Source organism: Hibiscus syriacus, unplaced genomic scaffold, assembly GCF_006381635.1.
Source record: "Hibiscus syriacus cultivar Baekdansim isolate YM2019G1 unplaced genomic scaffold, ASM638163v2 tig00113721_pilon, whole genome shotgun sequence".
Taxonomy (NCBI): Eukaryota; Viridiplantae; Streptophyta; class Magnoliopsida; order Malvales; family Malvaceae; genus Hibiscus; species Hibiscus syriacus.
In genome coordinates this window covers 404901-466564 of record NW_024063468.1, presented here as the reverse complement: position 1 = coordinate 466564, position 61664 = coordinate 404901, and the positions used below count along the sequence as shown (strand labels likewise).

At 32.2% G+C, this 61664-nt stretch overlaps 3 protein-coding genes and 1 pseudogene across 4 annotated transcripts; 2 read left to right on the top strand and 2 right to left on the bottom strand.

Moving 5' to 3' along the window:
- Positions 1–3151: 3151 nt before the first annotated feature.
- On the bottom strand, positions 3152–4221 carry LOC120186825 (cytochrome P450 78A9-like). Its single transcript, XM_039190661.1, has one exon. The coding sequence runs from the start codon at positions 4169–4171 to the stop codon at positions 3167–3169; it is 1005 nt and encodes a 334-aa protein (XP_039046592.1). The 5' UTR covers positions 4172–4221; the 3' UTR covers positions 3152–3166.
- An 8289-nt stretch (positions 4222–12510) lies between these two features.
- On the top strand, positions 12511–14594 carry LOC120186827 (mediator of RNA polymerase II transcription subunit 10b-like). Of its 2 annotated transcripts, none has more exons than XM_039190663.1 (6): positions 12511–12597; positions 12695–12969; positions 13084–13164; positions 13267–13369; positions 13464–13553; positions 14388–14594. In XM_039190663.1, the coding sequence occupies exons 2-6, from the start codon at positions 12740–12742 to the stop codon at positions 14457–14459; spliced, it is 576 nt and encodes a 191-aa protein (XP_039046594.1). In that variant the 5' UTR covers positions 12511–12597; positions 12695–12739; the 3' UTR covers positions 14460–14594. The 2 variants fall into 2 exon arrangements, with proteins under 2 accessions (XP_039046594.1, XP_039046593.1); XM_039190662.1 differs by having other exon boundaries at positions 13464–13600.
- Positions 14595–51588: 36994 nt separating this feature from the next.
- On the top strand, positions 51589–53257 carry LOC120186846 (transcription factor MYC1-like). The gene has a single exon (XM_039190678.1). It carries the CDS (start codon positions 51707–51709, stop codon positions 53075–53077), a length of 1371 nt encoding a protein of 456 aa, XP_039046609.1. The 5' UTR covers positions 51589–51706; the 3' UTR covers positions 53078–53257.
- A 3227-nt stretch (positions 53258–56484) lies between these two features.
- Positions 56485–58878, bottom strand: LOC120186936 (annotated as a pseudogene).
- Positions 58879–61664: the final 2786 nt, after the last annotated feature.

Here is a 61664-nt window from a genome sequence, read left to right as displayed (position 1 = left end):
TGGGTCTTTATTGTTAGAGATTGTGAAATTTCATTAGGTGTTAAGTCATAGACTTGAAAAGAGCGTACAAACTTCTATTATTCGATCAGCATAAATACTTATGCATATTTATAGTTTTTGTAATTTTTTTTATTAAGTCAAGGTGATAATATAATAATCTATGTTCTAAATAATTTCAATTATTTGATAATGAACGTTTAATAATCTATTTTGGGTGCTCGAATCCGAAACCTCTAAAAATAACAATCATTTCTTAGTCCATTGAGGTAATTTGGTTCGTGCGGGTCTTTATAGTTGTAATCACTCGTTTTCGTCCGGAGCTTATTTAGTATATATAATAATATAGTATAATTTTTGAAAATATTTTTAAAAAACATGTAATATATATATTTTTTAAAAATCGGTTCTTGAAAATATGTATATAATATGGTTTTGAAAACACGCTTTTGAAAACGTATAATACATAGTTTTGAAAACATATTTTTTTTAAAACGTGTATAATATATAGTTTTTTAAAAATCGGTTTTGGAAAACATATGATCGAACTTTTAAATTTTAATTTGACTTTTAATTTTCGCAATTAAGACAACCGTGAAATTAAATTGGTACCGAAAGGACAGTACAAGGGTGCTAATCCTTCATTGACTGTAATCGAATCCGATATACTTATGGTAAAACGTAGATCAGGTAAAATGGTCAATTGAGGTACCCGATCAACCTAATTTTAAATGATCGGTGGCTACTCCATCACATCGAAATTAAGTCGAAGCCCGATTCTAGACCTACCCAAAGGACGATTACGACAATAGTTATATAAATGATATTGCAAAATGCAAATTTTAAAATGAATACTAAAAAGATTAGTGTAACTTGTTGAGAAAGGAAGATGAGAATGGATGTGTGGGACACCGAGGTGGGGAAGATACAAAGATGTTTGAACGTGAAGTAGTCGTGGTAAAGTACCAGTTGTGTCTTTCAACCCATCTGCACTTCACGTTCGATCCACAGAGCCATGACCTAGTTCAAAGGGAAATGGCCCCCCAACCCCCAATTTCAGATAATGAAAACACCTCTCACACAATAAATGCAAATGTTTCTCATTTAAACATGATAACAATTGTTCGATACTTGTATCAAAATCCTTCTTTCTTTCTCGAACCGACAAGGGTATTGTTTCTCTCCCTTTCTATCTTGTTCTCAACTTTATCATTTGGTATCTTATAAAGTAAATCAGATGATAATATACTATTAAAAATTAAGCATTATGACAAAGTTACTTTCATATGTTTGTGTATACATGATCCATTTGGTTCTTAGATTTGTCCTAAAAGATGTGAACGTCATGTGCTACTTTTTTAAAATGAATCCCCTAAAATATTTTTTAATAAGACGAAATTGTAAAATATCAAAACTTATCACATTACGGTTGTTTCTTATAAAATAAAAATGATAAAGTACACAAATGGTCCCCCGATTATATGATATTACTTTATTGAGTTACCCGGTTATTAAAAGTTACAAAATGGTCCCCCAATAATAGAGAGTAGCTTTATTGAGTCCATCGACCATTAAAAGTTACAAAAATGATCATCTAACTGTTCATTGTGTTCCAAACTTGTCCTTTTCTGTTAAAAAATTAACGGTAGTTTGAGCTGAACGTTAATATGTTGACTAAGATATGATATTAATCTGAAATTATGAGATTAACTCTTTATCATATCTCAGTTAGTAGGTTAACGTTCAGCTGAGACCGTCATTAATTTTTTAACGGAAAAGGACGAGTTTGGAACATAATGAATAATCAAGTGATCATTTTGTAACTTTTAATAGTCAAGGGGCTCAACAAAGCTACTATCTCCGGTTAGAGGACCATTTTGTAGCTTTTAATAGTTGAGGGGCTCAACAAAGCTACTCTTTATAGTTAGAGGATCATTTTGTAACTTTTAATAATTGATGGCCTCAATAAAGCTACTCTATATAGTTAGAGGACCATTTTATAACTTTTAATAGTCGAGTGACTTAAATAAAATAGTATCCTATAGTCGGGGACCAAATGTATTCTTCACCCATAAAAATTTCAAACATATGAAATTAAGTTTTCTTAATTAAATTTTCTTCCGGTGTGCTTATAGTAGGAAAATTAATTTTTTAGGTTAGTATATTTTTTCAAAATTTGAGACCCTCAAATTTTGAGGCCATGTGGCATGTCACAAGTTAGATTTGCTAATGGACGGGCTACTGGTTTCTTTTTTGTAATATTTTAGTTCAAACATTTCAATTTTCAATCAAAATAATTCTTTAGTTGATTAACAGTTAACACATATTGTTGACGTGATATTTTTACATGCGTTTAATCGGTAATGTGACATGTGTCATAAAGTGATGACATGATTTATGTCATATCACCGAAAACGATAACATTACATACGTTACATCATCAATTATGCACATATACAAATACCACATCAGCAATTTGAATGATCTTCATCTAACATGAATTATTTTGATTAAAAATTAATATATTAGAAGTTAAAACACTTCAAAAAGAATGGAAAAGGGTCAAAACGACATTGTGTTTTGTGTGATCAATAGGTTAAGGCTTAGGGTAGTGTAGTTTGATATGGTATGGTTTAGGTCATGGGGTTTAGTGTCAAATTGATGAGTTATAAATTATTATTTAAACTTTTATTTAATATTAAATGTATAAAGTTCAGATTAAATCAATTTTTTTTAATGGAATAGAATTTTATTCACCTTAATATGTTATGTGTTGGATAAATTTCAACGTATATCTTCTATTACAACATAGTACAATAGAGGACAGAGAAAGTAGTGTCCTATTGTCCTTTATTTGACACCGATATTTCGTGGCCATTATGTTATACTTTGCTTCTTGAAATGCACAATAATGTCCACTTCCGCTTCTTCTTGGAGTTCCGTAAACAGAATAAAATAAGGTGCTATGGACATTTTGTGTAGGGGAAAAAAAGAAGATTTATCTGATCTATCATACAGCAACAAGAAACACCTTATAAAGAAAACGTGTATTATTATAGGAATCTAATCAACAAATTGTTCCCTCAAATCATTATCAAGATTCCACCTAGAAAACTCATGCAAGAGAAAGAAAAAAAAAGCATGCTTAAAAAATAGTAAATTGCTTTCTTCATGAATTATCATGGCAATTGCCGATAAGCTTGTTTCTTACCCAAAGAACGGCAATCATATCGTTTTCCGAGAGCCTATCAGATCCGTTGAGAGAAAGTAAAACGTCGACAAAATCATGGTTTTTTGCTCCAATTCGGAGTTTATGCTCCTGGATGATTTTGTTCACAAAATTGTTCACTCTGGGAACAAGTTCCGAGCATCGAAGCCGGATTTTTTGAATGTCTAAGCCACCAAGCCATGGAAGATGATCAAACCAATTGAGCTTCCCTAGTAGGTCGTAACCTTCTTCAACAAGCTGGCTGAGTTCTTCTGTTTCAGGATTCGATGATCCCAGATGATATTTACTTCCAAACACTGAGCTCATCATGTTGTTCAGTGAAGCTTTCTTGAGTAAATGGCGTACGGAGAACTCTCCACGACAACATGCAATGATGGACACCATTTGAGACGCGATGTCCAGCCTTTGTGCCTCGGTGGAACTAATTTGTTTAGGGCAAAACAGATGTGTTGCAGCGATTCTTCTCAGTGTCCGCCAGTAAACACCATAAGGAGCGAAACCGATCGCTCTGTTGAACATCAAACTATAAGCCGACTCTTTCACCGGACGATCACCGAAAACAGAACTATTAAGAATCTCCTTGGCAACATCGGGATTGCATGTGATGATAACCCGTGTTTCACCCAAGCTAAAAGCCATGAGCCGCTTTGCACCAAAGGATTTAGCTGCAGCGCAAAGCTTGTGGTGAGCTAGGTTAACCATGAGGTTCATGCTTCCAACAATCGGAAAGCCTCGCGGTCCTGGAATGGCGTTACTGGAAGCTTTCTTGGTCAACCAATTATACTTGCCCCAAGCAGGACCTCCAGGGAAGAACCAGAAGCACAAGGCCATGGCCAACCAGGCCATGCAAACAAAAACAACAAGCACGATGGAGTTTTGGTAAGAAAAATACTTGCATTTGGATGCGAGAAATAAAACCCAGAAGCAATCCGAGTTCGTCTCCATGAAGATGAAGAAGAAAAGATTGGACGTTTGTTTCTCTGAGTAAATGGTTTCCTTTTTTTGGGTTAAACTAAGAATTGGGTTGCTTGGTTTATATAGCGATTTGTGTACTAAGAATTGTTACACGTACGTGTATAATTATTTATTTAATACAATAAAAAAACCATTTTATTTCATAAATTATTTTTGAAAATAATCACGTACCGTATATATGTACGTAGCATTCCATAAAAGTAACAGTTAAGCAAGGCGTTTTATTTTGCCAGCATTATAACGGAAATAAATAAAATCAAAAGGTGCGCCGCCACTACCATTACGGAAGATGAGATTCGAGGAGTTCATGCCCCATAGAGCCAGCCATAGCCATCAGCCAATTTGCAATAATAATAAAAAGTTGGTTTTTTCTTTATAGAAAAACATTTCTATTTTCATTTATTTTATATATTAAAAAAAGCTTTCAAATTTGACTTCAAATAGCAATTTTTCCTCTGTGATTTTGTGAAGAAACCGTTTGATAAAGCATTAAAACAATTATTAGTAGTGTTTTAATTAGCATTTAAAAGAGGGAAAATCATTTTAGGCCGTTTATTTCAGCATAGTAACCCTTTAAGTGGCATTAAACTGTGAAAAGGCATAGCATTCCTTCTCAGGTGTGTACGGATCGTTAACCTGTTTTCGTAATAAATATTGCTGACGGAATAATTTGGATCGTCTTTTTCTTCAAATCCTAATTTAGAATAATTTGGATCATTGACCTTTTATTTTTTAAACTTGATATTAATACTTTAATGATTAAATATTAATGTTTATTTAATTATCATTTATATTCAATAAAAGTTAATTTGATAGTACTGGTTAACAAATATCTAACTGCAATGTTATAAGAGGATGGATCTAGAAAAGAACGAGTAAAGACAATTGTTCCTTTTAATTTTTTTATTTTTTTTAAAATTTTAATTTTTATACTTCTTATTAATAATTTATTTTATCTCTTAATTTTTATAAATTCAAATGCTTTAATTTTTTTTTAAAATTCAATCTCTCTCGTGATACTATAGTGTCTATCCACGAATATGGTACGGATTTAGGCACTAGAGCAGTTCAGCGAGTTGACAAAGCCCACGTGGAAATTTCTTGTCCGAATGTCGTGTGTTCAGTGCAATTTCGTTTTTCCTTTTATTGCCTTCTTCACGCGTATAAGGACTAAGGTCACGTCACATGCATGGTTTTCAGAACTGACCGGTTAGCGAATCGGTCATGTTATCGATTCAATAGTTTAATCGCTCGAATTGATTCGATCGGTCGAAAGAATCGAAAGTCATCATAATTATTTAAAAAATTAAATAAAAATATCAAAAATATTCAATAAAAAATAATTTTTTATATCACAAGTCATATTCAAAGCAAGTCATAACATATATAAGTTAAAAACCATAAAATCAAGTTAAACAAAATGATTCAAATTAACTACAACATAATATTTAAGGTAAAACATATTAAATAATAAATATAATTATATAACTATAATTAAAAAATAAATTTAGGGCTAAAAAATCATAACAAAATGATATTGTTTTGTATAATTTTTTTAAAAAAAACAATCCCACATAGCTAAGAAACATAGAAGAACATCCCAAAAGTCTAGAGAGTAAAAATATGAGAACAAAACAATCGTACATGACTAAGAAACATAGAAGAGCATCACAACTAACTTCTATAAATAATAGTGGTAATTTGACATTCAAAATCATGGAGCCTTTTGGTGAGCATTGAGTGAACTATTATTTCACTTCAATCAAGCTCGAATTTTAGGCTTCAATCGAGCTTCTAATTTTTTTTGAGTTCAAGCCTTTTCGAGTTCAAGTTTTAATATTATATTTCGAGTTCGAGTTGAACTTGATAATTTTTAGCTCGTGAGTTTAAGTCGAGTTGAGCTTACTTTTAAAGTTTTCAAGTTCGAGTCGAGCTCAGCAATACTCGAGTTCGACTTGGCTCGTTTAACAAACAACGTTGTTTGGTTTAATTAAAAAAAATTGACGTTTTTTCCCGTTTTTTCTGGTATTCAGCCGGTTCGGTTCGAACGGTTCAGCAGTTCTGACCGATTCACTAGTAGTGATTTTACCGGTGTAGATTGAACCGGATTAAGTAACGATTTTCAGTTGAACCGGCCGATCCGGTTCGATTTTTAAAAAACTGGTCCCATGGAAGGGGTTAAAAGGGTTTGGGAAAAAAGGACTTGTCCCTTTTTAGAATCGTTTGGCCTTAATCATGTGCCCTTAACAGCAAGGGACAATGTTGTTTTATTCGAACGCTACTCCCCCTAGCAGCAAGGGACATTGTTGTCATATTCCAACACCGGAGAAGGACAAAAACAAAACCAGACATGTAAACGATTGAGAATTCATATTCATTCATTTAATTTTAATCGAATAAATAAATTAATACAAACGACTAAACAAACTAAATTTTATATTCATGTTCGTTCATTAAGAAATGTATATTGTTCATGTTCGTTCATTACAATAATAAACGAACCCAAAGAACGAACGTAAATGAATACAAACGAACAAAATATAAATGAACGAATATAAAATTAATTAGATTTATATTTGAGAAGAGTTTTTTTAAAAATAATTTTAGGGTTTATGTTTCTTTAATTGATTTAGGTATTTTTTATTTGAGTAAAATTAATTAGATTTTAAAACATTAATGAGTTTAATGTTAAAATTTATTTGGTCTTAATATTTTAAACGAGTTTGGAGATTGGGATGAATATAAATGAACATAAATAAACGAATATAAATGAATGAAATATCAAACGATCACAAACATAAATGAATGAATGAGTCGTTTATTCGTATTCATTCGTTTAATTAAACAAATATAAAATCCTATTTATGTTCGAACATAAATAAACTTATCACCAAATAATCTACAAACGGTTCATTGAACTTAACAATACCCACATGGACTCATTCTAGTAATTTATCCTTCCCCTCAACTGTACGAACCAATTAATTTTAGTGACTAAAAAAAATTATTATTGTTATTAGAGGTTATAGATTAGAGTACTAATAATTATAACAGAATAATTAATCATTCATTATCAAATAATTCAAAAAATTTAAAATATATAATATTTTGTAATTAGCTCGTATTAATAAAAGAAACCCTTCTCTCAGCTGGTCCTCCTTTGAAGCTGCCGACAATAGGTCCCACTTGGTCAAAATTCAAACTGATCATTGGGAGTTTGAACTTTGAATGGGCTCATTTGACCATAATGGTACGAAGGCCATTCGACCACCCGACTAAGTCCCAAGAAAAACGAGTCACATCTAATAATACATTATTATTATTATTATTATCTAATTTATATAAAATATTAATTTAACATAATATTTTTATAATTAAAATTTATGCATTAAATCTTTTTAGTTTTCATATCTAGATAAAACACAAATCATGAAATAATAATATTTGTACAGTCTTTGAAGTTTGAACATACTCTAATAAAAAGATAAAACTCTTTGTTTTGTTTCAAAATTCCGAGCCTTATAAAATTTAAGAGGTGAACTTGAACTTATAAAATTTTAGGAGATAAAAATATATTTTAAATAAAAAATACATTGAAAAAATTTAAAGTATATATTAAATTTAAAATTGTAGGGAGACGACCGCCCCATCCACCTCGTCTAATCCCATCCATGCTTATACTCATTATTTGTGTGTAAAGACTAGATTCATTCAATGGTTTGAGTGATTAGGGGTTAGTTAATCAAATTACCCAATCTTGGTCAAGGCTTAACTTATATGATATACGACAACTAGTTGGATTAACTTATTAATGATATGCCCTAAAGGATTTGTCACGATAATCATCATTTACACGTTATAAATATTAGTCAAGCGATCGAGTCCATGCTCTCTAAATTAATGGACCATATGAGTCTTTCCCACTTGAGGAGCAAAAAGGGTTTGGGGAGGTGATAATGGATTCCATTCCAAAAACAGAAGAAAGGCAATTGGATGTTTAAAATGACCCAATAATGGATCTTTTGAATGCTTAGCAGGAATTAATGTTTCATCATATACTGTGATCACTGTCTTTTAAGATGCTCTAAGAGGCGGCTCCAATTTGCTCAAATTTCTGGTGCATCATCTACAGCATTTTCATATTATTCGTTTGACCCAATGATGAGTTACAGTGATTGAGTTGAGAACTGTGTGCTAGTTTCTATATTGACACATGAAACAAGCACTACCGGTAGTGGATAGGATATCCAATTAATGGAATAGCCAAGAAATGAGGCTTTCTTCATTTGTTGTGTTAATTAAATATTAGTTTAGTGGTTTACTTGTGTTCAACTTGGAAGCTTAGAAGGGTTGCTATTCAACGGAACTAGGACGGACGTAAGATTTTATATTAATAGAGAAGATAAGTTTATAAAATAAATTAAAACGAAAACATATTATCAATACAAAATATAAAATTTGAAATATATAATAATTTGAAATTTTTAGAGGATAATCAGGAATGATCCATCCATGAACAGAACCAAACCTTCTCTAGTGACGAACAAGTTGCCGGAGCAGATCAGCAAATAAGATAGCAAATCACAGAGATGAAGGAGCATTAAGTTGGCCGTAATTATTATCCAAGTTGACATAGGTGTGTGATCAAATCAGATTTGTTTATTTTTCTTGATTTGGATTTGAAATTCCAAGGACTTTACCTTGGTAAACGGTCTTTACATAAACGTGGATCTATTTTTTTTAAAGTGCAAAAGTTTTCATTGGTGAATCTAGCTTGAGCCATCGGCAATTATGGGAGGACCGAGGCTAGGCCACGCTTGAGTGCCATAGGCGGCCTAGCGTTCAAATTGTTCTCTTTTCTTCTTCTATTATAATTCCACTAATGTGACTAGGTAATCGAGCGAGTCGATCCCGAGTTGTAAAGTACTCACTCGTGCTTGTTAAAAAATTTTGTTATTTGACTTGATTCGTTGTTCGTTAAACTCATTAAATTTTTGCTCAACTTGTGCTCGTTAAAAAAAATTGTTGCTAAACTCGACTCGTTGCGTTAAACTCGTTGCTCGTTAAGCTCATTGCTCGACTTGTGCTCGTTAAAAAAAGTTGTTGCTCAACTCGACTTGTTGCTCGTTAAGCTCGTTGCTCGTCTCGTCACTCGTTAAGCTCACCAAAATTTTTACCTCATTTTCTTAACTATAGGTAAAATCTACTTATACTATATTGAGCTTAATATAAATATAAAGTAATCAATTTAAGCAAAAAAATTATCAAAAGAGTGTAGGAAACAATTTCAAATTTCAAATTCTAAATTCAAAAGTAACACTTCACAAATACATTAAAATAATAAATAAGATTTGATTTTTAAATGTAGTAAAATATTAATTAATAAATTAATAATTTTTATTATTTGTAAAAAAATTAATAGATTGACAAATTATCATCTTTTTTATTATCTATTAGTAAATTAATATTTTTTTAAGATAACTACTAAAAAATTATATAAAATAAATTAACGAGTTGCTCACGAACTTATCGAATCGAGTTGGACTTTGCTTGGCTCAACTCATTCAGGTCTCGAATCGAGCTCAAATTTAAGTTGAATAAACTCGAATTGAGCTTTTACCGGATTTTAACCGAATCGAGTTCGAACTACTCACGAGTTACTCAACTCATTAAACATCCCTTTACATAGATCCTGTGATCAACAACTGTTTTTGAAAAATCACTCCATAACTTAATTTAAATATAATTATTTATAATTATGTATATGTTTAAATATTAATTATAATTAATTTTATTGAATTAGATGAGATAGAAGCACCAATTAGGAAGGTATTATGCGAGTAATTAGTCATGGTTATAGTTGATAATATTAAACATATATAATAATTACACTTCTATGTATTAGAATTATTTGTATTTATAAGAGATTTAACATTTTTTTATTCAAAATACAAAAGTAAGAATCATTTTGTGTTATATATATGCTATTAAAAATCATATATATGTTTTTGTGCAATAATTATATATTCGTTCTCAGTCTTCATAGTTTCCCAACAATAAAATTATTTACAATATAAAGTACACATAACTTTTTTAATTTAATTCATAATTAATTTTTATAATATAAATAATAGTGTGTTATAACTCAAATAGTTAAACTAACTTTGAAATATTATATAAAAATTATATTTTATTTTTATTTACTTAAAAATTTAACTTTTCCGAAATATTTATGATTTTTTGAATTTTACAAAATAATGTAAAAAATCATAAAATAAAATTTTAGAAAACACTAACTAGCTAGGAGTGATGGAATTGATTCCATCTGCCAACTAGCTAGGCCCCAAGGTTCTCCAAGAATGCTACTACCTACATCTAAAGCCACGTGGTGGCTAAAAACTAAATACAAATCTCTTTTTATTAATTATTAAACGAGATATGATGATCTTTTTACCTTCATGGAATCTAAAACGTAGCTCATTGTGAACCAGTTTTATTAATCAATTCGTGATTATGTAGATACGTACGACGTTTTCCATTTGTATGATTAGCTTAGTTAGCTGAATCCACAGCGTAAATCTTCTGGGTTAGGTACTGATATTGACATCTTAAACTGTCATTTGATGAAGAGAAAAAAGAAGAAGACTGAGCTGTACACACCCAGGGAGGAACCCTTAAAAGTATTATCTGATGGATCGATTCCCTCTCGGGCTCAGCTTTGTGTGTGCGTGCTTTGCATATTATATCTTTTGCAGAATCCATTTCCAGCCAATCCCACATCTTCTAAAGCAAACCCAGATTTGTTCTTCTTTTGCACAAGAATTATAATCTCGCATCAAAAGCTTCCACTAAGTTCCTCTTTATATATACACATATACTGGGAGTTGATTAAGACCTTTTCAAGTGGGATAAAGGCTTGACAATGAGAACATATACTGCAGTGGGCGCGATGAGGGCATATGTTCTTGAACGAAGCGGAATATGAGAACCCATTTCTCGGCTTTTGCTGTGGCCCAGGTCATCACTTGGAACTAAAGGTGTTTTTGGTTCAGCCCTATCTTTAACGGGCAGAATTTTGATGGGAAAATTGACGTGTGAACAAATAGATGAGTAGGTTCGCTCTGGGTTTCACATCATTGCCTCGTTCTTTATATTCGTTCCTAGGGTTGTTTGAAAGTGATGGAGCTTTTAAGATACACTCTTGATGTTAACAGGGCTCTGCGTTTAACCCGAATGTTGAAAAGTTAGGGTTGAGAAAAGAACAAGAAGATATGTGTTGGGGGAAATGACAATGGCCTAAATTGGCACTAGACTATGGCCTAAATTGGCACTAGACTATGTATGTATATATATATATATATATTCTATATTGTAGGTGTTCTCAGGGAAAAATAGTTAATTTGTATTCATTTTTATAGTGGATGATTGAATCTTGGTATTATGAAAAACAGATGAGATGAACAATTACCACACCATATCTCATGGTTAATTAATATATTTTTTCTTATAATAAATAAATGGTAAATTACATGTTTAGTACCTAAACTATCAATTTGGTCCATTTTAGTACCTAAACTTTCAATTTTTTCAAAATCATACCTAAACTTTAGCTTTTGTTTCATTTTAGTACCCCCATTAAAATTTTAATGATGAATTTTGATTTTTTTTAAAGTTTAGGTACTAAAACGGATCAAAACTAGTAGTTTAGGTACTAAACGCGTTAAGTTTTTAATATCGGGATACTAACATAAAATGAAAACTAAAAGATAGGTATGATTTTAAAAAAAATTAAAAGCTTAGATACTAAAACGGACCAAAACCAATAGTTTAAGTACTAAATACATAATTTAACCATAAATAAAAGGACATGATAAACTTATACTAGATATGCTTTTTAGCTTTTCGCTGATCTATGATCATTAGAGGAATATAAATAAATAATTAAGACTAAAATTTTGTACATCCATATTATCTATTTTTTTACATGTAAAAAACTACTTATTTTAATTGTCGATCTCAATCATCTATTTATATTCGTCTAATAATCTTGAATTATTATTTTTTGAACAGTGATAATCTTCAATTAATCTAAAATTAAATAATTTTACATAATATAACCTAATATTATCCCATAAATAAATAATGCTTTACTAATCTTAACAATTATCCTTAGATCATCCATATTTGTATTGTCTGTGCTCATGGTCCTTGGGCAAGCCGAGTCCTTAACCAATTACTGCAGTTGGGGTTTTTAAAAGCTTCTATATATATGGGCCTTTAAAGTGGGCTTTATTATCAAGCGGAGGCCCGAAAGACACACTGGAAAACCTGAGTCAATCCAATTCGGAGGTTCCCAAATTCATTGGACTCTCTCTCTCTGCGCGCAGATTTTTAGGGTTTGTAGCGGATTTCAGTTTCCTCTGCTTTGTTTCTTTAGGGTTTAAGCTTCAGATCAATTTGTTTAATCATCACTTGTTTTAAATGTAATTACAGTGAACCAATCAGAGGAGAGAAGGAACAAATTACGAGTCCGTAGAAATGGATGCATCGCAAGTTTCGTCGTTAGGGACTACGGGTGGGAGCGGCGGAAACGGCTTGGTAAACAATCAAACCAATGACAAGGCAAGCGCAACGCCGAATGATGATCCAAAGCAGAATCTGAATCAAGTCATAAACTCCATCCAGAAAACATTAGGTCTTCTCCATCAACTATACCTCACCGTCTCTTCTTTCAATGCCGCTTCACAGCTCCCTCTCCTTCAACGCCTGTAATCTTTTTTTCCCTTCAAATCCATATCTATTTTATTCTGCGAGATTTTTGTTAGCTTTTTGCAGCATTGCTGATCTCATTAGGGTTTTCAATTTTTTTTAATGTTTTGTAGTAATTCATTAGTTTCGGAGCTCGATAACATGGCTAAATTATCTGAGAAGTGTAATATTCAAGTGCCAATGGAAGTTCTTAAGTCGGTTTGGTTTCCTTTCACTATTACTTTTTTGTGCCATTTTTTACAAATTTAGTTTGTGTTCTTTGGTTGCTAGTAGTAACTTGTCTGTTTTTGTGTTAGTTTGATTGATGATGGGAAGAACCCTGATGAATTTACGAGGGATGTTTTAAATGACTGTATTGCGAAAAATCAGGTTACTAAAGGCAAAACCGATGCCTTCAAGGTAGTTCTTATTTCCTCTTATAGGATGGTTTGGTTTAATTTTATATTATTAAGCACAACCCGATCTGTATTTACCTTAATATTGAATTTTATAGAGTTTACGGAAACATCTTCTTGAAGAGCTTGAACAAACATTTCCTGATGAAGTTGAATCCTACAGAGAGATACGCACAAGTGCTGCTGCTGTGAGTTATTTTGATGATTATGCTTTCGTAAATGTTATTCATGAGTGGTAATCAGTTATCCTAAACGCCTTGACTGATGATATGTTATTTGTATAACTGTTGCATTTCGGTTCTTGTGTTGTAAATCTCCTTATTCGTAGCCTCTTGACATAGCTTTCTTTTCGTCAATGTTAGTCCACTCTCACTGTAACCTCTTGTTAACCACCTCTTTGATTTCATCATTAGACGGATGATGTCTTGCCTGCTTTATGAAAATGTCTAGGCTTATTTTCTTCTTATCTGTTTTCTTTTTGCATGTCTTCTCTTTATTCCCATGCAGGCTTGCACGGTGCTTTGGGTTAGATAAGGAGTGAAATGAAGGCATTCTAAAACATTGTTTTCCTATCCAAAGCTTTCTTTGCATCTGTGTTATGTTATAATGTTCTCCCATTTTCTTACACAACTGCTCTCTGCTTGATAAAAGTGGAAACAAACATTTAATTAATTTATCTATTGGTTTGGGAAGGACTGAAGAAGAATTGTATGTGTTTTTACAACATCTGAATTTGGTATGCATCTTATAATATTTACAATGCATGTTTTAATTTCAAAAGCTTAGATTGATATGAAATATGAAGTACTTAAAGATGAAACATTAAACCGTGCATTTAAAATGTGTGCATGTCTTAAGTAGCCATAAAGTGAGTTATTACGAGACTAAAATGAAATTGTTACTCCTTTAAGTTTATGCATATTTCTGTTGTTCCCTTGAAAATAGAATCGCATTTGACATTCTTTAGACTGTCAAGTTTTTGTCACTGATTATGTCAGGCTAAAGCTGTTCATACAATGCAGGAATCTAAACGGCTTGCTCAATCACAGAGTATTTTACAGAATGGGGACGTAAAAGTCAAAACTGAGCTTTAGATGCTTGTGCTTGGAGTTCTCTCCGCCCCTTTTTTTTCATCTATATAGGTTTCTGTATGTAATAGACTTGCTCAATAAATTCTTATGTAACAACATTTTTGGCTTGTATCAAGAATTTGACAATTTGCAGTTCTCTCTCTGATCTTTAATTGCCCTCTTGTTTACTTCATTTGTACTTACGATTAAATGACTAATATAAACGACTGAAGGGGTTTCTGATGTGCTATTCAGTCTTTCAAAGAAAGCACTTTTGTATTCGGCTATGTGAGCATGCTCAGTGGGTACAAGTTTGATGCACACATAGGATTTAGCACTTGCCATTGCTCATTTCATGCAAAAATTGACATTCTTGAATGCTTGTTAAAATTCTTGCTATTCTGTGTATTTTGGTTTCAGTTTTAGCTTTCAGGACAGGGAATGTCTGGCTAGAAAAGTGAAAGAGAACCTGAAATGCATGCATCATTGATTTATAGTCGACACGTTGATAGAAATGTGTATGTATATATATGTATATGTGGAGATGATCAAAATTTCAGATTGAATTCAGTTGGTGGGCTTTTGATGCAAGGGCGCTGCATATTTCAATTTCCCATTCAACTTCACCAGTACTACCACCAGTTTGAACTACAACTTGACTCGCCAAGGAAACAATTGAACTCGAAGCTGCACCAATTTTCCGATGACGTCAAGGAACCATCAGTGCCTTCCATCTTGTTCAGAACCACACTATCTTCGTCCCTTCTCTCAACATTTCTGTTATTGTCATCGCATGAAGGCAAATTGTCATTTCCCTTGAATAGAAAGGTAACCTTTTCGTTTCTGTAAATATGATTGGGAACCAGGTGGCTAGAATAAGTGGTGAAGAGGGTATCCGGGGGGTAGGCCTTTGCTTGACCTGAAGCAGGGTTTTGATAGGGAAAATACCAACTGCACTGTTGGTTTATTGGGACACCTGTTGGACAAAATTGTGGGTTTCGCTCTCAACTAGCATGGAATTCGGCCATTTGTCCTGGAATCGTCCAATAAATTATTAATAGTAGGATACTAAAATAAAACTTTAATTATAATTTTTAAAAGATTGAAAATTTAAGTATTAAAACAAATTAAAATTAATAATTTAGATATTAAACGATTAATTTACTCTGTAATTTACAATCTGAGTTTCATGGTGGAATTTCGCTTCTTAAACGTCTCAGCCATCTGCTGGTTTTTCTGGGACACTTAAAGTTCAGTTGGACGTTTTGGGTTGTGGTGAAAAGTGTCTGGTAAACAGTGGCAGAGGTACCGTCGTTAATCCTTGAACATTCCCCACTGAGACTGTCACTCTCTGTTACTGTTTTACCATTAGGAATGCAAGTGTATACAATATTTGATTAACTATTCATAAAAAGCCAGTATAATATTTATTTATCAACAATAACAACAAAACCCTATTACCATGTGTAATGGGGTAAGGGGAGGTAGGATAGTAGGCTGCCCCCAACGCCAAGATTGAGAGCAGCTTCCGTGGAAGACCTCGGACAATCATCAAATTAAAGATAAAGATAAAATGTAGTTCATGTATAAATAAATAAATGCATAGTTGAACAATCTTCATATGCAGTCCTCATATGCACGTCTGTAATGATAAGTAATCTCTTTAAATAAATCCATGCATTAAAATATCTGCATATAGACAGAAACGTAAGACCCGACTAAATTTAAAAAGAGGGAACCTGAAGAGAATGATACACAATAGTTAACGGTAGCAAGCTACGAGAAGGAATAAAGTCTAATGGGTTAAAAACCTAAACTAAGGCAACACTACTCCGCTACCCTAGTTCTAAGACTTCATAAATTCTAATGACAGAAACATATATAAAGTATAAATAATGAAAATTATTACAAAGGCAGAAGACAGAGATGTTACACCCTATATCTGTGACCCGCACTACTCGGCTACCTTGGTCTTAAGTCTCCATACTTTCCTATCAGAGGTCATGTCATCGGTAATGGCTAAATCCTTCAAATCGGCTCTCAAGCAATCTTCCCACTTCCGCATTGGTCTTCCTCTCCTTATGGCGCCGTCGACTCTACCCTCTTGACCGCATCCGATGGTTGTCGCCTAAGGACATGCCCAAACCATCGTAGTCTTTCCTCCCTTAATTTTTCGGATACAGGCACCACCCCTAAGGACATCCTAATAGCAGAGTTTGGTGTCATATCCCACAGAGTTCTACCACATGCCCATCGTAGCATTCTCATTTTTGCGGCTTCCATCCTCCTTACGTGATCCTTCTTGATTGCCCAATATTCTAATCCATACAACAACACTGGTCTTATAGCCATTATATAAAATTTTCCCTTAAGTTTTAGAGGCACCCTCTTGTCACATAAAACTCCAGTTGCAACCCTCCACTTTAGCCATCCCGCCTTTACACGATGTGTAACGTCATCATCTACACCCCCATCTTTATGTATCATAGACCCTAGGTACTTGAAACATTCTTTTGAGGGGATAACGTGTCCCTCTATGCATACTTCTACATCTTCATCGTTTTTATTTTCACTGAAGTTTGACCATAAATACTCTTGTCTTTTCAATATTGATCCTTAGACCTTTTACTTCCAAAGCAGTCTTCCAGGCAACCAGTCTTCTATTCAGCTCAGTTTTTGTTTCGGCAACTAGGACAATATCGTCAGCGAAAATCATACACCATGGAACACCGTCTGGTGTCACACAATAGCTGCCGTCCATAATCAAGGCGAAGATGTAAGGGCTAAGAGCTGACCCCTGGTGGAGTCCGATTTCCACCGGGAATGCTTCGGTGTCGCCAACTATAGTCCTGACGTAAGTAGTTGATCTACAGTATATATCACGAATCGCCCTGATATAAGCAGTTGGGACCCGTCTCGTTTCCAAGGTCTTCTAGATCGTATCGCGGGGAACGCTATCATACGCCTTCTCAAGGTCAATAAACGCCATGTGAATATCTCTATTTTTCCCCCCTATATTTCTCCATAAGCCGTCGAAGTAGATGAATCGCCTCCGTAGTAGACCTGCCTGGCATAAAGCCAAATTGGTTTTCCAAAACCCTAGTAACTTGTCTCAACCTAACCTCTATCACCCTTTCCCATAGCTTCATGGTATGGCTGAGTAGTTTAATACCTCTGTAGTTGCCACAACGTTGGGGATCTCCTTTATTCTTATAGATTGGTATCACCGTAGACTCTCTCCACTCCTCTGGCATCTTGGCAATCTCTAAAATAATATTAAAGATGTTGGTCAACCAATTTACTCCCTCTTCTCCTAGGGCCAACCACACAGTGATAGGAATTTGATCTGGACATACAACTTTGCCCCTCCCCATCTTTTTAATAGCCATTTTGACTTCCTCAAACCCAATCCTACTTGTAGGGCATCCATTGGCCGTAGGATGATGGTCAACTGACCCATTAATGATACTATCTCTACAGGGAGATGCACCGTCATTAAATAAGCCAAAGAAGTAACTACCCCAAACCCTCTTAATATCATGATCTTTCATTAGAAGAACATCATTGTTGTCCTTAATAAACCTAATGATACCTAGATCATTTTTCCTATTTTCCCTGGATTTTGCAAGCATGAAGATGTCGTTTTGTCCTTCCTCGGTGTCTAATCTCTTATACATTTCCTCGTATGCCTTACCCTTTGCTTTAGCCATTGTTTTCTTGGCTTCCCGCTTTGCCTCCTTGTATCTTTTTTTTAGCTCTCGATCTTTCTTCGTCATCATTGCATTGTAGAAACTCCTTGAAGCAAGTTTGCTTTGTCTTTACCTTAGTTTGGACTTCATCGTTCCACCACCACTATTATTTATGTTCCTTGACCTTCCATGTCGACAACCCAAGGGTTTTGTTGAGTTAATCGATCGATGGAATCAGCCAAGAGGGAGGTGAATTGGTAATAAAAATTTTGGTGGAAGCTTTTGCAGAAAATTGAAAGTAATTACACATCAATTTACAGTGGTTTAACTTTATCAACCAAAGTCTACGTCCACTACCTTAGCTATTCACACTAAGGATTTTCCAACAAATTCACTAATGTGTTCTTTCTTTTGAGGCCAAAGAGATAACCTTACAACTCCCTCAAGAATATACCCCAATTCTTGAGAACACTCTTTTCTCAAAGAGAATATTACAAATTTGCAAACTCACAAGAAAAAAACCTCACAAGGCAAATATGTTTGCACAATTCTAGAACAAAGAAAGAACACTCAAGAATAAATACAATTGAGCACAATAAGTGTTCTTGAAAGCAAAATGAATATTGAATGAAAAATAGGCTTGAAATGCTCAAACTTGAGGTTTGATGCTTTCTCTTTGATTCTCTCTTGATTCTAATTGCTTGATGTTTCTTATTTTTGATCAATGTCTTCTAAGCTTGTTTAAATACACCTTTAAATAATTTTGAAGGTTGGGGATGCTTAGTGGAGTCAATATAGCTGTTTAAGTGTGAAAATAATTAATAAAATCAGTTGGGAGTGTCAGTGCATCGATGCATACCCATGGTGCATCGATGCATCAGTGTAAAATTCAAATATTTTAACCGTTGGACCCTTAGTGAGTGCACCGATGCATCAAGTGCATTCGATGTTTCAAAATAGCCAGAGTGCATCGATGCATGGCTGGTGCATCAAATGCATTCGATGTTTTCATAAAATCCTCAGTGCATCGGTGCATGGTATGTGCATCGATGCATGAAATGCATTCGATGTTCAATTTAATTCATGGTGCATCGATGCATGGATTGGTGCATCAGTGCATCACTCTGAAAAATTGATTTTAGGCTTGATTTTGGTTCAAAATACTTTGTGAAAATTGTTTCAAAAATATATTAAGTATAAAACACAATTTTACACATTTAGTAAGGTTTGAAATTGATCTTAAAAGACTTGGAGTAATAATTTGATATTCGATTAATTGAATCGAATATACTTAGAAAATTATTTGTAAAATCTTAAAATTCATTTAAACTAATTTGTTATATCGAAACACAAAAATGTTTTCAACAATCTCCCCTTTTTTGATATAACAAAAACATTTGTGTTATTTTAAGATTTTCTAAAAATTTGAAATCAATTTTGAAATTACTCCAAATTACTCCCCCTTACTATAACACTTCTCCCCTTTAAAACTTTTAACACTTAACACTTCTCCCCCTTTTTGTTAAATAAAAAAGACTCAAAAACTGAAGGCTTTGAAAAACATAGCCAATTGATTAAACATTTTAATTGAATATAACTTAAGCTGCTAAGATCAAAGATCAAAAGAGAGGTTAGCCATTAGTGTTCATAATCAATATTCAAATCAAATGTGAAATGGTAAATTGGTCATAATGCAACTAAAAAATAAATGATGCATATATTGAAACAAACCAAAATATATATGAAATAAAAGTTTAAATATCCATCAAACAAACATTCAACAATCAAAGAAAGACAATCCAAAATGTTTTAACAATTTAAATTCAAGTTCAAACCCAAAAATAATCAAAGCAAGATAAGTCTATTAATCCATCGAATGATCGGGAGGATGAGGAGGGTAACAAGCTCTCATCTCAAGCGTGAGTGCATCCAAACGATCATTCATATCTTGTTGTGAAGCGCGAATCCATGGACGCATACCGTAAATCAAATGTCTCCAAAAACGAACGAAAATATGGAGGTATTTGATCTTATTGTGGAGCTGTTTCTGGTGCAGGCTCGTCATCAGGTACGTGATCATTGATGTCTTGCATAAGTTGTTGAAATTCAGGATCATCGTCAGAAGCCGGAGTCGAATGAGGAGGAGGAGCACGAGAGGAGCTAGGAGCAGCTCGTGAGGAACTAGCTCCCAGAGTTTGTTTATCGGGTTTAAAAGCCCATAAACCTGTTACCTCATCCAATTTCCAATCTGGTTTCTTCAAGGATGTGATATTGATAGGTTTTGGAAGTGGTATAGGATTGTCAAGAGAGACATCTAGACCCAGTTTGATAAAGAGATTACTTAGAAGATAACCATAAACTAAGGTTTCGACATGTTTGGACGGGATAATGTTTATGATGTCCACTAGTTGACTGAATATAATGTGGGGTAGATTTATTTTGATTTTATTTTTAATACAATACATCCACCATAAATCCTTAGCACGAAGTGTGGAGTACATATCTCCGGATGGTCTAAACCACCAAGAGATCATCAAATGGAGAAAACGACCGTGATGAGATCGTAGAGTACTAACACTTGAGTTTGAAATATAGGGATATTCCACATTTTCACTCTCATTATATACACTACTATCATCTAACCCAAATCAGAAAGCTATAGTCTCGGGGTCAATATTAATATATTGGCCTAAAAGATAGGATCTAATGGCTATAGTTCCACATTGAGTTTCATTTTGAATACACACCGCATTGGAATAGAAAATGCGGACCAATTGTTGATAGACGATAGGTTTAAGCTTAAACAATTTATCAAACTTCCAAGCTTTAAGAATCAGAAGGTATTCGAAATCAATGTCAACCATGGCTTGAAGCGAAGGAATATGCTCTTCACGGATTCTATAAGTTTGGAAAGAGTACCTAGAGTACAATTTGTCTCTACGACGCTCAGGCATGTTAAAATAAGATCCTAATAGAGATTAAGGTGGAGGAGGAACGAGATTAGGAGGTTGAGGAACGGGAGGACATTTTTGGTTTGACCGACTCGAAGATGACCTAGGTCATTTAGGGTTTTATATGATTAAAGGAAATCGGAATAAGGAATATCACCTGCAATTTGAAACACATGTATGCACAATCAATCCCAAAACTCAAATGAGTCCTCAATAATTCAAGGTTCTCTAAACCATATCCTAATGGGCATGTTTTGAAAACTATTTAATAATATTTGATAATCATAATATAGTTTTTATGAAAACAACACAATTAAATAAAAATATTACTAATTTTCGAAATCATAATTTTTTTTAAGTTCGAAATTCAAAGAAAAATCTTGAAAAATTGTTTGTTTTTGACGAAATTGGTAGTAAAATCTAGTTTAGAACCAACAAACAATCAATGCCCGATATAATGTTCATCCTAGAACTAATCAAAACTAGTTCTAAAATAAAAAATCAATAAAATAGAGGTTTTTGAAATATTACCTTGAAAATTCGAATTGAGATGGATGAGGAGTTGTTTTGCACGATTTAATGATATAAGCAGGTTTTGAAGATGAAAAGCACGAAGAAACGATGATTTTCTGATGATTTTGAGCAAGAGTAGGATTTAGAGTGAGAGAGGGAAGAATGACAGGAGAGTTTTAGTTTTAGGGTTTGAGAAAAATAAAGAAAATGAGGCATTTTAACGTAAAACCCGACGGATGCATCGATGCATGACTCTTGTGCATCGATGTACATTCAAGGGCGTGCATCAGTGCATCAGCTGATGTATCGATGCACATTCAAAGGGATGCATCGGTGCACTGTTAAGTGTATCGATGCATTAAGCACAAAATTGTCATAAATCCGTTTTAAACACTCAAAATGCTAAATTAATTGACTCTAGTGGTATTGGCAACTCATATATCAAAAATTAATTATGTTCAATCAATCAAATTAATCTTTAAACTTTATTTGAACATAAAATTAATTTTCACCAAAGAACATAAACTCCCCCTAACTAATAGCAAAGAATGCAATCAAAAAATTATTATTATAAGCATTTTTCATTTATTCTTAAAAGTGCTAAAATTATTTTAAACACTAAGTGAAGATAGGTCATTTAAACCTAATTCTCTCCTAAGTGTCCAAAATCTTTCCTTATCTAAGGGTTTTGTAAAAATATCCGCTAATTGGTGCAAAGTATCAACAAATTCTAGAACTACATCTTCCTTAGCGACATGGTCTCTAATGAAGTGATGTCTAATTTCAATATGTTTAGTTCTAGAGTGTTGGATGGGATTTTTAGTGAGACAAATATCACTAGTATTGTCACACTTGATAGGAATAGTACATACTTCAATTCTATAATCAAAAAGTTATTGTTTCATCCATAAAACTTGTACACAACAACTACCGGTTGAAATGTATTCCGCTTCAGTGGTAGATAATGCAACACAATTTTGTTTCTTTGAAAACCACAAAATGAGCATATTTCCAAGAAATTGGCAAGTACCAGAGGTGCTTTTCCTATCTAATTTGCATCATCCATAATCCGCATTTGAGAAGGCATGCAAGCTAGAGTCTCTAGGATACCAAAGTTCTATACTAGTAGTGTCCTTAAGGTATCTAAAGATTCTCTTAACACCTAGTAAATGTGATTCCTTAGGGCATGATTGAAATCTAGCACATAAGCAAACACTAAACATAATGTTCGGTCTACTTGTAGTTAGATAAAGTAAAGATCCAATCATTGACCTATATAATTTAACATCTACACATTTACATTCTTCATCTAAGTCAAGCTTTGTTGAAGAGCTCATTGGAGTGCCATGAGGCTTGCCATTTTTCAGTCCAAACTGCTTGAGCATATCTTTGACGTACTTAGCTTGATTGATGAAGATGCCATCTTTTCTTTGCTTGATTTGGAGTCCCAAGAAAAAAATGAGAGTTCTCCCATCATGCTCATCTCAAACTCACTTTGCATTAGCTTAGAAAATTCTTGGCAAAGAACATCATTAGTAGAACCAAATATTATATCATCAACATAAATTTGAACTACTAATAAATCTTTACCTTTATGCTTTAAAAACAATGTAGTGTCAACATTCCCTTTTGAAAAACCTTTTTTAATTAAAAAGTTTGACAATCTTTCATACCAAGCTCTAGGAGCTTGTTTTAAACCATAAATCACTTTTGTCAATTTAAGAACATGATTTGGAAATTTTAAATCTTCAAAACCAAGAGGTTGTTCCACATACGCTTCTTCTTTTATAAAACCATTTAAAAATGCACTTTTAACATTCGTTTGATATAATTTAAATTCATTGAAACATGCAAATGCTAATAACATTCTAATTGCTTCCATCCTAGCTACAGGAGCGTATGTTTCATCATAGTATAATCATTCTTCTTGAGTATGCTCTTGAGCAAAAAGTCTAGCCTTGTTTCTCACTATATTACCACTTTCATCAAGCTTATTCCTAAATACCCATCTAGTACCTATAGTAGATTTATTACTAGGCCTTTCAACTAATGTCCATACTTTACTTCTCTCAAATTGATTTAATTCTTCTTGCATAGCCATAATCCAATATTCATCTTTTAATGTTTCTTTGATGTTCTTAGGCTCTATGCATGAAATAAATGCAACATAATTACAAATATTTCTAAGAGAAGATCGAGTAGTTACCCCTTAGGATGGATCACCTATAATTTCACCATCCTTGACATAGTTGTACTCTCTTGGGTAAGAAACTTCCCTTTCTTCAATGGTTATATTCTCTAAAGGATCATAAGTTTCCTCATCTTTCGTTTCCTCCTTTGATGATGACGATTCTCCAACGTCATGTCTAACGTCATTTGCTTGTACAATACCTACATCATCATTAACAAGAGAACCCTTCATCGGAAGGGGATTATCATCAAAAACAACATGTATAGACTCTTCTACAACTAAAGTTATTTTATTAAATACACGATAAGCTTTAGAATTTAAGGAATAACCCAGAAAAATTCCTTCATCACTTTTAGCATCAAATTTTCCAAGATTTTCTTTACCGTTGTTTAAAACAAAACATTTACATCCAAAAGGATGATAATAACTAATGTTAGGCTTTTTATTTTTGAAAATTTCATATGGAGTTTTCTTTAAAAATGGTCTAATCATTACTCGATTAATAATATAACAAGCAGTATTTGTAGCTTCCGCCCAAAAATATTTTGGCAAATTGTTTTCACAAAGCATGGTTCTAGCCATTTCTTCTAAAGTTCGATTTTTCCTCTCAACAACTCCATTTTTTTAGGGGTTATAGGTGTTGAAAAATTATGGTTAATACCATTAGAATTACAAAACTCATTAAATCCAAGATTTTCAAATTCAGTGCCATGATCACTTCTAACACTAGTGATAGAGTAACCTTTTTCGTTTTGGATTACTTTTGAAAATGTGATGAAATTTTCTAATGCTTCATCTTTAGTACTTAAGAATAGAACACAAGTATATCTAGAATAGTCATCTACCAAGACAAATGCATATTGTTTTCCACCCAAGCTAGTAGTCCTAGTTGGCCCAAAAAGATCTATATGGATCAATTGTATTACTCTACTAGTTGATACATCATTAATGGATTTAAAAGAAATTCTCTTTTGTTTTCCTTTAGCACAAGCATCACAAATTTTATCATTATCAAATTTAAGCTTAGGCAGTCCTCTTACTAAGTTTCCTTGAATTAGTCGTTGCAAAACACTCATACTAGCATGCCATAGTCTCCTATGCCATAACCAACTATCATGTTCATCCTTAGCAACTAGGCACAAATTAGTCATATCAATAGAGTCTAAATGCACCATGTATATGTTTCCTATTCTATGACCAACAAGCATAATCCGATTAGATGCAATGTCAATGACTTTACAACCATTAATTTCAAATATGACATTCAATCCCTTGTCGCATAATTGACTAATACTCAATAGATTATGCTTTAATCCATTCACATATAATACATTTTTAATTTGTATGGAAGAGAAATTACCTATAGTACCAATACCTTTAATGGGACCTTTGACTTATCACCAAAAGTCACTTCTCCTCCATTTTTGACGTTAAGCTCTATGAACCGGCTTTTGTCTCCAGTCATATGTCTCGAGCATCCACTATCAAGGTACCATGAATTTGGATTTGTTTCCCGTGCCTTGTAGCAATGCTCCTTTTCTTACAAACATAGATTAATTTCTAATTTTTGGTACCCAAATTCTTTTGGGTCCATATTCATTAGTTTCTAAAATCCTTGTCCCCTTAGGTATCCATTTATGAAGGAAATTTTTATCTTTAGTAGTAATGAGTTCTTTAGGAACTCATATACTTCTAATGATTTTACCATTTGAAGTTCTTTGAGGACTTATCTGATTGTAGTTTCTAAAACTTTTCTTAACAAAGTTGGATTTTGAATTCTCACATTTTTCAAAACTTTTTGTACCAACCTTATTAAAAGAAGTTTTAAGATCATCAATCTTCTTTGATGATCATCATGAACTTTTGAAAGTAAGTTATGCAAATCAATATTTTTCTTTTCAAAATCATTAATTTTGATTTGCAATTCTTTTATCTTACTTTCAAGCTCATTGTTGGTCTTGGATAAAAGACTATTTTCATTTTTCAATTTTGAAATATCATTTTTGTATTTTGAAAATAGAGTCTTATAATCCGAAGCCAAATCATTATAATCCTCTAATAACTCATCATAAGATAATTCATCTGAATCGAATGATTTAGAGGTTACCTTAGAATCTTCCCCGATAGCCATTAAGCACAAGTTTGCAACTTCTTCTTCCTCTTCATCGGAACCTTATTCATCGCTCCATGTAGCTATATGAGCCTTGTGTTTCTTTTTGGATTGACCCTTTTTCTTCAATTGCGGGTAATCATATTTGACATGCCCCGACTTTTTGCATTCATAGCAAATGATAGGGTCTTTCTCCTTCGATTTAGTTTTGAAGCCTTCATTGCATTTGAATTTTCTTCCTTGGTTGGGCATCATCAACTTTCTGAATCGTTTGGCAAATAATGTCATTCGTCATCATTATCGTCATTCGAATCACTCTCATCTTTTGTGGATTTGAAAGCAACTCCAATGTTTTTCTTCTTCTCATTCTCCTTTGGTGTCTCGTCAATCTTATCGAGGTCCACTTCATCTTCAAGCATCATTTTATGAGTGAGAAGGGAACCGATTAGCTCTTCAAGAGTTAAGGACGTTAGGTCCTTAGACTCGATGATTGTCGTCTTCTTTGATTGCCACGATTTTGGAAGAGAGTAGACTAACTTCCTCAGAAGCTTTTCATTTGAAATGATCTCTCCATATGATTTGAGACCATTGACAATCGTTGAAAATCTATCCGTCATAGCTTTGATATCTTCATTTGATTTCATCCTGAAATTTTCATAGATATGCGTTATAATGCTAATTTTATATTTCTTTACCTCATCGGTACCTTCATGAGTGACTTGAAGCTTGTCCCATATTTCTTTGGAAGTTGTACAAGATGAAACTCTTCCGTATTCATCTGGTACAAGAGCACAAAATATGATATGGATGGCTTTGGAGTTGAGCTGAAACATTCTTGTCTCTCTTTCACTCCACAACCTTGAATGAGTGAGAGGCTTGATGTATCCTTCTTCTACGGCATTCCATGCTCCCATGTCACTTGCTTGAATGAATTACATCATCCTATTTTTCCAATATGCATAGTTAGCTCCATTAAAAAAAGGAGGCTTGTTGACGGGAATCGAATCGAGACCGGAGTCGTAATTTGAAGCGGAGGCCATTGATGTAACTCTTCCCGAATCGACTTAATAGGCGATTAAACCTTCAAATGAGTGAGGCTCTGATACCAATTGTTGAGTTAATCGATCGATGGAATCGGCCAAGAGGGGGTGAATTGGCAATAAAAATTTTGGTGGAAGCTTTTGTAGAAAATTGAAAGTAATTGCACAACAATTTACAGTGGTTCGACTTTATCAACCAAAGTCTACGTCCACTACCTTAGCTATCCACACTAAGGATTTTCCAACAAATTCATTAATTTGTTCTTTCTTTTGAGGCCAAAGAGATAACCTTACAACTTCCTCAAGAATATACCCCAATTCTTGAGAACACTCTTTTCTCAAAGGAAAGATTACAAATTTGCAAACTCACAAGAAAAAACCTCACAATGCAAATATGTTTGCACAATTCTAGAACAAAGAAAGAACACTCAAGAATAAATACAATTGAGCACAATAAGTGTTCTTGAAAGCAAAATGAATATTGAATGAAAAATAGGTTTAAAATGCTCAAACTTGAGATTTGATGATTTCTCTTTGATTCTCTCTTGATTTTAATTGCTTGATGTTTCTTATTTTTGATCAATGGCTTCTAAGCTTGTTTAAATACACCTTCAAATGATTCTGAACGTTGGGGATGCTTAGTGGAGTCAATATAGTCGTTTAAGTGTGAAAACAATTAATAAAATCAGTTGGGAGCGTCAGTGCATCGATGCATACCCATGGTGCATCGGTGCATCAGTGTAAAATTCAAATATTTTGACCGTTGGACCCTTAGTGCATCGGTGCACTAAGAGTGCATCGATGCATCAAGTGCATTCGATGTTTCAAAATAGCCAGAGTGCATCGATGCATGGCTGGTGCATCGATGCATCAAATGTATTCGATGTTTTCATAAAATCCTCAGTGCATCGGTACATGTTATGTGCATCGATGCATGAAATACATTCGATGTTCAATTTAATTCATGGTGCATCGATGCATGGATTGGTGCATCACTCTGAAAAATTGATTTTAGGCTTTATTTTGGTTCAAAATACTTTGTGAAAATTGTTTCAAAAATATATTAAGTATAAAACACAATTTTACACATTTAGTAAGGTTTAAAATTGATCTTAAAAGACTTGGAGTAATAATTTGATATTCGATTAATTGAATCGAATATACTTAGAAAATCATTTGTAAAATCTTAAAATTCATTTAAACTAATTTGTTATATCGAAACACAAAAATGTTTTCAACAGGTTTTTTCACCTCTCTGATGGAATTTGCCATATTTTTTCATAACATATATGCATCATTTGAGTTTGTAGTTCCAAAACCTATACTTGACAACACCTTACTCCTAAATTCATCAGCTTTCGCTCCATGTAAGTTCTTCCAAAGGATCCTAGGTTTACCAAGTTTAGCCCTCCTATGAGTGCTCCGCCCGTGGCGTACGCGGAACACCAAAAACTAACAATCTGTGTTGTGATGCACATGCCTCTTCAGAGAACACTTTACAGTCAATGCAAGCCCATCGATCCCGATTTTGAACCAGGATGTAGTCGATTTGGGTACAATATACCCCGCTATGGAATATAATCAAGTTCACATCTCTCTTGTTAAAGAAAGAGTTAGTGACCACCATTGTAACATCCTCAATCCCAGTTTAGTGATCAAATTGTAAAGTTTCAGAATTTGGTGACTAAAGTAGAACCATGGATTAGTTCAATGATTTATTTGGAAATAAATCATAAAAGTTATTGGTAATTATTAAATGAAGTAAAGGGTAAAATAGTCAATTGACAAGGAAAGATATTTTCTCCCCTTTATTAGGAGATTAACACGTGGGGGAGAGGAAGATGAAAACTCTCTTATTCTTCACTTGCTTTATTCTTCTCCAACGTGCTCAAGCTAGGCAAAGGTGAGTTTCTTTATTTGTTGATTATTAGCTGAAATTTAAGGTTGAGTTTTGATTATTAGGTGATAATTAAGCATAAGAATAGCTTAAATTATCTTGAAACAATAAGATGAAGAGAATAGAGGGGATTAAAGAAAAGAGAGGAATAAGTGAAATCTTGAAAGAGGGTTCTTTAATGAGGTTTTAGAGTGAATTTGACTTGTCATCAATCTAATTAACATGTATGAAATATTAGAATTGGATTTGTAACATGTTAAAATTTGGGTATGATTCTTGAATTTCTTAAGAAGAATGAGATATGGAGGTTAAAGAAGTGATTATTAAGTAGAAATGAGGGAAAATATGTATATATAAGTAAGGAATATGAAAGGGGATGAAATGTGAAGCATTTGAGTTGAATTAAATGGATTTTCTTTAAAGAAGAAACATCGAATGCAAATGGTGCATCGATGCATAAGGAGTGCATCGATGCATCCCTTTAAAATGAAAACATCGAAGGTAATTTGTGTATCGATGCATGGGTAGTGCATCGATGCACATGTTAAAGAATGTATCGATGCACTGTAGCATGCATCGATGCACTTCAAGGGGAAATTGAAATAAACATTTCTTCTGGTCTAAGAAATGATAGATTAGATTATAACAATGGGATACTGATATGTATCAATGTATAATTATGTAGATATCGAACATGAACAAGTTCCAGGTTGTGTATCAAGTTAAGATTCGATCGAAAGAGAGGAAATCATAAAGTGGATTGAAACTTAGTGAGGCCAAGGTGAGTGCACATTATTTAGTATATGATGTTAAATGTAAAATAAGACTTATGATAAGTCTATTTCCAATAGTAAAATGCATGAATTCATAGAGGTATGTGTTTGTTATGATTTATATGTGTGCATGAGTATATGTGTTATTGATATGATTCTATGATCATAGGATGTAAACTATATGATAAATGATAAGTGACTATATGGAATTATATGAGAACAAGAGATGACAATGATTTACATGTCATATGAAAACCAGAGAAGTGTTATAAGCAAAGTGACATATATGTGATAAATGAATGATATGAAAAGTGAGATAAACAAAGTATGATTGATATAGGGTAATATAAGAATAGCTCATAGGTTATATGATAAAGATTGAGCCATATAGGAACATTAATTGAGTACTTGATAATAAGTCATAGGTTATATGAGAATATATATGTTATGAGAAATGACCCAATGTGACTAAGTGTGAATTGATATAAGTATGTAATATGAAGTTATGGGTATATATGTGTTATATGTTACATGATATGACATGCGAGTTACATGAACAAATGAGAAATGATATAAGTCATATGAAACGATCTACATGAATACATGCATTTGTGATACATGTGATATGATATGAGATATATGGTTACACATACATGTGGTATGTGACAGAAGTGAAATAACAAGTGATATGAAATGTTATAAATGATAATGCCCATGTTATGTGATATGAGAGCTAGGGGTATAGTTGGTATGCCAAGAGTCGAGAGTTTACCTAGGTTCTTCGGGACCTATGGACAGTTTACCTAGGTTCTTCGGGACCTATGGACAGTTTACCTAGGTTATTCGGGACTTATAGACAGTTGTGACCTCTGGGTAGGTCCTTCGGGACATTTATACGAGCTGTAGTGACAACATAGTGGTGAACAACCTCAATAGACTCATATATCTACAGTTCTCACATGTGTACCATGGACTAATAAAGAGATAATATTAATAAACTGGATATGATGATATGTTTGTTTCCTTATGAAAGGTTATATGTGATATATGATTGTACAAATGATAATTATAAAATTATACGATAAAAGGAATCAATGATAGTGATAAGAATGAAGATGATGATATAGTTGCTTGTGTGCTTGATTTACTATAGGATATATGTTTTACATGACATGATATATATATATATGTTATATGGAATACGTGAGTACCTGTTAAGGTATATGTGAATGAGTATAATTGATTGACATGATGATATAATAACAAGTCTATCAGATATGTAATATGGACATAAAAGATCATAGGAACAGGAGATAAGAGATATGAATGATAATGACATATATGTATGTATGTATTTATTACATATAACAGTATATGAGTTGTAAGAAATGATTACTAGTAAATGTTTATATTATATGTTTATTGCCTCACTAAGTCATAGACTTAGCGTGTGATTGTTTCACACGTATGTTACAGAAGTGAGAAGAGTAAAGAGCAATGTGGAGCAAGACATGTCAGTTCCCCTTACCGAAGGTCAGATCAGAAGAAAGATGAATAATATGTATGTTAACAACTAAAGTTTTAGTTGGCATGTATTCAAAATAATGTATTGTATAAGCTCTGAATAGTTTTATAAACGTTTTGAATAAGTTATATGTTATAAAAAGTTTTAAATTATTCACTAATTTTGTACAAGCAAAAGTTTTGAAATGTTAATGTGATACCTCAGACTCGGATCTGGGTCGGATACGGGTTGGGGATGTTACATTTAATGGTATCATAGCTAAGGTTTAGCCGATTCTAGGCTTAAACCGAAGTCAAATGAGTTTTAAAAATATGTACATGCCAACATAGAGTGAAAATTTCTGATATGATAGGGTAAGGAGGGTGTTGTCTTGTTAATAGAGTTAAATTGTTATGTTATATAAGATAAGTGAATATTTGAGAATGATTTAGGAGATATATATGTTATATGATATGAATTGGATGATCATATGCATACGTGATATGTGATAGAAGAAATAATATGAGCACATGAATATATGAGAGCTTCCAAAGTGAATCACAAGGCGATAGACCTGAAGATAATAGCATTCACCTGCCCTGGCCAGGCAGGGAGAAGAGCGAAAACCTCAGGGAATGTCTGTATAAGATTAGAGAATGTTTCATGATGTTGAATGAATGTATAGAAATAGTTAAAAGAGTTAAGAGCACCTGAGTTCAAGGGTGAATTCGAGAAAGGTTATGTTGTTACAGACATTTGAATAAATGATATGAAGATAATGTTAGATGGTTGTTATTTCTCCAAAGTGGAGAAGTTAAATTGAGAAGTTTCGTTATTATGAGAGAAAGCTAGAGTATGGTAGACAAATGTCACCATAAGAACGTTAAAAAGATCAAATGATGTGGTTAGAATTGTAGAAGAGTATAACAACAAGTGCATCAGTGATACATTTATAAAATGAATGAAATCAAAGTTATGGATTTGAAACAAAGAAATAGTATGGTGTATAAGCAAGAGTGTGGATATGATAAGGGTTTGTACTCTAGAAGAAAGAGTTAACGTTGGCTAACGAGATTACATGCTGAAAAATATGTTGATCATATGAATGAGATATAATGAAGGAAATAACGATACTTATGGTTGAGGGAAAGTAAGGATTGAAAGAGAAGTATAAAGTAATATGAAAAGATCATATGTATTAAAGTACATACAAAGATTAAGAAATGATGAAAGGTAGGATGTGTATGATTGGTTGACTAGGGTTTGTGCCCTAGATTGAACATATGTTATTGACTAGATATTAGAGTAAAAGTGATAGAGTTATAAGATTGGAGGAAAATATAGAGAAGAGTATAGGTGATAAGACAAGAGTATATGAATATGAAAGGAAATATATGATTTATGTATAAGGAGATTTCAATTTGGAACAAATAAAGGAATAATGGAATAAAGGAAGTAGCATGAGAACATTAGAAGATATGTTCTTACTGATATGTTCAGTGAAAATTCGAGGACGAATTTTTTTTAAAGGAGGGGAGATTTGTAACATCCTCAATACCGGGTTAGTGATCAAATTGTAAAGTTTCAAAATTTGGTGACTAGAGTAGAACCATGGATTAGTTCAATGATTTATTTGGAAATAAATCATAAAAGTTATTGGTAATTATTAAATGAAGTAAAGGGTAAAATAGTCAATTGACAAGGAAAGATATTTTCTCCCCTTTATTAGGAGATTAACACGTGGGGGAGAGGAAGATGAAAACTCTCTTCTTCTTCACTTGCTTTCTTCTTCTCCAACGTGCTCAAGCTAGGCAAATGTGAGTTTCTTTATTTGTTGATTATTAGCTGAAATTTAAGGTTGAGTTTTGATTATTAGGTGATAATTAAGCATAAGAAGAGCTTAAATTATCTTGAAACAATAAGATGAAGAGAATAGAGGGGATTAAAGAAAAGAGAGGAATAAGTGAAATCTTGAAAGAGGGTTCTTTAGTGAGGTTTTAGAGTGAATTTGACTTGTCATCAATCTAATTAACATATATGAAGTATTAGAATTGGATTTGTAACATGTTAAAATTTGGGTATGATTCTTGAATTTCTTAAGAAGAATGGGATATGGAGGTTAAAGAAGTGATTATTGAGTAGAAATGAGGGAAAATATGTATATGTAGGTAAGGAATATGAAAGGGAATGAAATGTGAAGCATTTGAGTTGAATTAAATGGATTTTCGGGCTTAAAATGCAAATTCTGGGCAAGGTGTATCGATGCACATTGAATGTGCATCGATGCACTCTTTAAAGAAGAAACATCGAATGCAAATGGTGCATCGATGCATAAGGAGTGCATCGATGCATCCCTTTAAAATGAAAACATCAAAGGTAATTTGTGTATCGATGCATGGGTAGTGCATCGATGCACATGTTAAAGAATGCATCGATGCACTGTAGCATGCATCGATGCACTTCAAGGGGAAATTGAAATAGACATTTCTTCTGGTCTAAGAAATGATAGATTAGATTATAACAATGGGATACTGATATGTATCAATGTATAATTATTTAGATATCGAACATGAACAAGTTCCAGGTTGTGTATCAAGTTAAGATTCGATCGAAAGAGAGGAAATCATAAAGTGGATTGAAACTTAGTGAGGCTAAGGTGAGTGCACATTATTTAGTATATGATGTTAAATGGAAAATAAGACTTATGATAAGTCTATTTCCAATAGTAAAATGCATGAATTCATAGAGGTATGTGTTTGTTATGATTTATATGTGTGCATGAGTATATGTGTTATTGATATGATTCTATGATCATAGGATGTAAACTATGTGATAAGTGACTATATGGAATTATATAAGAACAAGAGATGACAATGATTTACATGTCATATGAAAACCAGAGAAGTGTCATAAGCAAAGTGACATATATGTGATAAATGAATGATATGAAAAGTGAGATAAACAAAGTATGGTTGATATAGGGTAATATAAGAATAGCTCATAGGATATATGATAAAGATGAAACCATATAGGAACATTAATTGAGTACTTGATAATAAGTCATAGGTTATATGAGAATATATATGTTATGAGAAATGACTCATGTGACTAAGTGTGAATTGATATAAGTATGTGATATGAAGTTATGGGTATATGTGTTATATGTTACATGATATGACATGCGAGTAACATGAACAAATGAGAAATGATATAAGTCATATGAAACGATCTACGTGAATACATGCACTTGTGATACATGTGATATGATATGAGATATATGGTTACACATACATGTGGTATGTGACAGAAGAGAAATAACAAGTGATATGAAATGTTATAAATGATAATGCCCATGTTATGTGATATAAGAGCTAGGGGTATAGTTGGCATGCCAAGAGTCGAGAGTTTACCTAGGTTCTTCGAGACCTATGGACATTTTACCTAGGTTCTTCGGGACCTATGGACAGTTTACCTAGGTTATTCGGGACCTATGGACAGTTTACCTAGGTTTGTCGGGACCTATGGACAGTTGCCGAGGTTCTTTATGACCTCTGGATAGATACCGGGGTCTTTGTGACCTCTGGATAGGTCATTCAGGACATTTATACGAGCTATGGTGATAGCATAGTGGTGCACAACCTCAATAGACTCACGTATCTACAGTTCTCACATGTGTACCATGGGCTAATAAAGAGATAATATTAATAAACTGGATATGATGATATGTTTGTTTCCTTATGAAAGGTTATGTGTGATATATGATGGTACAAATGGTAATTATAAGATTATACGATAAAATGAATCAATGATAGTGATAAGAATGAAGATGATGATATAGTTGCTTGTGTTCTTGATTTACTATAGGATATATATTTTTCATGACATGATATATATATATATATTTATATATGTTATATGGTATACGTGAGTACTTGTTAAGGTATATGTGAATGAGTATAATTGATTGACATGATGATATAATAACAAGTCTATCAGATATATAATATGGACATAAAAGATCATAGGAACAGGAGATAAGAGATATGGATGATAATGACATATATGTATATATGTATTTGTTACATATAACAATATATGAGTTGTAAGAAATGATTACTAGTAAATGTTTACATTATATGTTTATTGCCTCACTAAGTCATAGACTTAACGTGTGATTGTTTCACACGTAGGTTACAGAAGTGAGAAGAGTAAAGAGCAATGTGGAGCAAGACAGGTCAGTTCCCCTTACCGAAGGTCAGATTAGAAGAAAAATGAATAATATGTATGTTAACAACTAAAGTTTTAGTTGGCATGTATTCAAAATAATGTATTGTATAAGCTCTGAATAGTTTTATAAACGTTTTGAATAAGTTATATGTTATAAAAAGTTTTAAATTATTCACTAATTTTGTACAAGCAAAAGTTTTGAAAAGTCAATGTGATACCTCGGACTCGGATCCGGGTCGGATACGGGTTGGGGGTGTTACAACCATATTGTGTGCAGTAGCAAATTCAAGCAACGTACGCCCCTCCTCATTCCTAGTACCAAAATTGAAACCCCCATGAACACCGTCATACCCGTCAGTTGCACTACCTATATGACCATTGAAGTCTCCCCCTATGAAAACTCTTTGGGCCTTCGGAATACTCCTAAGTACATCATCTAACTGATTCTAAAAGCAACGTTTCTCCCCCTCCCCTAGGCTAATGTGTGGGGCGTACATTGAGAGGACATTCACCACTTCCACTTCTATAATAACCTTAATCAACATGATCCTATCCGGGTATCTACAAACTTCAACTACATTTCCTTGAGCCTAGAGGATACCAAGATACCCACCCCATTTCTAGCGTTATCTATGCCTGAATACCACAACTTGTACCCATTACACTCTCTGGCGCGAGCCTTTTTCCACCTAGTCTCTTGAATACATGCAAAATCTATTTTCTTATTACTAAGTACGTCGGTCAGCTCCAGCAACCTAGCATTTAAAGTGCCTACATTCAACGAACAAACTCTAAGTCTAGTCTCCTTGACACCACTCTATCGAGTCCTCCCCCTATACACCCTATGGGATCTAAAAGAAGGACATGACCTCAAGAAATCATCTGTAGCCGAAGCTATGAGGAACTATGAAAAATGAATCCAAAGAAGACAGAAGATGCACCAATAAAACGCTAGAGAATTTAAGGGTACTAAGAAGCCTAGTTGATTACTTAATAGGATTTTAAGACAAATTAACACTATCTTACTTAACTTTAGGACAGCAGCTAGAAATCAAGTGGTAAAATCACAATAAAATTTATAAATCTTTATAACAGTTATACTCAATTTGAAATATAAATAATGATATAAGATACTAGAGGTCTAGGACAATGAAAAAAAACAGATCTAGTAAATCCTACTCAGCAATATAGCAAAGTATAGATCCAATAGTGCCTTAAAGGTGAAGATAAAAGGAAAGCCCTTGATAACCATCAATTACCAGTTGTGTATTAGCATGAACTTCACTTGGATTATTCTAGAGTACAAGACAAATAATTAAACTACGCAGAGTCAAATATTATCCTCCGGAATTAAGCAGCAAAAGGCACGAAAATTTGAACCAAAGTAACTACAGAACTGAAGATTAAAAATAACTAAATTGAGTTCACAACTCGAGAGAAAGAACAATAAAAACCCAATAAAGGAAATAACGTGTAGACCTAAAATTAATTGAAAATAATTCAAAAAAGAAAGAAAAAACCCAAATTCAAATCCCTGAAACCAGATCTAATTCAATTCACCAAAACGAAAACCAAATCATACTAGCACTTGAACAAAGAAATATGATTCATTCAACCCAAAAATAATAAGGGGAAAATTGGATCGAGTGAGGAAATTTGGTACCTTTCTCGAGGATTCCAATGGAGGGAATTTGGAAATAACTAGAAAAAGATGTTAAAATCAAGCTTACCATCAGGAAAATCCAAGCTGAAACTGAAAATCCTGTGAGCTAAAGTAGATCCAAGCTGCTGAATCACTGTTGCTCAAATTAAATAAATAAAGTTTTTGTATTTTTCTGGTAAATGAGTGAATATAGATAGAAATATAGTCGTTTTGTTTATATTTATAAAAAGTTCGTTTACTAATTATTTACGAGATTTTTATTTTTTTTATTTTTCTATAATTTAAATAGTGATATAAATAAGAATTAAGTTTAAAATTTTGTGATGTTTAAAAAGTTTAAAGATTAGTGGGGTAATTTCATCATCTTTTTTATATGTAAATAAAAGGGTAAAGAGTGTTGGTTGCTAAAAAGACTTAAACCTAAGGAAAATAGTTTCACCCGTATCAGACGAATTTCGACCTGATCGGGTCATAATTGTTTTTTAACAAAAATTGGGTTTGAGTTGGATTAGGTCGGATTTTTTAAAGTATGAAATAGGGTTGGGTCAAGTGGAGAGTGAAAAAACTTCGACCCAACCCAAGGATAATAATATAATTACCTTAATTTTTTTTATTTTTTAATTAAATCTTTAATTTATACCAGATCGGATCTGGTCGATTTAGATTTATAATTTTAAAAAATTAGGTTGGAGTCAGGTGAAAAAATTATATTTTTGGGTCGGATCAGATCAGATCTAAGATATAAAATTTTTGAGTCAAATCAGATTCATGAAGGGTTTATGTTTTCGCAACTAGTAGGATTGACAAAAAATCCGACCCTAATTCGACCCATTACCATCCTTAAACCTGTGCCCTTTTACATTGGTTTAGTCACGCTTTTGCCATGTCACCTAGGTCTTAGATAAGTTCAATTTATTTTGTTTGTTTAGTTTATTTTTTTAATATATAAAGTAATATATTGACGAACGTTAAATGAATATATTGATGAAAACATGAATAAATATGTTTGTAAAGTTAAACGAATATATTATTGGACACTAAATAAATCAATCACGAACATCTCAAAAAACAAACAAACAAATATAAACCATAATATTAAAATTTTAAACCATAAAAAACAAACAAATGAACATAGTCACAATCATACTCTTCCAATCCTAATTCTTTTACACCCCTAATGAGTAATCACCATTGTCATTTGGCTGTATGTTCTGTTTTCTCTCTCTTGACGTAAATGGAGCTAACAAAAATTTCATATTGTTATCGTTTATGAATGTATCGGTTTCAATATCACACACACACACACATAATTGATGTGCCACATCATTGGACTGTTTAATTATGGAAATCCAAGAGTTGTGTTTAATTCTAAAGAAGGGGATGCCCATGGACAATTGAAGGTTTGTGAAAATGGGTTAGGTATTTAGGCCATAATTTGAAGAAAATAAAGTTTGTAATTGGGCTCAAACTAGAGCATAAATGCAAAGATGGTAAAGCCAACCCCATAACCTTTTACCACCCATGAACCATGAACGTACATTGGGTGTCAAGCTTTATTGACTAGTAGATTAATTGATCACCCTGAGCATACTTGAGTGAAAAATACTTCTAAAATAAATAAAAATAAAAATTGAAGAAACATCATATGGGTGAAAAAATCGTGTCCTAACAAGTGGAATAAGTTATTAAAAATTATTAAAGTTAATGGTTAATGCTAGTCGAGTATCAAATCTATCCAACTTCTCAATTTAAGAGTTTAAATGGATATAAAAATATAAACACCAAGTAAGGACAGACGTAAAATTTTATGTCAAAGAATAATTTTTTTTTTAAATATTAGGAGGGATTTATTTATAAAATTTCATGGAGCGAAAATATGTTTTCAGTAAAAGTTACATAGAAAAAATGTAAAATATATGGTAATTTTAAATTTTCAGGAGATTACTGCCCCTACTCTCCCTCCCTCGATCCATCCATGGACTGAAGTGATATTTTTCAAAAGTTTAAGGGCTTGTGGAACCATGAAGCCTTTAAAATACTACCAGCCTTGCGTTTTTTGTCTTCTTCGCCAGCATTAAGCCATTTTGGAAGTAAAAGTCTACTCTCTTCTCTCTCTGGGGTGGGTTTAGTTTTGACATTGCAGCTAAGTTTTTTTTTTCTTAAAAGAAATTTTGGGTGTTGAGATTCTCCATGGATTCATATGAAGCAATGATGATATTTTCTTCAACTACCCAAAACTTGGACCCTAAACATGCTTCGAAAATCACGGCTTATCTTCCCATCCAATTTTGATTTATTATAAATGTTTCATTTTTTACTAATTAGGAGTGAATACAAGATAATATATGTTCCAAAGACTCAATCTTTTGAAAATGAACGTTCATATTGACACTCTTGTAGACTCGTATTCGAACCTAGAGCTTCAAAGGATAACAACAATATCTTAACCATTGAATTCACTTTAAGTACTTATAAATGTTTATCTTAAGAATAAATTCATGTACTTTTTAAAAAAATTAATGATGTGATTAAATTAGTATAACATTTAAAAGTTGAGAGTTGTTTTTTAAAGTTATGGCTGAATTGAAATAATATAGTGTCATAAACATTTTTTTTAAATCATTTTCTTTGGAAATAATTATGACTTCATTTTGAGAAATTGTGATTTTCTGTTTATTTGAAATTTGAGTCGCCATCAACATTTTGATTATGTAAGTCGAATTCCTAATAAAAATGTATTTTTAACAAATTTTAGCAAAAAAATCATTTAAAGACGATATTTGGTTTGCGTTTAACCAAAAATTTATTTTAAGGATTCGAGAGTTATTACGCGTAGGGAAAGGTAAGCACCCCACAGGGCCTAAGATTAATACTTCTCGATTATACGTTGTCAAAAATGATGAAATTTTACAAATTTAAACTCGAAATTTAAGTTACGGTCCTTTTTGTCTCTATGAGGTCGATTCCTCTTTTACATCGTTTTTCAGAGGTTTATATAGCCTCTTGGTATTACAATAAAACAAAAAAAAAGGCTGCAACTGATTCTTTTCTGACTTGTTTTTTCCTTGTTTGGTTTGTTGATCCATAGTGGTTCCGGTGGAGTGTACGGACACCCCATAAAGGGTTTGGTCGTGCATGGGTCGTAAAAAATGACCCCGAATTTCTGGCGATCTTGTCTTAGCTCAGCGGCTCGAAGCATAGCGATTGCGACAGCTTAGGTGACTTGGGCCTCATAGAATATTATGGTGAAACCCTAGTCTGCAACAATCGGGACTGTTGGATCATCCAGATCCAACGGGCTGTGAATAGATAACGATTGGGGGAAGTATGAAACCCTAGGGTTTTGGGTTTGGTTGGCCTTTAATGCCCTGAATATTAAGGGTTACTGTTCCTTTTTACTTTTTGTTTTTGTTTTTGTTTTTTTAATTATAATAGCATAATAAAAATAAAAAGGAAAATAAAAATAAAAATGTTGATTTCATATAGCAACATTTAGGATTAAATTTATTACTATACACGTTTGTAAATTATTTTTAAACTTAAGTGACTCAATTTAAAACTTACCATTATCGAGTGACTATCTAAATAGTTTGCCTAAAAATATTGTAATTGTTCATGTATAAAAAAAAACGAAATTATTTAATACACAAATGATGCAAAATATAATTTACACAATATTATCCATTTTAAAACTATATCTTAAAAAAATTAAACCCTAAATCATAAATTCATAACTCTTATATTTACAATTTAAATTATAAATCATAAATCCTAATTTCTAAATAGGACAAATGGCATTAAAATATGCAGAATCGTATAATTTATAAAATAATTTTATATAGTATATATATCAAATAAAATTTCATACGAGAATGATTTCTTTCAAAAATAAGTATCCAAAATATTTCATGTTTATACATAAATACTTAAAGTATTTTCATTTAATTATTAATTTTTTGGGGATAAGTATGTGTGTATTTATTTAAGAAAACAATAAGCTACTATAATCAAACATAAGATACAACGCACCCCAATCTACAGTATGAAAAGGACAAACAAACAAGAGACGAATGAAAAGGAAAGAATGTAACAGTGAATCTACAGTATGGTTGGATTCATTGTTCCCAGGGTCGTCGCTGCCGCCCACAGAATTCACGTGCCTTTATTGACTTCGCCCGTATCTATCTTATACGTCAAAGAGGATCCAACGATACCAACATCAATGCATCGTCTCTGTTTTTTTAAGTTATAATTAAAAATGATATTTTTTTAATATTTTTATTGTCTTTATTTTTTTTTATCGTTATTGGATCTTAAATCAGACTATCTTACTATATAACTATCCAAATCATATATTCTATGCTTTCGCTATTTTATCAATAATTTACTCGCCCATTCATCTCCCTTTCCCCATGCTTCCGCTTATGGGGTAAAACAAATGTCTCACTGGATTAAACACAGTCTATTTACTACTTTTTAATGGATGACGTTGATTTTTGTGTATACTTCCTTTTATGTTTCATCTTTTTAAATTTAGTCATGTCTATATGCAGAGATTTTTACACATAGATTACTTCCCATTACAGACGTGCATATGAAAACTGCATTTGAAGACTGTTCAACTATATATTTATTTATTTATTTATTTATACATGCATTAGATTTATTTGCAGTGATTACATCTATGTATTTATCAACATCGATATATATAACCATCTTTTGATTTCCGAATGATTCGTAATTAAGATTTTAATTCATTAACAATTTAAAACTTAAAAAGAATATTATTTGATAAATATACTATATAAAATTTAAAGGTTTAAGATTAACTTTTATCCCTGTAGTGGATTTAATTTATCATTTTCGTCCATATTATATTCTCGCATCAATTTAACTATCGAAATTGCTCAATTGCATCAATGCTTAAAATATTTATTATTATTTAGGGTTTAAGACGGGATCTAAAGTTTAGAGTTTAGAGGTTAGTAGGTTAGGGTTTAGGGTTTAGGGTTTAGGGTTTTAAGTTAGAGTTAGGGTATCGAATGATGTAATTAAACAACTTTGAGGGTTAAATTAAAACGAAAATGATAAATTTAGTCTACTACAAAGAGTATAAGAGGCCCTTTTACCAAATTTAATCTATACAACTTTATCTATTTTAATATTATTTATCTTACGAGTTCAAAATTTCATATGTGCATTGTATAATAATTTTTCTAACTTAAATACTAAGAAGTCTTAAGTTATTTCCTTCAAATCTAACCTGGTTTTGTCAGTATGAACATAATTTAAGGAAAGTGAAAGTACGAAGTATCCAAGAGTTGGTGGCACAATCATTTCGGTTTATTAATAATTTCCCAGTGTTGCAAGTAACCGACACAAAATTCAAAGGCACCTGACAATAACATTGAACCAAACACAGATTGAAATCAAGCATGATAATTAGTCGCTGAAACAGAAATTAAGATTGAAAACTGCAAGAGGCCTAATCGTTGTCCTAAGGTTTCTTCAACATGATGCATGAATCAAATACTCATAAAGGTTAAGAGGATAGTTGTGATTATTAAAAGTCATGGGTTCAAGCACGACGTTTGTAGAATTGTTTAAGCATTTATTATCGATCGATTGAGAATGTTTCGAATATATATTATTCAATATAATCATCCCGGATTAATAAAAAAAAGTAAAGACAAAACCATAAGTGTGTATGGGTTCATTTTAGAATTTTTTAAGCTTAATTATCGATATTTAATTTATTAATCGATTAGTTTAAATAAAATATTATAAAGAATTATAAAATAATTTTCTCAATTTGTTCATCCATAATATTAAAATTTTAATTCCTAATTTCAATAACCCCACCACCAAGTTTCAAAACATGATCCGCACTGTACCCTCTTGAAGGAAATTAAGACGTTTGTCCTTAAAAAACATGTTCTTTTGTCTTGGGTAGGACTTGTTTTTATACTTTTTGGCTTTATTCTAGACCGGAGTTTACATTATCAAGATACTTTTACGGACATATATAAACACCCCATTTTATATTTTATATTAGAAGTATAAATTTATGTTGTAATAAAAATAAAAAAATCAATAAAAAAATATTTAAATTGTATGAATATTTAAAATTTTTAGAGTTACGATTATACCCTCAATTCCCTCTCAATTTATATCGTCTACAGCTTTGATTGTCCATTAACTGAAGAAGTTAATGGCATGAACTCCACTTGACCTGTAAACAAAAACCCCTTTTTGTACTTTGAACCCGCAAGTCATTTTAATTTACACATTTTAAAACATGTACAAAATAGTAAATGTGAATGAATACATGCAAGAAAACGAGAGGAATAATGTAAGCCGTGAAGGTCAAATAATGTCTTTTCATTGCATGTTAGCTATGAGACAAAACCAGGGCTTTTGTTTTCCTGGGAAAAAGAGGATGCATCTTTCGGTGATACCCCACGTGGAAAAGGTGTTTGCTCAAAGGTGTTCTGAACCTCTTTCAATCGGCAAACAAAATAGTTTCCATTCTCGTCGTTATGCCAATTTTGACGAATCTTTTGCAATTAGCTCACCATGGAATACGTTGGAAAACGAAGGTCAATTAGTCAACGCCGGCCATTGGTGAACGCGGAAGCCTCTTCTCCGATCACTCATTCCAATGTTTCTTCTTCAATTCGCAAAAGAATAACTAAATATTACGTAATGATTAGGGGTGAGCAAAACTCGACTCGACTCAAAAAATCTATTTTTTTTTAATTTCGAGTTATTTGAGTCAACTCAAATTATAAATTTGATTTTCAAGTTCGAGTCGAGTTAAAATTTTGAATTTTCGAGTTACTTATAAAACCAAAAATTTGACCTAGTACTTTTACAACTTTACGATTTAGTCTCTGATTTCATTATTTTTTCAATCCCTCCTTCATTTTAAGTTCATTTTTTACCAAATTTGAACCACATGCTCCTAAATCATAGTAGAATACACGTGTACTTTCAATTCCTCTTTTTGATAACAATTTTTATATTTTTCAATTTAGTCCTTTATTTTTTCATAATCTCCTTGTTCATTTAATTTGGGATTTATTTTAAGTCAATTTTTTTTACCAAATTTGAACCACATGCTCATATATAGGGATGGGCATGGGACCTGAACCCGACGGGTTCCGACCCGACCCGATCGAGTTTTCTTAAAAAAATTCAGAGTCGGGTCGGGTTGGGTTTGGGTGAAAAATACCCGACCCAGAAAATATATAATTTTACCTTATATATTTAGGAATAATTACAATAGTACCCCTCTATATATATATATTTTTTTTTCAATTAAGTCATTGTTTTTATTGAATAAAAATAATATTTTTATTATTATTTCGGATCGGGTTTCTAAGTTATATATCGGGTCGGGTAAACTCTTGTTTTGGTCGGGTCGGGTCTCGGGTGGAGGCTCCCTTGTTCTCGGGCCGGGTCGGATGGACTAAAAACCTGACCGATGCCCATCCCTACTCATATACTACAATAGAATACTTATTTAACTTTAATTGTTAATCTTTTAACTAAAGATATACTACATTTTTATTTAATCCCTAAACCTTGCATATTACTGAATTTAGTCTTTTGACTACAATTGTTTACAAATTCTTTATTCTCATCAATTCCTTTACTCATTTATACACTCATCAATATTTTATCCTCAAAATACTTTCTTTAAAATATAATATTATGAATATATTTCATAATTTTAGAATGTATTTGATATATTAAATAACATTATAATATGAAAGAATAATATATATGATAAAGTCAAAAAAAATTGGAACAAATCATTGCCATAATACTGGAAATAATTATAATAAAATTAGTACAAAAACTCAAATAACTCGACTCGATCGAATGCTCACCCTTAGAAATGATAGATCTTAAATCGATAACTAGTTCATTAGTCTGATACAGGAATAAGTATAATGTAGTATTTGTTCAAAGATAACTTTTAATCATTTAACATTAAACGCTCATTCTATGGCATTCCTGTTGCTCGAACTCGAGATCTCAAGGAATAACAAAAATTCCTATATCATCGAGGTCATTTGGTTCATGCTAAATTTTACACAAACTAGTCAAGCGAGTTGCATGATTGCATGGAAAGAATTCCATGTGCTAAATTTTACTGTGTTTATACATTTGATTTGCTATCTATGTTTTAATGATGGTGTGAATATAGCAAACTTGATGGAAATAGTTAGGGAGCATTTTTAATATGATTATGACATATCTAGAAGTGTTTTGACAAGTTTAGGTGCATAAATGATACTAAAAGAGCAAGGCATGCTAAATCCTTCTTTGAAATGTGATTTAATGTATGGAGCAAGTTTAAAGGTCACTTGTTATGTTTATAATATGTTTATAAGCCTTGAATGTTTAATTTGTATGCAAATTGATCCTTCTTGTTGTGATTGATGTGTTATAAGTATAATTTTTAAATTTAATCGAGTCTGAAACTGATTTAGAAGAAAGTAATAACACTTGTTCAATTCGACGTCCAAATCAAGTAGGGTATTACAATAATAATTATTTTGAAATTGTGAATATTCTAAGTTAAACGAATATTGATTTAGTATTCTACATCATAATAATACTTTTTAAATTATGAGAATATTCTACCCATTATTTATATAGGATGTAGTTGAGAAATTCAACCTCCCAAATCATCCACTTTAATATTGTATTTACATAATTCTAAATCTAAAAAAAATAATCATATGTACATAATTTAACAAAGTGATGTTTGATAAATTTAAAATTTAAATTCAAATTTTTATAGTATCATCTATGCTCAAAATATAATCTTTGTAACATGAGGTATCAAGATGAATAAAAAAATATTGAACAAAGGTACTAAAATGAAACAAAAACCAAAATTTAAGTATAATTTTGAAAAAATAGTTTATATACTAAACACGTAATTTACCCTACAATTTAAGGCGAAAGAGAATTCGTTCTTCAATGGTCCATTATCTTGTCCTTAACGTGATACATCAACACAAAATCAATGCGGATAAGAACATCAGATCATGTATAGAAGAAAAACAAGAGATAACTAGTCAAACACACTATTGTCTAATGATACGAAATTCATCATCTAGCTAGGGCATGTTTCATGTGCTTGAATTGCATATACATAGAATTTTGGTACTAAAGGATCCTCCAAAGAGAGATGTTAACCTAAGATTTTTGATGTTATTTGACGTGATAGTTTTATCAATAATACGTCATCGTATACTCAAATTCAATTATACAAGAATTTTTAAGATAAACTATATATTTGGTCATTCATATATTCTCGCGATATTATTTTGATCGCCCTAATTATTTTTTTTATTAAATTATAGTTAATGTTACGTTTTTGTTTTATTTAGTCACTCATCATTAAAAAATAAACGGTGATTTATAACGAGAGATGGGTTCTTCAAAGCTTGGGGGTGACTTTTCACTTTGTTGTTTTATTTTATTTTTATCTTTTTAGACTTGTTCTGAATTCATTTGTTGTTGGTTAATCTCTCGAGAATTTTTTGTCTTGAATTCATCATGGTTGTATTGTACTCTTTTTCTCCATTTAGGTCTAGGTAAGTTTTCAGCTAGGCACACAATCCAAGTAATCATTAATAAATTTATTTTGTTGAGTAAAAAAAAACTAAAAGTGATGTTGACGTATAATCATAATATAATGTTATGTTATCATTAAAATGGGTATATAAATTGTCAAATCAATAATTTCATTTATTTTTTAGTGATGGGTGATTAAAACGTAAGTGTAGATATAATTTTTGAAAAAATTAGCTTGATGACCAAAACATAAACCCGAGAATAGATGGGCGATTAAATACGTAATTTATCCTTTTTATTATATTAATAATACAAATACTATATTAAGTAACGAATTCAAAGTTTGCACTAAAAGCATTAGCAATAAATAGACTTAAAGGTACCCATTCTTAATTTTTACTTCAATGGTCCCCAAAGGAAAAACCTAATAAGGAAATAAAACATTTAAGCATTGATGTTGATTTTGAACTTTCTTTGAAGCATTCTACATGCATATCTTCATGCACCGACAATTTAATGATGATGACAGATATATTAAGAAAGTTACAAGAAATTATGAAAAAAAAATATTATCTTCCTGGGAAATAAAAGGAAAAATATCATGGGAAATAACAAAGAAGCAAAAGATGAGCACGAAATCTCCCATAACTAGTGTGATTTCGGAGTGGGAAAATTACTACTAGTGGAAAGTGTAAGTCGTCAAGAGTAAACCCTAAAATCTAATTAATCAGATCACAATGATATAGATAGACATAGAATTTGTATTAGGAGAATATATTTATAGAATTTGAGAGATAGAAAGTGAGTTTATATATCTTTAGGACGCAAAAAAAAAAATAATCAAAAAATTTAAAATTTTTAAGAGAAATCGCCTCATCCGTTCCTCCTAGAACCATCATGTATGATGGTTAGGGGTGTTCAGATCCAATCCGATCCAAAAAAAATAACTGATAACCGAAAAAAATCGAAACATATTTAGTGTGTTTGGTTTTTTTAAACCGATCGATTCGGTTTGGTTTCGGTTTGAAAATCCGGAACCGATCCAAACCGAACCGAACCAATGAAATGGAATATTGAATTTACAAGCTTGAAACAAACCCATCAAAAGCCCCACAAAATCTCACAAAACTCAGATACAAAGTCAGGTTTCCTCGACATCACGTAACAATTTTGCTCCAGATTCTAGTATCGATGCCAATGAAAAAAAATGGTGCAATAAATGATAATAGCAAAGAAGGAATAAGTATAATCTAGTATATGTTCACCCCTAGTAATGATAGATCTTATATCGATAACTAGTTCATTTGTCTGTTACAGGAATAAGTATAATCTAGTATATGTTCAAATATAATTTTTAATCATTTAACATTAAACGCTCATTCTCTGACATTACTGGTGCTCGAACTCGGGATCTCAAGGAATAACAACAATTCATATATCATCGATGTCATTTGGTTCATGCTAAATTTTACACACACTAGTCAAGGGAGTTGCATAATTGCATGGAAAGAATTCCATGTGCTAAATTTTACTGTGTTTATACATTTGACTTGCTATCTATGTTTTAATGGTGTGAATATAACAAACTTGATGGAAATAGTTAGGGATCATTTTTAATATGATTATGACATATATAGAAGTGTTTTTGACAAGTTTAGGTGCATAAATTATACTAAAAGAGCAAGGCATGCTAAATCCTTATTTGAAATATGATTTAATGTATGGAGCAAGTTTAAAGGTCACTTGTTATGTTTATAATATGTTTATAAGCCTTGAATGTTTAATTTGTATGCAAATTGATCCTTCTTGTTGTGATTGATATCTTATAAGTATAATTTTAAAATTTAATCGAGTCTGAAACTGATTTAGAAGAAAGTAATAACACTTGTTCAATTCGACGTCCAAATCAAGTAGGGTATTACAATAATAATTATTTTGAAATTGTGAATAATATAAGTTAAACGAATATTGATTTAGTATTCTACCCATCATAATAATACTTTTTAAATTATGAGAATATTCTACCCATTATTTATATAGGATGTAGTTGAGAAATTCAACCTCCCAAATCATCCACTTTAATATTGTATTTGCATAATTCTAAATCTAAAAAAAATAATCATATGTACATAATTTAACAAAGTGATATTTGATAAATTTAAAATTTAAATTCAAATTTTTATAAGATCATCTATGCTCAAAATATTAATGTTTGTAACATGAGGTATCGAGATGAATCAAAAAATATTTTAGACAATTATTCGAGAGAAAGAATATAATTTAGTTACTTATTTTTTATTTAAACCAAATAAAAAATTAATAAATCTCTGTGTAAAGAAAAAAGAGAAAGATGTTCAAAATAATTAATTTAGTATTTAAACTTTTAATTTTTTTAAAATCATACCTAATATTTAATTTTTGTTTCATTTTAGTACACCACTATTAAAAACTCAATGTATTTAGTACCTAAACTATCAGTTTTGATCCGTTTTAGTACCTAAATTTTCAACAATAAATCAAAATTTAACTTTAAAATTTGAACAAGGGTACTAAAATGAAACAAAAACCAAAATTTAAGTATAATTTTGAAAAAATAGTTTAGATACTAAATACGTAATTTACCCTACAATTTAAGGCAAAAAAGAATTCGTTCTTCAATGGTCCACTCTCTTGTCCTGAACATGATACATCAACACAAAATCAATGCTGATAAGAAGATTAGATCATGTATAGAAGACAAACAAGAGATAACTGGTCAAACACACTATTGTCTAATAATACGAAATTCATCATCTAGCTAGGGCATGTTTCATGTGCTTGAATTGCATATACATAGAATTTTGGTACTAAAGGATCCTCCAGAGAGAGATGTTAACCTAAGATTTTTGATGTTATTTGATGTGACAGTGTTATCAATAATACGTCATCGTATACTCAAATTCAATTATACAAGAATTTTTAAGAGAAACTATATATTTGGTATTCATATATTCTCGCGATATTACTTTGATCGCAAAGTTATTTTTTTATTAAATTGTAGCTAATGTTATGTTTTTGTTTTATTTAGTCACTCATAATTAAAAAAATAAACGGTGATTTATAACGAGAGATGGTTTCTTCAAAGCTTGGTGTTGACTTTTCACTTTTTTGTTTTATTTTATTTTTATCTTTTTAGACTTGTTCTGAATTCATTTGTTGTTGGTTAATCTCTCGAGAATTTTGTCTTGAATTCATCCATGGTTGTATTGTACTCTTTTTCTCCATTTAGATCTAGATAGGTTTTCAGCTGGGCACACAATCCAAATAATCATTAATAAATTTATTTTGTTGAGTAAAAAAAACTAACAGTGATGACGTGTAATCATAAGATAATGTTATGTTATTATTAAAATGGGTATATAAATTGTCAAATCAATAATTTCATTTATTTTTTAGTGATGGGTGATCAAAATGTAAGTGTAGATATAATTTTTGAAAAAATTAGTTTGATGACTAAAACATAAACCCGAGAATAGAGGGGCGATTAAATACGTAATTTATCCCAATTTTTATTATATTAATAACACAAATACTATATTAAGTAACGAATTCAAAGTTTGCACTAAAAGCATTAGCAATAATTAGACTGATAAGGTTAAGGGTACCCATTCTTAATTTTTACTTCAATGGTCCCCAAAGGAAAAACCTAATAAGGAAATAAAACATTTAAGCATTGATGTTGATTTTGAACTTTCTTTGAAGCATTCTACATGCATCTCTTCATGCACCGACAATTTAACGATGATGACAGATATCTTAAGAAAGTTACAAGAAATTATGAAAAAAAAAAATGTTATCTTCCTGGGAAATAAAAGGAAAAATATAATGGGAAATAACAAAGAAGGAAAAGATGAGCACGAAATCTCCCATAACTAGTGTGATTTCGAAGTGGGAAAATTACTACTAGTGGAAAGTGTAAGTCGTCAAGAGTAAACCCTAAAATCTAATTAATCAGATCACAATGATATAGATAGACATAGAATTTGTATTAGTAGAATATATTTATAGAATTTGAGAGATAGAAAGTGAGTATATATCTTTAGGACGAAAAAAAAAATAATCAAAAAATTTAAAATTTTTAAGAGAAATCGCCTCATCCGTTCCTCCTAGAACCATCATGTATGATGGTTAGGGGTGTTCAGATCCAATCCGATCCAAAAAAAATAACTGATAACCGAAAAAAACCGAAATAGATTTAGTGTGTTTGGTTTTTTTTAAACCGATCGATTCGGTTCGGTTTCGGTTTGAAAATCCAGAACCGATCCAAACCGAACCGAACCGATGAAATGGAATATTGAATTTACAAGCTTGAAACAAACCCATCAAAAGCCCCACAAAATCTCACAAAACTCAGATACAAAATCAGGTTTCCTCGACATCACGTAACAATTTTGCTCCAGATTCTAGTATCGATGCCAATGAAAAAAATGGTGCAATAAATGATAATAACAAAGAATGATAGTATAGTCTTTTGGTATTTCCTCAGTTCTGAGATAGAGAGAAAATTGTCGGGCAAAACTTAGAAAATGTATCGTTTTATTTTTATGGTTGACTTACTGACGAGAAACTAATTCTTTTCTTAATTTTTTAAAATATATATTCTCTTTATAAGCTTTACAAGCTTGCATTTATTAAAATATATATTCTCTTTGCTTTTGTTATACATATGCTTTTTTTATGAAAAAAATTCAAGAATTATTTTAAAAAATTATAATCTAAAAACCACACTTAATTGGATCGGATTGGATCAGATTTTCTTTTTAAAAACATCCAAACCGATCCAAACCATAAATATTTATACTTTCGAACTGATCCAAACCGACCGCGAACACCATGGTATTTTCGTGGGAATCTAGAATAAGATATCCACGTGATTACGGTGTAAAGATTTTGACCAACAATAGTACTATAAGAAATGGTCCTTTAATGGCCAAGAGAACACTTGTGTTATCCGAACATCCCAACCGAATCACTCATTAATCTCTCTTTGGCGTTTCCTTCTACTACTACATAACTGTTATCGTTTTCGTTTCTCCTTATATATTCTTCGTGCAGCCGAGTCATATTCAACATCATCATGGCTTGCTCTTCACCGTCTTCTCTGATTACCCAAGGTCCAGATGCGTCACCTACGCTGCAACAACGCCTCCAATTCATCGTCCAAAGAAGGCCTGAATGGTGGGTTTACTCCGTTTTCTGGCAAGCTTCAAGGGATGCTCAAGCTCACGTTGTTTTATCATGGGGTGATGGCTATTTCCGTGGGACACGAGACTTTACAGGCAAATCTTGCAATAAAATGATCCAACAGAGGAAGGGATCGGGAAAAGAGGTGCAAGATTTTTTTACCGAATTGGACATGGACCGAATGGTGGATGGCGCTGGTGCTGGCGACTGCGGCGATCTCACCGACTACGAGTGGTTCTATACTGTATCGATGACTCAATCCTTTGCTGTTGGAGACGGCATTATCGGGAAAGCTTTTGGCTCAGGCTTGCATATTTGGTTGAGTGGAGATCATGAACTCCAATCGTACCCATGTGAGCGAGTTAGAGAAGCTCGAATGCGAGGGATTCAGACCCTACTGTGTCTTCCCACACCCCTTGGAGTGATCGAGTTGGGATCTTCGGAGATGATCGTGGAAGACTGGGGCACGGTGCAACTTTGTAAATCAATATTCAGTTCAAAGCAGGCCACAGGCCATGAATCTCAAGTCAAGATTTCGACCACCGGTATCCCTTTTCTCGATTTCGGAATGGTTTCAGGTGACCAAAAGGATCCGATTCCAAGTTTAAACCGGTTTTCACCGGACTCCGGTGTTGATTCCGATAACAATTTCGCCTCTGAAGGCACGGAGTCTAACAGCAGCCGACCGAAAAAGAGGGGACGCAAACCGGGGAGTGGGAAAGAATCACCCATAAACCACGTCGAAGCAGAGCGGCAGCGGCGCGAGAGGCTAAACCACCGGTTCTACACACTCCGATCCGTCGTTCCAAACGTATCGAAGATGGATAAAGCATCTTTGCTTTCGGATGCAGTAGCCTACATCAAGGAACTGAGATCAAGGATCGACAAATTAGAGACTGAACTCTTGGTACAATCCCAGAAACCAAAGTTGAATCCCATCAACGTCTTCGAAAACCAAAGCACAAAACCCACATTCGACAGTACGATCAAGCAGTCCTCTAGTTTTTGGCCAAAGACGGCGGAAGTCGATGTAAAGATCGTGGGATCTGAAGCTATGATTCGAGTTCAAAGTCCGGATATAAATTATCCGGCCGCCAGATTGATGGATGCTCTTCGAGACCTAGAGCTTCATGTTCACCATGCAAGCGTATCGAACGTCAACGATCTAATGCTTCAAGATATTGTCGTCAAAGTTCCCACCGGAATATTTATAAGCGAGGAAGTGCTTAGCAATGCTATCCTCCAAAGATGCTCGTTGAACTAGCTCTCGGGTCACCGGTGAGATGCTCTTTTTGTCTTCTTTCTTCTCATGTTTAGATGTTCATGCAATTATTTAACCTCTTCCACATGGTCCACCATCTTGCATGCACCAAGCGGTGAAACAATTGATCAATGTTGTTAGCACTTGAGTACAGTTAATAAACTAGCTTGTTATATGCATGAATATATATATTTTTTCATCACCATGTCAATTCAGACATCATTTTGCAATAACATAGCATATCATAATTTTCATCAAATATGTAATATACTAATAAAAAAACATCATTTCAAACTTGATATTAGATATCGAAATCGATTTCAAATGACTAAAATATCGTTAAGTTGATAGTGAAAGTGTATCCTTAAAACAATTAATTTGAAAGCTCATAGACATATCAATTGTGATGTGGAGGTTCTTTTGGAGATTGACATTGGATATATTTTGTATACACTTAATTAAGACTCACAATCTCTTTCCTAGAAATTATTGTCCTCTTGGGTTCATATGAAAAAGAAAGAAAAAAAATGTAGATTCTGTATTCCTTAATTAGTACTTCCCCATTTTGTGAAAAGACTTGTGTCCGGTTAATTTGTATCCTCCGTTGATATTGGTGTTCTCTTCGGTAAAGATGAAACAATAACATTTTTTTACTTGCAGGAAGTGATATTAATATTAGGGTAAACTACTTCAAATACCACTCACATTTAAGTTCGAGCTCGTTTATGATATTAACGCTTTAATTTTATCAATTTTAACACTAATGTTTATGTTTAACTGCAATTATGTCACTCCGCCGTTAATTCATTAACGGGACAATGACATTGCATTTCGTTCCGTGACGGCGATGAGATAGCTCCCTCACCAAAACGACGTCGTTTTGGCACGACCGTTTTGATACTCAAAAAGCTCAAAACAATGTCTTTTTCTTGATGAAAAAATGATTTCAATGAGATTCGAACCACAGACATTTAAAAACCAAAACTAAACACCCAACCACCAAGCTAACTTATGAAGTTATAAACTCAACAAAATCTTCCTTAACAAGGACATTGAGTATCAAATTGAAAATCTCATTCATGCATAATCTCATTGAAATCATTTTTTCATCAACAAAATGACATCATTTTGAGCTTTTTGATCATCAAAACGACGTCGTTTCGGTGAGGGAGCCACGTCATCGTCGTCATGGAATGGAGATGACATGTCATCGTCCCGTTAATGGATTATCGGTGGGGTGGTATAATTGTAATTAAACATAAACGTCATTGTTAAAATTGGCAAAATTGAAACGTTAGTGACATAAACGAGCCTGAGGTTAAATGTGAGTGATATTTGAAGTAGTTTACCCTTAATATTATATGTGTAATTATTTGAAGTTTTCAAATTTCATAAACAAATTAGGAAGATGATACTTTAGGGTATGTAAAAAAGAATAATCCATTTCTTTTACTTATTTGTAAAGTTAAAAATCAGGTATAAGTTCACTCCTTAACTTAAGTTGAGAGTTCAAATTATAAGGTTAATGATATGGTGTGTATGTATGTATATAAGAAAAAACTTTGTTGTCAATGTATTAAATTCATTTATAAAAGTTAAAAAAAACAAAAATTAATTTTATCATTGCATTAGTTTATAACTTTTGAGAAACAAAATTAATGTATTATCACTGTTAAAGGGTTAAAACATAATTCAACCAAAATCATATATAAAGATTATAATTTTAAAAGACAATTTATTTGTAAAAGAAGACTAGAATTATATTTTTTTTCATTTAAGGGGCCAAAGCCACTATTAACCCTAGAATTTTATCTAGGGATGCATATGGACTGAATAAGGTCACATTTTAGTTGTCTCAACTCTGGCTCAAGAATTTCATACCTCCATTCGATATTTAACTCGATCTGATTTTAGAAAAGTTTCACCTATCTCGAAATCGACCCAAATCTTAGGGTGAAAATCCATCTAACCTTACCCAACTTGACATTAACCATCCAAACCCTAAATTCACTAAACTAAAAGTAAAACAGACATCAAATTTTAAATTAAATGAAAAAAATGAAAAAAAAAGTCTTATCTTTTTTATCCGATCCGACATCGGACGAAGGAGATTAAATTAATAGAGACGAATGATTTTGAATTAGATTTGTCAACATTGAAATATTTTTTTAGTAAAGCAGACATCAAATTTTATATTAAATGGTTTGAAAAGAATTGTTAAACAATTTTAGAGTTCAATGATAATTGATGACGATCAGTGTTGACCTATTAGAGATATTATATAATTAGAATATAACTGCTTGTTACATTTTAAGTTCAAGTAATTACGCTTATAAGACATATACGTTGTCGATGATTAAAAAAGATTCTGAACAGATAATATCTTGTAATCATATTAAATTATTTAAAAATATTAATTAAATATGATATTTAGTACACATCTTAAGCACCTAGTACACGTGGGTTACAGTTTAACGACAATATATGGAGAAAAAGAGTCTCTTTAGGTTTATGTCTTTCACACAACCTGGATGAACATAAGGCGAGGGGGAAAACCCCAGAAGTAAATTTAATCTACAAAATTTTGCTAAGTGAACTAACAGTTCTATTTGTGCCGATACACGTTCGATTGGTTTTTCTTTCGGAAAACACAATAATGTCTCGAATTCGAGTTATTATGTAAGTAGAAAATCTATATCGGAAGATTCATCCATCAAAGTCAGGTGAATGACAAGGGTACTAACTATTGCCACAAGCCGTAAAAGTTGGTGCTTCAGTCCTAACCAATTTTCTTCGTACAAATCTCCTCTTCTTTAAGAGAATATCCATCGCAAGTTGGACAGCCGACAATAAATTTGTTTGCCCGAATCCACGAGTTTCCCAAATTTTATGGGACACGATACTGATGACTTGAACTGCACATTTACCATGGCCAAGGTGGTAGGCTTTTGGCCTTTGGTTTACTGCTTTACTTGCATATTATTCTTAAATTTTAGTAATATAATTTTATTGATTGAATATTAATTTGATTTACATCGTTGTTATAAAAACATTCATAAAATCATGGGTTTAAATTATTAAATACATTAAAACATAATTATCTACTTAAGGATGAAGTAATTTAGAATTGTGTTAAATCTAAAAAAAATCAAAATAGTTTATTTTAGAATTACTTTGAATGTTGATTTGCACGATAGTTAGGATTCATATCATTTTATTGAATTTTTTAAAAATAAATTATGTTTTATAATGATATATTAATTAACAAGTTAATTCAATGTCAAATAATTTAAAATTTATAAATTTTAAAATAAATACTATAAATTTTGTTATGAAAATGATTTAATAAATTTATATAAAATAAAATAAATTGCGCTTTAATTTAACCCCAATCGAGTAGACCATTCCAAGCTAACTGAAGGGTTTTTTTAATTACTCGTTGATGATGCATTCCAAATCTCCTCAAGTTCCCTGGCAAACGCCTTTTGCCTGGCAACAACGATCGTAATGTGGTCTTTGTTCTCGACGACCTTAACTCGAGCACGAGGGATTTTTCTTTGGACATTGAAGCTACACTCGAGAGGGATTACTTCGTCATCTTTGCCGTGAAATATGGCGACGTCGCAGGTCAGTCGGTCGCGAACGACGTCCAAGTAGAGGTCGAGCTTGGTCGCAATGCCACACATAATGTTGTGAAGCGTATGCCAGGCAGCGTTGTGTGTGTGGCAAAAGAACCCTTCCATCAAGAATGTCCTCACCCTACAGAAGAAGAAAAATGCATTGAAATTTAGGGGACATTTGGTAGATGAGGGTCAATATCAACAAGCGTAGCATAAATGAAGCTGATGCTGATGGAACTGTCATTGATTGTTTCAGATTAAGAATGTTGGTAAAATGTTGGTAAACTATTAGGATTGACGAAATTCAATTCACCTGTTTCTGGTGACAAGTTTGGTGAGAAATTCCCATAGCCGATGATTCTTGCATATGACGAGGCAAATCGTCCGGCTGATGTGCTCGAACCAGCAAGCCAGAGATACACAAAACGCCATCACCGGCCACACTCGTCGTGGGGCTAATTTTCTCATGACATATTGTGTTGCAGCTTCACCCTTTGGCACCGGATAGTATGGCTGCCAATGTTCATGTATAATATTTATTATTAATCGGTAAATCTTTTTACCTACACTTGGTAAAATGAAATGAAATTTACCGGTGTAAGCAGGGTTAATGACTTGACCGATCCCGGGTGTTTTACAGCTATAGCAAGAGCTAAGATGCAGCCTAAGGAATGAGCCACAATGTGGAAAGATTTTACTTTGTAATCTTCAAGCACGGATTTTTCGATCATGTCCACATGCTCCCTCAAGATGTACAGAGAGTCGGCTGGTTTCGGACTTCTCCCGAACCCGAGAAGATCGACTGCCAAGAACCGGTAAGTCGATTTCGCGGTGCTCGAAAAGTTGGGGAATAAAGTTTCAGTCCAAAATGCTGATGATGAAATGAAGCCATGGATGAATATCACATCTTCTCGTGATTTATTATCTGAAATCACAGTAATATAATGAAGTTAGCGGATTCGGATCATATTTGATTCAGTCGACCATAACCATTTTTTACCCGTTGGTGCTTGAGCCTTGACGAAGAGAGTGTCGTTGCTGGAAGAGGCCCAAGAATTGCAGAATTTACAATCGCAGTCGGACCATGTAGGGATACGATAAAGTTGCTGAACGTGGATCTCGTCGACCCTTTCTTCATCTTCTCGCAACGCTTCGTCATCGTGACGTCGTACTTGAGTTTCTTCAGCTCGTTAACGGTGCGCTTCGAGACCTCGGCCCAAACCCGATTTGGTTTCCATTGGACCCGGACTGTGGAGCTATTTGGACTAATATGGACCTTGGAGTTGGACCCTGAAAAAAGCCGAAAGAATAAAATAAATAAAAAATTAAAACGAATAAAAAATAAAAATGAAACAAAATAATAAAAACAAATATATATTATATATATTCTAAAAATGTTTTCAAAATTTCAAAAACATTTTCAAACTATATATTATACATATTTAAAAATGTTTTCAAAAAATTATATATTATATATATGTTTTCCAAAATATTTTTAAAACTATATATTATATATATTTTCAAAAAATTTTAAAAATTATATATTATATACGTATTTCTAAAAACCATTTGTAAACTATATAATATATATATATATAATATATATGGACTAAAATGAGTATCTACAAACCGGTAAATTCTTACCTACGTGTACTTGTTGCATAAATTGACGAGGGCTTGCTAAATTTACGTGTCGAGACAGTTTTTGGGATTCGAAAACGCTGATGAACCTGTCGTGGTGGGCATGAAACAGTTGGTTGATGGGGATGAAAGCGTTGGCTTTCCGATCAATATTCGCAAGCTCTGCAATTACAATTAGATCAGAAAAAGACTTGCGATCTCAACACCAAACTGTCCAGCAGGAGCGGAGGTTTCAGCATTAATGTTGGGTTTCTTTTAAGCCTTTTTTGTGTTGAGTTAACTGGGCTGTTGCTCTACTAGCAGACCTCGCATTTTGAATCCAAATGTATTAGATTTTGGGTCTACATTCCGACAACTAAAAGTCTAAAATAGGAGCATTGGCCCTTGAAGAATATATACAAAGGAGCATTGGCTGTACTAGCACCTCACATATGACATGGAACATACACATCCCTTGTGTATTCTAAGTTTCTTTCTCTCAATCTCATGTGTAAGCACATGCTGACAAATTTCTTTAGCTTTAAGCCTAATTGAACTGATCATTACCAATTATTATAATGCCTTAAAAAAATCTTAATTAAACTTTATTCTTAAAATAGCACATGGTTTGTTGACCTGCCAAGTTTCGTATCTTTTGAGCCGCCCTTGAACAGAACAGAACAAAAAGTATCCGATGATGTTTTTAATGGTTTTTGAATTCAAGTCGGTGTTTACAAATTAACTACGAGCTCTTCCTATGTTTTTAATGGTCTCGGTACATAAACTCTCGATTTTTTTAAAATTTAACGTTAAATTTTGAACGAGGTATTAAAATAAAACAATAACTAAAATTTTTAGTAGTTGGATACTAAAATGAAATAAAAATAAACTTTAAGTGTCGTTTAGAAAAATTAAAAGTTTAAATACTAAAACGCACTAAAAGTGATAGTTTAGGTACTCAACATATAATTTACCCTAGATATAAATGTTCTTAAATACGTGCAGCCTGTAGGAATAAATTAGTCCATTGTTCTAACTCCATGATATCCTATAACCTCACTTGAGTAGTTAAAAAATTAAAGATAAATTATTTAAAATAAAAAGGGTAAATTATACATTTAGTACCTAAACTATCACTTTTGTTTCATTTTAGTACCTAAACTTTTAATTTTTTTAAAATCATACTTAACGTTTATTTTTTATTTCATTTTAGTACCCTAGCTTTAGAAACATAATGGAAGGATAATGTGGAATTTTTTTTAATGTTTTTTACATTCCACGTGTGTTTTAACATTGCTTCTTCATCATCTTCCTCTCTTACACTACATATATGCTTTCTCTCTCTACAGATGCAGAAACCATATTTCAGAACCAGCTCACGTAAAATTCAACAACATTTGCTACAAATTTTAAAACTTTGAATAAGTTTATTTTTCATTGATGGCAACACATAGAGCCACTATTGCCTACCTAACTCTTCATTTTTCTTAGAAACTCGTGTTCGACGCATATATGGATATTTGCATATATGAAAAAACATTCGAAAAACAAATGAACACATGCGAATCTATAAAGCTCAGACTTTTACATTCTTTTTAGCAGTAAAAGCAACAAAAAGAAAACATAATCTCAAACTCTCAAGGAACTTTGATTCATTCTCAAAACCCCCCGATACGGAAAAAAAACAAAAATCCCATGCAAAACCTAGTTGTTGATCTAATTTGCAATAAACTAAAATCCCAAAAAATGATGAAAACATGGTGAGATAAAGCTAAGCAAAAATGATTTGAAATTGAAACCTGAAAAAGGAAAAAAAAAAACTTTGATAGAAACAGTCTTTATATCTGTAGAGTCTAGAGAGAGAAAGTAAACACAAAGGTGAAGGGTTTGTCTTCAAAGCATATGCGGTGTAAGAGAGAACGATATAAAGAGACATCATTAAAACACGTGGGAAATATAAAAAAATAAAAATAATTCCACATCAGCCTTACCGTTAAGTTTTAAAGGTGGTGTATTAAAATAAAACAAAAAATAAATCTTATATATGATTTTGAATAAATTAAACATTTAAGTATTAAAACGGAACAAAAGTAAAAATTTAGGTGCTAAATGTGTATTTTACTCATTAAAACCCCTAAATGTTTTTTTACTATTTAAATAATTTACCTCTAAATTTTAAATTAATTTATAATTATAAGTTGAATATTTTAGAATTTTAAATTTTTATAAATTAAATTAATAGTGTTTATTATTAATGGTGCTCAACAATATTCGTCGAATGTTTATTTTCATATAAATATATACATATTATGCATATCATTTACCATAATAATTTATACTTAATAAATAAAACATAAAAATTGTAACAAATAATTTTATTAGTACAATTGATAAATAAACAAATCAATTTGACATCCACAATTTGCAATGATTGTTATATGTTAATACTTAGTAACAACATATTTTATCGTTATATATTTATCTTTTATTAGCGTCTTAATAAAATTTTCAATTTATTTGATCGATTTTTTAATTGTTTTGTATGATCTCATTTTTATTAATGTAATTAATTTATTTTAGTTTGTATACAAGATATCAGATTATAATTATTTTTTATTTTTTATTTATTACGTAAAATTAATTATTTAAAAATTACATAAATTAGTAACGTCGTCTTCAATTATTGACAATTTTATTAAAATTATCTTTAACTATTCATGACTAGTGGGTCTCTACAAAATCTTTACAGCTTCATATTAAAATTAAAATTTATAAATATTCTAAATCAAATCACTTTCATAATTTTTGAAAATTCCCATTAAGTCTATCAATTTTAAAAAAATGAATTAGACACTAATTTTTCAAAAAAAATAAACTCTTTAAATTTTTTAAAAGTTTTACCTTTATATTTTTTAAAATTTTAAATTATCCCCGAACTATCAAACTCTATCAACATCGTCCTCTACTATCAATATCTTCACCAATTACCATATCTTTATTTATTTTTAAAAATAAATTTATACAATCCTCATTTCCCTAGTATTTTTTCAATAGCATTATTAGTTCTCACCATCATGTCAGAGGTGTAAATTCTCCGGGCCAGAGAGGTCCCACATCGGTGACAAGAAGTAGAATATTAATGGATGGTCCAAACATATTTATTACACTGGATTTTCCCATATAACTATATAATAGAGGAAATAACTTCGGTTAAATTCGTAACGCGAACACTAGTTTCGTAACATAGTTTATAAATTCGCAACGCGATTCTTTAAAATCGTAACACGGTTTTCAAATTCACTTTTCGCAACGCTAATTACCGATATAGGTAAACACACAACTCAGTTTTC

Coding starts and splice junctions, on each gene's coding strand:
- LOC120186825 (XM_039190661.1), bottom strand. CDS start 4,171: ATGGAGACGAACTCGGATTGCTTCTGGGTTTTATTTCTCGCATCCAAA.
- LOC120186827 (XM_039190662.1), top strand. CDS start 12,740: ATGGATGCATCGCAAGTTTCGTCGTTAGGGACTACGGGTGGGAGCGGC. Junction 13,165..13,266: donor GTGCCAATGGAAGTTCTTAA/GTCGGTTTGGTT, acceptor TTTTTGTGTTAG/TTTGATTGATGATGGGAAGA. Junction 13,370..13,463: donor GCAAAACCGATGCCTTCAAG/GTAGTTCTTATT, acceptor TGAATTTTATAG/AGTTTACGGAAACATCTTCT.
- LOC120186846 (XM_039190678.1), top strand. CDS start 51,707: ATGGCTTGCTCTTCACCGTCTTCTCTGATTACCCAAGGTCCAGATGCG.